Source organism: Fistularia commersonii, chromosome 4 (genome assembly GCF_037954325.1).
Source record: "Fistularia commersonii isolate RoL2024-O1a breed Wild chromosome 4, RoL_Fcom_v1.0, whole genome shotgun sequence".
Classification (NCBI taxonomy): Eukaryota; Metazoa; Chordata; class Actinopteri; order Syngnathiformes; family Fistulariidae; genus Fistularia; species Fistularia commersonii.
Window position 1 is genome coordinate 7,720,729 of NC_141287.1, and position 71,655 is coordinate 7,792,383.

At 40.0% G+C, this 71,655-nt stretch overlaps 3 protein-coding genes and 1 long non-coding RNA gene across 10 annotated transcripts; all 4 read left to right on the forward strand.

Moving 5' to 3' along the window:
• Positions 1-4,391: 4,391 nt before the first annotated feature.
• atp6ap2 (ATPase H+ transporting accessory protein 2) lies at positions 4,392-12,826 on the forward strand. Its single transcript, XM_086145040.1, has 9 exons — positions 4,392-4,513; positions 6,715-6,845; positions 6,975-7,103; positions 7,263-7,358; positions 7,458-7,595; positions 7,853-7,906; positions 7,988-8,137; positions 9,004-9,123; positions 12,037-12,826. Exons 1-9 carry the CDS (start codon positions 4,438-4,440, stop codon positions 12,229-12,231), a joined length of 1,089 nt encoding a protein of 362 aa, XP_086001166.1. The 5' UTR covers positions 4,392-4,437; the 3' UTR covers positions 12,232-12,826.
• Positions 12,827-15,708: 2,882 nt separating this feature from the next.
• Positions 15,709-18,124, forward strand: LOC147234537 (uncharacterized). Its single transcript, XR_015106025.1, has 3 exons — positions 15,709-15,853; positions 17,035-17,124; positions 17,403-18,124. It is a non-coding gene; the product is annotated as an uncharacterized LOC147234537 (long non-coding RNA).
• Positions 18,125-20,630: 2,506 nt separating this feature from the next.
• Positions 20,631-34,784, forward strand: LOC147234538 (uncharacterized). Of its 7 annotated transcripts, XM_086145041.1 has the most exons (22): positions 20,647-20,842; positions 21,798-21,886; positions 22,731-22,834; positions 24,492-24,746; positions 26,091-26,215; positions 26,420-26,526; positions 26,764-27,091; positions 28,356-28,516; positions 29,301-29,441; positions 29,531-29,564; positions 30,563-30,790; positions 31,146-31,735; positions 31,861-31,988; positions 32,222-32,338; positions 32,448-32,564; positions 32,658-32,753; positions 32,835-33,046; positions 33,176-33,216; positions 33,310-33,353; positions 33,565-33,633; positions 33,710-33,860; positions 34,003-34,784. In XM_086145041.1, the coding sequence occupies exons 2-22, from the start codon at positions 21,830-21,832 to the stop codon at positions 34,138-34,140; spliced, it is 3,243 nt and encodes a 1,080-aa protein (XP_086001167.1). In that variant the 5' UTR covers positions 20,647-20,842; positions 21,798-21,829; the 3' UTR covers positions 34,141-34,784. The 7 variants fall into 7 exon arrangements, 6 of the variants coding, with proteins under 6 accessions (XP_086001170.1, XP_086001172.1, XP_086001171.1 ...); XR_015106026.1 differs by lacking the exon at positions 33,565-33,633 and having other exon boundaries at positions 20,640-20,842; positions 33,310-33,346; positions 34,003-34,144; XM_086145043.1 differs by lacking the exons at positions 33,710-33,860; positions 34,003-34,784 and having other exon boundaries at positions 20,639-20,842; positions 33,565-33,703.
• A 1,602-nt stretch (positions 34,785-36,386) lies between these two features.
• impg2a (interphotoreceptor matrix proteoglycan 2a) lies at positions 36,387-60,298 on the forward strand. The gene is made up of 23 exons (XM_086145048.1): positions 36,387-36,459; positions 37,633-38,022; positions 38,106-38,336; positions 40,091-40,257; positions 41,135-41,160; positions 41,266-41,298; positions 41,606-41,652; positions 41,955-41,989; positions 42,113-42,268; positions 42,815-42,873; positions 42,995-43,015; positions 46,389-46,597; positions 47,540-47,583; positions 49,666-49,861; positions 50,166-51,088; positions 51,210-51,497; positions 51,590-51,809; positions 53,301-53,511; positions 54,702-54,890; positions 57,202-57,403; positions 57,667-57,746; positions 58,170-58,220; positions 59,273-60,298. The coding sequence occupies exons 2-22, from the start codon at positions 37,944-37,946 to the stop codon at positions 58,210-58,212; spliced, it is 3,459 nt and encodes a 1,152-aa protein (XP_086001174.1). The 5' UTR covers positions 36,387-36,459; positions 37,633-37,943; the 3' UTR covers positions 58,213-58,220; positions 59,273-60,298.
• Positions 60,299-71,655: the final 11,357 nt, after the last annotated feature.

Genomic DNA, 71,655 nt, shown 5'->3' on the forward strand with positions numbered 1-71,655 from the left:
TGGCCCTTCTTGCACTATGACTTAAACTAGTACAGAAGTATTGATTTGCATTAATCCGTCTTCTCAATCCCTTTACATCCCGATACTCAGCACTTGCTGCATTTAACCTTAACAGCGAGACGCTCGCTGTCATTCACCTCCTGGAGAATCTGGCAAGATGCGCAACCATGAACAAGCCTTACGCTGAGGTTCTGGTATCGGCACTTTGCATCATTGTACCAATGACTTGTAGATGGCTCGTCCATCTAAAGAGCCATGTCACACTTCTTCCGTCAGAGGCGGAGGGTTGAAATTGGCCTCAGAGCAGCAGTGGTCAACCTGCAGTCTGCTGGCCTGGATTGACACACCTGAGTCGTGGACGTAATGGGCAACGTCACGTCTCATCGGAGCGATTAGAAGTCTACAACAACTCTCCACAGTAGAACAGGACAGAAAGGCTGTCTTTCTCAGGGCTGGTCGACCAATACAGGCCCGGATTTACGAGCGGTCTCGTGTTCTGCCATGGTGCACCATCTGCCATACAACGGACAAAAGATGTACAGAGCTTTTGGGAGATCTGAAACACCCCACAAGGAATTTCCTATTTACCAGCAGATAAATAGGTCTACAGATCTGTCATAACAATGGCTTATGCTACTGGCAACTTGGTGCAGAAACATGGGTTTCATTATCATCTGGTTGGATATAACTCATCACCACAGATCATTGACATGTTGAGCTGTCTTAGAGCTGTAGAAGCTGTTGCATTAATAATGAAAACATCTTCTGCTATGGCACTGGATCATGACTGAGTGGATCACGTTCGGCATTCTGGGCTTCGCGTCTCTGTCTCGGCCCACGACAGCTGCGCTGCGCTCTGGCTCGAAGCAATCTTCTTTTCCAGTTTTTAATTCACTAAAAAGTGCTATAAATGTTTCTGAAAGATATAGTGCCCAGATTTTGGGTACCAGTAGCAATACATAATCAGAGAGGACCAGATTTTATATCTAAAAATATTCAGTCTGTTGTTAAGGTTCTGGAATACCTCATGTCATATGTTCAGATATACGTTGATATATTATATGATATGTTATAAGCCAGAAGGAGAGAATATACTTCATTATTAAAGAAACATTGAACACAACAGGGGTGGTAAAAGGTCTCAAACAGGGGGCTGAAACCCTTAATGTGTCTTACCTCATGTGAGGCACAGCTAAGGTGATGACAAGGCTGGCAAATATAAGGTCTCTCTTTGTTTTAAAATGTGAACTGCGTTTTACGTATTCAAACTGTGTGTCTGAGGTGAGATCAGGCTGCTTTGTGCGATTTTATATCCGTCCAGGGTCACAACAATCAAACCGTCCTGGTGAGATTCAGCACTGTGAACGCAATTAAATGGACTGATTCTGGCTTTCCAACACTTAAAGAGAGGCTTGTGATATTTCAACCTCGCATAACCCCAAAGAGATTTACACAGTGATTTAAATTTTCCATTTGGCATCACACCATATCTTTACTGCTTCCTGACTCTTGCAAACAACAGTTTCAACCCAAATGCGATTGCAGACTTTGTCTACAACTCAAAAGTCAATGAATTTTACCCATTCGTTCAAGCTAATAACTGATCATTTTGTTGGAATCAACTTGTCACGGATGGATGGGGCAGCTGAAGCTTGTTAATGTAATCTGTCTGACCTCTGTGCATGACTAATCATATGTTCGACATAGTACGAGTTCATCGAAAGTTGAAGTGAGTTAAATTGTAGAAAAGACTGACCTAGTTTCAAATTAACCCAACAAAAGTCACCAGTGGTCCTCATGACAAAGCCATCCATGCATTCATCCATCCATCTTCTGATGCTTGTTTGGGAGGGTCACGGGGGCAACAAGTGAAGCAGAGGCCCGGACTTCCGTCTCCCCAGTTACTCGGTCAAACTCTTCCAGGGGGTTCCCAAGGTGCTCCCAGGCCGGCCTAGAGACATAGTCCCTGAGACTTCACCAGGGCCTCCTCCCAGAGAGGTGTCCAGAAGGCATCCTTACCAGATGGCCGAGCCTCCTCATCTGGCCCCTCTCCACTCGGAGGAGCAGCTACTCTACTTGGAGCTCCTCCTAGAATGCTGAACTCCTCACCCTCTTTAAGGGAGAGACTGGATACCCTGCGGAGAAAACTCAATACAGCCTCTTGGATCAGAAATAGGAGACTCCACCCCAAAGTCCCCGGACTCCCCTTCCTCATTTGAAGGAATGAGGAACTGTCGCTGCCCACATGAGTGTTGAGGTCCTTCAGTAAGATGAGGGATTCCCTGACAAGAGTGCTCTCTAGCAGCTCCTCTTGGGACTCCAAAAAGGATGGGTAATCTGAACTGCGGTTGGATGCATAGGCACACTCGACTGTCAGAACCCGTCCCCCAACCCAAAGACAGAGGGTGGCGACTCTTTAACCAACAGGGTTGAATCCCAACATACAGGTGCTGAGTTTGGGGGCAATCAATATGGTCACACCTGTCAGGCGCCTCTCACTGCGGGCAACTTCATAGCAGAAAGGAGTACAACTTCTCTAAAGAGACCTTGTTTCAGAGCTCAAGCTGTATGTTGAGTTGAGCCTGTCTATATCTAGGCGGAACCGCTCAGCCTCCCACACCAGCTCGGGTTCCTTTCCTGCCAGAGATGTAACGTTTCTAGAGCCAGCTTCTGCAGTCGCAGCTCGGACCGCCGAGGTCCCCCACTTCTACCGCCAGCCGGTTCACATTGTACCCGCCTCCTCGGCCACTCCTGTGGGTGGTGAGCCCAAGATCTTTTGGGCTGAGCCTAGCTGAGCTCCATGGGTGGCTTCTGGGAAGGGCCCCGGTGACCCCGACCAAGCAAGGGAAAACCATTTCCATTTTTCTTTTCCATCCTTGGGGTCCTCTGAGCCACATTTTGTCCGGCCCCTCACCTGGGACCCGTTTGCCTTGGGTGACCCTTCCAGGGGCATAAAGCCCCCTGGCAACTCAGCTCTTACGATGACTTGGATGCGCAAATCCCTACACCACAATTAGGAGATGGATTGAGGAGGGGCATGATAAAGCATCCGCATTTAATTCGGGTCTTACAGCAGTTTAACAGGATTAGACTCATTAGTAATCAGTAATTATGTATTTAAGTCATATTTATCTTGAGATTTCGAGATAAAAATGGAATCATGTCTCAGCTTGACTGCATTTATTTTATAGTCCGGGAGTACTGAATGTCCAAGAAGACAGGCGGTAGTTGCCAACCGTCTCGTTCAAAGAGAGGGTCATCTTACAGATATGCTGAATCAGGGTGATACAGATCTGGTGAAACATATTCCTTCTTAATGTTTCAACCTCATTAAATCTTCCTCTTCTTCTTCTTCTTCTTTTGGCTTTTCCCCTCAGGGGTCGCCACAGCGAGTCAACTTTCTTCATCCAACCCTATTCTCTGTATCCTCCTCTCTCACACCAACTACCTTCATATCCTCTCTCATTACGTCCATAAATCTCCTCTTTGGTCTTCCTCGAGACCTCTTGCCTGGCAGCTCCAATTCCAGCATTCGTCTCCCAATATATTCTCTATCCCTCATTAAATTAAAAAAAAAAAAAAATTATTGAATTAAATTTTTAAATTAAATTAATGAAATTAAATTCATTAAATTTCAACCGCATTAAATACCATTGACTAATATCTAAAATAACTCCAACCAAGAAAAAGATGAAGGTTATTCTTGATGTTTCTTTCATCGTACTTAACAAGGCACTGAAATTGTGCCCTTTCTTGTCATTTGCATCAGTGTCAATGTACACGACAATATATGTTTATAGAAGAACATTAACCAGGAGCCGAGGCAGAATGATGGGACAAATGAAGGGAAAAACTCATGATATATGTGGTTATTGAACTTGTATTGTTTAATCTAACCTTAAAAAATGGGCATACTTTGAAGATTATGATTTTCTTTATCTGAAACAAAAATTGAAAAAAACATTTAAATAACATGTTTGAAACATAGAAAATATAAACTAACGATTCAATCATGACTAAGTGGGTTAAACATTGATATAAGTCTACGGTAATAATGCAACAAGACTTAACACATTAAAAGCTCTACTTATCACAGTTTTGTACCATATATAGATTAAGCGTGGATTCAAAGAAGGAACAGATCTGTTTTTTCGCTTTGGAACTAAGTAGGCTGTTCTGTGAGTGTTCAGCTGGAAAATCCTGTTTTGAAATCTTGGTTCCACCGATGGAAATACTTTGTTTCTCTCTCGTACGATAACAACAATTGAATCAGTGTTTGAGTAAAACATTAAAATAGAATCAAAATATCCTTCAAATCACCATCAGAAAACGACAATTCAGGGGAAAAGGGGAACCGTTTACGTCTTTAACACACGCTTTACGGCAGTGACGTAACACGAGGTCAGCTGATCACCGCTTGAGGGAAGAGGACGGAAGATGTCGCAGACCTGTTCGCTAAGGATGGAGGCTCTGCTCTTCGCGGCGTCTGCCCTCTGCATCCTCGCCACGACAGGTAATAACGATTAAACGATAGACAATCGTGTTGACTTTTATTTATGATTCCAGCTGGACTTGAATCTCACAAAACAGCACGGATAATTTTCTTCGATAATGACAGATGAGTGTAAAGGTAACTTAGCTGGAGGATACGTTAGCATCGCCTCTCTGGTTACTGTATTCTTGTGCCGAGCACAATATTAAATGTAAATTGTGTACTCCTATTTATAGTTTACTGAAAGGACTTTCCTGGTAGTGTTGGATTGGTATGAGCTTCGATTTGTAACAAAAACAATACATAACGTGACATTCCTTTGCTAACGCTATGCTATTGCTAACAAACACAAACTACCGTGCATCAAACTGTTTGGTAGTTTCCTCTTGTTTCTGCTAACAAGATAAATGCAGTTTTTTGAAGATGCTTTCTCAAGATGTTTGTTAGGAAAGTCTCGACGAATGATTGTGGCAACGAAAAGCAAACGGATACGGTCATTTATTCGCCTCCCTTCAGGAGATTATATATAAAACCCAGAGCTGTCTGTCATGTGACACACGCATACTTGCGGTTCCTCTTGAAAAAATTCGTCACCCGTTCGCTGTCACGAGTCGATGCCTCCATACGAGGCGCAGCATTCACATTACGAGTTCAAATGTTGAATTTATTCCATCGTAGTCGAGTAGACCGTTATGGAGAAAGGAGTTGTTTTCTCCCAATGCTACCTCCGTTATTCCGGTGTTACTTGTGAAGCTGAATCATTGCCATGCTCTTTCAAATATTCGCAGTCGTTTGCCTCAGATAAACATCATGGCGATGTTCATGTAAAATAACGCAGTTTCCTGTTATAGTCACCTAATGTTGTCAGTGGAAGTCTGTTATCAATAGTGAAGAAAACTATAAAGTTTAATTGGAAATGATTGTCCTTGCTCGCTTGATAATAGCAGTTTGATCATCAAATGCACACTGACCTCAGATGTGCATAGTATGACAGCATATAAGGCATTAATATCAAACTAGTAGGGAAAGCTAAATACCGCTCAATTTTAGTTCGCAAACTCACTGCTCTTCACATCAATTTATTCTGTTGTGAGCAGTAAAAGGACACAGAACATTTGGGTACATCAGATGTAGTTCCATGAAACTACAGATGTTGAATCAGTCTAAGCCTATCAGGTACGAATGTAGTGGACACATTGCCTGATAACAATCTTGCGATATAACCATTGTGCGTCAGACAGAATTTAAATTCAGCACAATTCATCTGTGAAGACATCTTCAGTTAAACCAAACATTGTTCATGCACAAAATGTTTAATGTCTTTTAATCTGAATCCTTATAAAGTGAGAGTATTGGTCAAGTGCTTAGTTTAGATTGGTGGTCCCAAAATTATGGCCCAGGGTCCGGATACGGCCCGCCTCCGCATTTTACCCGGCCCCTGAACAATACCAGAGATGCATTGTGATTAATTTTTTCAATTCTGGCCACGTAATAGTGACTTGTACATGCATAGAATTTAACATTCTAATCCACCCTTCTGCAGTCTGTGCCTTATCTGAAACCCCTCCCTCAAAAAAAAAACAAAAAACCTGGAGACACACCACTGTCAAATAACACGGAATAATGGTGAAAAGATTAGGTAAGAGAAAAATAGATTCAGAATGCAGGGTATTTAACCTGATTGGTGTATTTAAGCTGATAGGTGTATTTAATCTGGTAGGTGTTGGTATCACTTCGTTATCAGAGGCAGCTTGCTTTTTGGTTTTCATAGTGAATTTGATCTGAGAGAGCTGGAAACAGTTGTGTCTACAAGAAAGTTAATCATCCTGGGTCTTTTTATCTGTGAAAAACTTGAATAGGGTTATTTGGTTATTATTTATTTCATTAATAGTGTTATTTATTACATTAATAATGTTATTATTTATTTTCTGATGTATTTATTTATTCTCCCCCCCCCCCCTCCCTCTGTCAAGATCCCAGAAAGGGTTCATTCTTGGTTATTTGTGGCTTTCTGGAAAACAATAAATGTTTACGTATAGACACCTCTGCGATCGTCACACTTTTTGTTACAAACTGGCCCGGCCCCCCCATCAGAGAAGGGAAAAGTTATTTGGCCCTAGCAGGAAAAAGTTTGGGGACCCCTGGTTTAGATGATCTGATGTTAATTTCTAACAAATGGATTAATTGTTACCACATGTTATCACTGATCATTTATTATGCAGGTGTTCATGGAGACAGCTTTACAGTCCTCCAGGCGCCGGACTTTGTGTCCTTTCAGAACGGAGAATGGCCTGTCTCTGGAGAGAAGATCCCTGACCTGGTTGCTTTAACTATGGGCTTTTCTGTCCAAGAGGTATTTTGCTATTTAACAATATTCCACAACTGTACTAATGAATAGTAATGACCACTGCAGTTATAGCACTAGTTGAAGTGCACAGTTGTGCTAACCTAATCTGTATAATTTTTGGATTTTTTTATGTAGGATCTGTCTTGGCCAGGCCTCAAGGCTGGTCCATTGTTCCAGCGTCCTCGTGCAAACATCTTGGTGGTAGTCAGAGGAGCAGATAGCCTGGCATTGTCTCAGAGTGTGGTCTCCTACCCGGTGGAGAATGTGAGTCAGAGTCTTGGGTTGTCTGTCTTAGAGAAAACAATACACATTGACATAAATTTTGTAGTGTGCTTCAGTATTGTTTTTGTTTCTCAGATTTACACTTGTGAGAATATGACTTACTATTGCCGTGAGATTAATTGTCTCCCTATTTCCTTCCAGCCTGTACCCTTCACTCTGGATAGTGTTGCAGAGATGGTGCATTCTCTGTTCGCAGAAGACACACCTGTAGTGCTGCAGCTGGCTCCAAGTGAAGAAGTATGACATTTGCTCCTTGTGGCATGTTTCTTTTGGGTGTTTTTCCACCGCAATATATTGTATGTTTTTTTTTTTTTTTTGTTTGTTTTGTTTTTTCAGAGGCTGTACATGTTGGGTAAAGCAAATGCCGTGTTTGAGGACTTACCAGTCACCTTGCAGCAGATCCGTGCCCGCCTATCCCAGGAGGGCTCTGTGCTGGCTTCACTGCCACTTAACTCACTCAGCAGAAATGCAGAGGTTATTTTCTATTTGCACCTTTCTACTTCGCACAGTTTTGTACCATATATAGATTACGCGTGTTCGAAGGCATGTTTAGACGTGTTTGAAGACACTTACAGGAGTCCTCATCTTTTCAAAAGAAACCCTGTATCTCAAGTTCTTCTGTTACTACCATGAGTTGAATGAAAAGTAGCGCAACTCGTAACTTAAAATTTGTCCCAATTTCGGATGTTAGTGTCTTTCTTGGCTGACCTCTTTCCTATCCTACTTCATAGGCTGATTTGCTCTTCCTGTCTGAGGTTCAAGTACTGTATGATATTGCTGCTCTGGTGAGTTGCCCAGATTCGCTGAATGTTTTTCCTGAATGTTGGCCTCAATGACTTTTTTTGGGGGGCGCGTTCACTTTATAGCTGCAGAGACACAGGCACTTGGCCAAGGACCACTCCCCTGACCTGTACTCCTTAGAGTTGTCAGGCCTGGAGGAGCTAAGCCGAGTCTATGGCCAAGACTCACCCCAGTACCGTGATGCCACTGCCATCTTGGCCTCTGTCCTGCAGAAGGTAGGACATTTGAAGTTACATGATCTTCTGAAATGGGAATGGGCATCATGTTTTTTTTTGAGCATGAGATTGTTGGAATACATTGCAGTTTTTTGCTATTTTCAGGCATGTTCTTTTCCATCAGCTAAAATGTTTTCCATTCATAAATCTTTATAGATAAAATTGATAACCCATAAAATTACATTTTATAAGGAGTGCATTGAATTTTAAATATTCTATAGTGGGGAAATTTCAAACTCTTGGCCTGCTATTTAAAAAAGTGCAGCAAAGATTTTCTATGTAGTTGAATCTGGGGAAACAAAAATAAAAATACATTGAAAACCACGTGTACTGGCAAATAATTTGACATCTGACATCACCCCAAATTTCTCCCAATTGCCTGGTTAGCGCCTTGCATGGAAACTCTGCCTCTATCGATGTTTGCGCCTGTTTGTAAATGGGTGAATGCTATCAAGTGTAAAGTGTTTTGGAACTGCAAGGTGTGAAAGATCCCTGTAAGTTGAGACCAATTGGTATTACGTTAATTTGACACATTCGTGTTACTCCTATCCAGAAGAAAAATACATATTTTCTTTTTTTCAAATTGCTAAGATGCTCGTCAGCAGAGGTCATTTTTGCTTTTGGCAAAGCCTGGAGATCAAAGTAATATATAAGAGATTACTTGGCATTCTACTTGCAACAGAATGCTGTGAAAATCGGAGTAGTCTGGGACTCCAGTACATGCGACTGCAAAGAAAACTGTGATTGCCAATTGTTCAACCAGGATTGTTTTGATGAGATGTTTCAACTTTTTTTTCCAACTTCACAATCATTGATTTAATGCTAAAAACTATGTGTCTCTTTTTCCCTTCCTCTCCCCATTGTAGTTTGGAGAGGATGTGTATGGTCTCTATGGCAACAGTTCTGTTGTGGAAGTTGTGACCGTGAAGAACTTTGAGGTCCCTCTAACCAGGAAATCACGTTCAATTCTGGAGTCCAAGCAGATTGTAAGTCTCTGGTTTCTGGTTATATTTGTCAATTTTTATGTGCATCCTATACATCCAGTATACAGATTATACTTGGTGTGTGTTTGTCATTTATTTGTCTTGATCTCAAGAGAAAATCCTTTTTAAAAAATGTTAAATGGAATATCTGAATTTGAATAGTTTGGCTTGAGAAGGTGTTTTGGGAAATAACAGTCTCAGAATATCATAAAGTTGAGCAAAACAGTATTGACCTCTCAAAGCACAGGGAATTCAGTTTCATCCATCCATCCATCTTTCTTAACTTATCCGGAGTTGGGTCGCGGGGGCAGCAGCCAGAGCATTGAGGCCCAGACCTCCCCGGGAGGCGTCCAGGAGACATCCTGACCACATGCCCTAACTTCTCACCCTATCTCTAAGGGAGAATTTGGCCACCCTGTAGAGCCGCAATCTAGTTCTTTCGGTCATTACCCACAGCTCGTGACCATAGGTGAGGGTGGGAACGTAGATCGACCGGTATATTGAGAGCCTTTTGGCTCAGCTCCCTCTTCACCACGACAGACTGGTACAGTCTGCATTACTGCAGATCCGCCTGTCGAGCTCCTTCTTCTTTTCTTCACTCGTGAACAAGATCCCGAGACTTGAACTCCTCCACCTGGGGCAGGACCTCTTCCCCGGCCCGGAGCAGGCATTCTACCCATTTGTGGTTGAGCACCATGGTCTTGGATTTGGAGGTGCTGATCCTCATCCCGGCCGCTTCACACTCAGCTGGGAACCGCTCCAGTGAGAGCCGGAGATCATGCCCAGATGAAGCCAACAGAACCACATCATCTGCAAAAAGGAGAATTGATCCTGCAGCCACCAAACCGGATCCCCTTGACGCCCTTGCTGCACCTAGATATTCTGTCCAAAAAAGTTATGAACAGAATCGTGACAAAGGGCAACCCTGGCGGAGTCTAACGCTCACCGGAAAGGGTCCGACTCATAACCGGCAATGCGGACCAAGCTCAGACAACAATCACACAGGGACCAAATACCCCATATGATGGGGCTTGGTACCCTATACACTTATTCCCAGCAGACCCTCACATTACGTTTGGGTCTGTCAGGTCTGATCGGCATCCTCCCCCACCATTGGACCTTGCTTAGCACCAGGTGGTGATCAGTTGACAGCTTCGCCCCTCTCTTCACCCGAGTGTCCAGGACATGCAGCCACAACTACGACGATTCAAAGAACTGTGGCCTAAGGTGTGTCGTTGCCAAGTGCACATATGGACACCTGTATGCCTCAATATACAGGTGCATAATCTCAATATGCAGGTGCCGAGACGGGGGGCAATCAATATGCCCATGCCTGGCCAGTGCCTCACTGGGGGCAACTGCAGGATAAAGAGTCTTCTTTAGACTTTCTTCTTTATGAGAAGTCTTCTGAGCCTTTGTCTGGTCCCTCACCTGGGACCTGTTTGCCTTGGGTGAGCCTTCCAGGGGCATAAAGGCCCCGACAACATAGCTTCCAGAATCACTGGAATACGCAAACCCCTCCACTATGGTAAGGTGGCAGTTCACGGAGGGGGAATTCAGTTTCAGTTTATTTATATGTGTATATAATCATTGTGGAAGAACGAATGAATGCATGTACACAGAAAACCTTTAAGAATAATTTTCTCTGAAAAGAAAATACTGACCAACAGAATGCAGATATTTTAACCGCTTAAGAAAAAAATCACTGATTCTATTTGGAACTGTAATTATATGTCCTTGTGTTTCAGGAAAACTACTTTTGTACCTGACCTGTCACTGTTTACATCCAGAATTTAGCGTCCTTCAGTTCTTATTATTGTTTCATGGATGCATGACATTCAAATTTTTTTTCAAACATTGGTTAAACATTTACTTCAGTCTTTGTGTCCTCCCTGTAATATGGCAAGGTGATAGATTTTCTTTCACTGTCAAAGTAGAGCCGTCTTGTATCACTTTTTTCCCATAAGTCAACATCCTCAACTAAAACTCAGTATTTTCAACCACATAGTGTCAGAGGTCTTTTGCTCAATACAGCAGCGCACAGTGAAGGGGACACATCTTCTTGTGCTACGAAGTGGGCCATAATGTTTTCCCTCAAAAGAAGCATAGAATATATACAGACAGGTGTTAGTTGAGGAAAAACTGATAACATATCGTCAATCTACTATGTCACTTGAAGCAATATTAATATTAGATTAAGTGACATATTAGACATGCAACAAAAATTACAGCTTCAAAATCCTGCCACTTCTACCTTGGGGTTGACAGGACATATTTTCCGCTGATAATGTACAACAAGACATGGATTATTACCCCACTATTCCTAATATCCATTCAAGCATAGCTTCTAAATTGTAAGTGGAGGATTTAGGCAGTGATTGTTTAGGTCAGTGGACAGGGAAGAAAGAGCCTGCAACTATTTTACAATGAATGAGAAAGAACGGAAAAATCACGGCCGATGTGAATATTGATAAAAGACTGATACAGGCTCATCACCTATAAATATTGCCTGTAGTTCTACCGACAAGCTGCGATAGGATGTGGCTCTATAAATCAAAAGACACCGTACTTATTCACCAAGGAATGGCTATTAACCCCTTGCAATAAATATAAACCCAGTTCAGGGTGGTCATACATTTTTCAACTGAAGTATTGAACCGAGTACTTCTTCGAGCATCTACTCCAGCTAATGCATTTTTATCAGACGTCGCCCCCATTTGTTCTTACATCCTGTTTGATGTGTTCACTGCATTCATCGTTAGACAGGACGGAAGTCAGGGGTCTTTCTGGGGCACCAAGGAATTTAGGCGATCCTGCACTTTGTTTGAAGCTGGTCAACAAAATAAACCAAAAAACAAATAAACAATTTGGTTCCAGCTAGATCACTCTGAATCTCTCTCTAAAATTCCTTTGCAGAGTAACCCAGGGAGCCCCTACAACCTGGCCTACAAGTACAATTTCCACTATGCTGTTGTTTTCAACATCGTGCTGTGGTTGATGATTGCACTTGCCCTTGCCGTTATCGCGATTGGCTACAACCTGTGGAACATGGACCCTGGATATGACAGCATCATCTACAGGATGACTAATCAGAAGATCAGGATGGACTAAAATCTGGCTATCAGCACTCCATCTGCCCCTTTAGATTCCTCTAGTGGTTGTTTGTGTTTTGTGTGAGGTCTTGTTAAGTGAGAAAACCTTTGACAAGTTGATGAGCAGGTTGTAATACTGCTCTTTGTTTACAACAGGGGTCTGATAATTAACAAACTATCACACATTACAGTCGTGGCTCTTTGTTTTGGCTTAGAAATCCACAACTTACATTTTTCCCTATTGATGTAAGTTGTCACACCCCGTCCGATGATTGCAATTGTGTTTTTATTGTAAAGAAACAACAGAGTAATGAAAGAATGAGGCTTGTCTGGGTTCTCTGAGGATATTTGTGCTTGTCTTTCTGTGTGAATCTCTTAAGTTAAGATAAATATATGTGTATATATTGAACATACAGATGGAACTGTATGAGAAACTGCTGTAGTCTTATTGTGAAAATATCAATGTGAAGAGAATTATGAGGTGTTTGTCCCAGTTTGAATCCACCCTGCTTCTAAGTGGCGAATACATAATGGATTACTCAACAACTTGATCAAATGTTGGTTGGTTGATACTAAATGGAAATGCAACGCCTGATAATAAATTATTACATGTATGGTGATGTTTGTTGTACATATTTATCTTGCACAGAGAACTGAGCCACAGGCAGGCCTTTAACACACATTAAGAATGAATATTGGCCCTGCCTATCTAACTCAACAATCAAGACCTTTTGTGCCATTGGTATCTGCACATACAATTCAGGTACATGGGAACATGCTGTGCAAAACACAATAATCAAAAATATGAGTTTAATGTTGGAGAGACCAGAAGCAAACCTTAGCAGGAGTGTGGAGGAGGGTTAAAGTGACGGTTGGAACTCTTGCTGTTTTACAGGGTTCTTTTTCAGAACTTCACAAATGACAGTGGATCTCATTTCCCAAAAGCATTATAAGACAGGGATGAGTCCTGCAGGAGATCTATGGATTAACATCATCTTAGTCTTAAGACTCTTACACGCCTGTTTTGGGTAAGCTCTTACACGAAGGTACTTACACAAAGGTTTACTGTTATGTCAATATTTCTTGGGAATGATAAGTTAACTAAATATTGAGTCACTAAACAATTATGCCTGCTGAATGGGTGTGGGTTTTCTCCATACTTAAGGCCAACAGTTTTACAAATAAAAACTGACATATTGTTTCCCTTCAAACTAAAGAAAATCTTTAAAATATCACCCTATCCTAATTGTTGCTAAACACTCCCACTCAAGTTGATTTTTTTTACTTGCAGAGGGATGCATTTTGTGAATGATGGAACTCAAACTGTCACGCTTGCTGTTGTAAAGATATAATGGAAAGGGGGCTTAAGTAGTGTTACAAAGAAGTCGTCCTCTTTTCCTTTTGGCTTTTCCCCTCAGGGGTCGCCAAAGCCAATCAACCTTCTCCATCTAACCCTATTCTCTGAGTCCTCCTCTCTTACACCAACTAACTTCATATTCTCTCTCATTATGTCCATAAATCTTCCCTTTGGTCTTCCTCGAGACCTCCTGCCTGGCAGCTCTGATTCCAGCATCCGTCTACCAATATATTCACTGTCCCTCCTCTGTACATGACTGAACCATCTCGGTCTGGCTTCTCTGACATTCTCTCCAAAACATCTAACATGTGCTGTCCCTCTAGTAGACTCATTCCTGATCCTATCCATCCTCGTCACTCCCAAAGACAACCTCAACATCCTCATCTCTGCAACCTTTTTCTTGGTCTACAAAAGCGCAATGCAGCTCCCTCTGACCTTCTCTGTACTTCTCTATTAGCATTCTCAAAGCAAGTACTGCATCTGTAGTACTCTTTCTAGGCATGAAGCCATACTGCTGCTCACAAATGCTGACTTCCACTCTCAGTCTAGTTCCCACTACTCCTCCCCATAACTTCAATATATGGCTCATCAACTTTATCTCTCTATAGTTACCGCAATTCTGCACATCCCCCTTTTTCTTAAAAATGGGCACCATCACACTTATTCTCCATTCCTCAGACTTCTTCTCACTCTCTATAACCTGTTGAATAATCTAGCCAGAAACTCTACTGCTGCCTCTCCTGAACACTTCCATGCCTCCACATGTATATCACCAGGACCAACTGCCTTTCCACTCTTCATCCTCTTCAATACCATCCTAACTTCACTTTTACTAATCTCTCCTACTTTGTGGTCTACAATCATATCATACGCCCTTTGTTTTGCCTTTGCTACATCTACCTTTACCTTATGCTGTATCTCCCTGTACTCCTGTCTGTTCTCTTCAGTCCTCTCAGGGTCTCACTTATTTGCTAACCGCTCTCTCTGTATCTACTTTCCTTACAGATGACACACCAAGTACTCTCCTATCTGTTTCCCTGATCACAGTAGCTGTAATTATCCAATCATCTGGAAGCTCTCCCTGACCACCCAGAGTCTTTCTCAACTCCTTGCTGAAAACCATACAACACTCCTCCCTTTTCAGCTTCCACCACTTTGCTCTGCCTTTGTCCTCTTGGTCTTCCTTGTCACCAGAGTCATCCTACAAACCCCCATCCTATGCTGTCTGGCTACGCTCTCACCTACAACTACTTTGCAGTCACTGATCTCTCTCAGGTTACCTCATTTGTACAGGATGTAGTTTACCTTGTGCTCCTACCTCGGCTTTTATAAGTTACTCTATGTTCCTGTCTTTTCTGGAAAAAAGTGTTCACTACAGCCATTTCCGTCCTTTTTACAAAGTCTACCACCATCGTTCCCCTGCGTTCCTATCCTGTATACCAAATCTGCCTATCACTTCTTCATCCCTTCTATTGCCTGCACCAGCATATCCAATGAAGCCTGCACCATGATAGTACAACTTAAAGCCTGCTCCTAAATTCTAGCCTTACTACCTTTCTACTTGGTCTCCTGGACACACAGTATATCCACCTTCCTTCCCGGCATAATTTCGACCAACTTCTACCTTTTCCTGTCATTGTCCCATCGTTTCCTATTCAAAGTCCCAACTCAGTCCCATACTCTTGCCTTTCCCCTTCTGTCTCTGTTTCCAAACATGCCTTTCTCCTCTCCTTCTTCGACCCACCGGCGGTGGTCATTGTTAACCTGGGCCTCGACCGATCCGGTATGAGATCCTTAGGTGTGATTCGCAGATGTGGTTTTAGCACAAGTTTTATACCAGATGCCCCTTCTGACAAAATCCTCTGCATTTATCTGCATTTATCTAATGCCGCCCTGAAGCTTTTTTAGTGTTACAACGAAGTAACACTACCTTAAGTTCTGACACAGGGCAAATCTTAAAGGAGACGTCGGATAACGAGGGTAAGATTACACAAGTGTTATTATATAGTCCCCACCAAGCCATAATCGTTTATTCCGTTGAAGCGGCTCATCTCGATCCCTTTGCCCCCTCACGTTGCGTCATTCGTTTACGCGTTGTTAGCGTAACCGCTCAGCCAATAGCGAATTGGGTGGGCGTGGCTTCCTGGCTATTAGGCGCCGCGCCCTGCAGCGCATTTGCAGTTCGTAACAGGAGACGGAGCAGTACATTGAGGTCGTCCTTAAGGAATATTTCTACTGGGTGGAGGCAGACGAGAAGAAATCATGGTCTGACTGATTATAAAAGGTAGGATTTTGAAACGAGAATGCGTGAGTATGTAGTGTCATTCAACGATCAATGTATTCTTATAGCCCCCATAGAGCAAAGCGTATAGGGAGATAGGTTGCGTCATTAAAAGCGATAAAAACAAACACTTCAAAGCTCGAATAAACGACTATCATGGTTTCCTTTCCCTAAATTTCAATGTTATTCCCGATCTAATGTTTACTTTCGTGCAATGGCGTGCGGTGAGGTTAATGGCTAGTGAATGGCTTCCTCTGAAGATCAGATTTTCTGTTGCAGGAACTCAAAAGGGTATTATCCCCCGTTCAATTTGCAGCATGCATATTGATTACTGGTTATGTTTCATACTTCATCGGCATTCCCCTCACACACACACACACACACATACAGCCACATACGTAGTAACAAATTTGGCCCAGAAAGAACGTTTCTTTTATAGCCGTAAAGGACAACTGATGGAGCAATTATTTAATGCAAACCCCATGTGTTCTAAACTATTTACACTAACTTACACCGTTAACTATTTACGAATTCCGGCTTGCAAAAAAAAATAATTTTGACATGATGTTAAACATTTAGTTTTTAAAACTTTAATTTCAGCTGCATCAATCAATTTTATTTCATGTTGCTCAACAAGAAAAAGGAGAGAATAATTCACTTCAGCTAATTTTTCCTATTCAAATTCTTGTTTTATTTTTTTAACTTATTTGACTTATCAAAAAACAAACAAAAGTGAAAAACACTTGTGATCTTGACTTTATTTGTACATCAAGCTGATGTGTATATCCTTCTTCACCAAGACAAGATCTGTTACACTGTTGTAAAAGTCCTCCTTATTTTATTGTCTTATTTATAAGACTGGTCGCCAGTCAATCGCAGGGCCACACATGCAGACAGACTACCATTCACTCTCATTCTCACATCTGGGCATTTTTTCCGATTAACCTGCCGTATGTCTTTGAGACACATGCAGAACATGCAAACTCCAAAATTTTATCATAACAATTTTTTATATTTTGCTTGATTACAAGTAAGGCTCTGCCTCTTCTGACTAACCCCACAGCGTTTAGGCTTGTTCCAGACAAATGTATGAGAAGGATCCATCTTATTAATTTAAATTTGTGATGAGTAGATCCCTACATGTCCAAAATTCTCTAATCTCATTATTTATTTCAACCCCCCAGCAAGCATCTACGTGGTTAGAAAGATCCGGGCATCTGCTGCTGAGAGAGAGCAGCAGGAGAGCCTCTCTACAACACCATGTAATGCAATTGGTAAGACCGTGAAAGCAGCCAGAGGAGTCGTTTTCTGTCACTGCACAGCACAGCAAAATTTTAGATATTGTGTTCAGTCTTGCTGTGGATTCATGTCTGAATTTTAACATAGAAATAGTAGTGTTTGTATAGAAACCTGTGACACAACACTGTAACCATGGACAATATTGTTAAGCTCTTCCATTAGAATAGGAATATTAGAGGGCCAACTTGGGATGATTTTCAGGAAAATCAACTTGTCCTAATCAGGAATAAAGACGTTTCTCTTCTCCACTTAGCTCAAAGAACAGACAGACGGAGGGTGGAAGGTCATCCACCAGCGGCCATAATGACACCAGAGGGTGACGAAAGTGTCAGTGGAGTGGCGGACTCTGGGACATCTTCAGCTTTGCAGAAATGTAGCTCCTGACGTTAAAACTCAAACTGGATATTGGGATCCATTCAAACATTCAAAGGGGAAAATGTATTTGTTATCAATGAGACAATGTATACTGTCTTGGATTATATATTAATTTATTCATTCATTATCAATACTGTGTATCTTAAATTCAGGTCCACAAGACAGCTGGAACTAATACCAGCAGTTCTTAGATTAGACAAATGTTTAAAACACACAGTTGCTAAAAGGCCTTATTATTACCATTCAATGTAAAACAGGTGTGATCTCCAATGTCCAGGGTGTCCCTCTGACAACACAAACTTAGGGCTATTGCTCAGAGTAAATTTAGACTCGTAACTTTATAATACAAAATGGTTTCTTCTGGTGTTTCCTGTATTTGAGCTCACAAACAAACACACACATTCAATGCCTGAGCTCTGTATTAGCATGTGAATGTAATGCAAACATCTCAGTTACTGTCTGATTTGTCAAAATGTTCTCTGAGTGTATAGCCTAGATGTACACTGCAGCGTTTGAAGGCCAACTCAGAAACCTCTTTACTGAGATTGAGCTGACCTGATGTTTCTGCTGTTACACCAATAAAAAAGATAATCGCTTGAATACAGTATTTGTTGTCAGTAACTATCATAGCATTTGTTGTTTTATTTTTTTTCTCTTGCTACAATGGGATTAGTGTAACACAGATGTCATTCCTAGCAGAAAAACAATGCTTATCATTCATCGTTTCTGGCTGCTGTCACCGTCTATAATCTCGTTTCTGTACTTTTCTGTTGTCCTCTCAGCCCTGCATTCTCTTTACACCTCCTCTCAGTCACCTGATAACACTCACCTTAAATGTAGGTAATTGCACAATTGGTATTCAAAGTTTTTCTGCAAAAAGACCCGAAAATCAATACCGTTTCCCCCGTTGGAATGTGATGGAATGCCCAGCCCTGGACTTCCTGTATGTCATTTGATTTGTAGTTAACTTTTTTGATAAACCATAACTTATAAAATATACTATATCAACATGGTGCACTAAAGATAAGCATGAGACTTATCGGTTGTGACAGGGAGTCTATAAACAACTGGAGCAAATATTAGCTACCTCACAACTCAATTTCGAGCTTTGTCTCATACTTTTTGATGGGTTATAGCACTATATCCTTCATGAGGCTTCACACATTGTCACAATGCTCCAGTTACCAGGTAATTACTCTTACATAATGTACTTTGGTTTTTAAAACTCAAACAAATCAAGTCAACAAAATGTTACTGGACATGTGTGATGAGCAATTGTAGTCGCCTTTTACAACCAACAATTAATAAGGGTTTTCTGTGTGTCCCAATTGTTTGCAAACTGCCGATACTGTGAATGGATCTTCAATACACTGCAAGATCGTGAAAACATATTGGCCTTGCAGGAGAGATGGAATGAAAATGTCTCTAAGATATAAGATATTGCAGCGGGTAATGAATGTTGGGGTTTATGTTGATGCTTTTTTTCTGTGTGATTGTGGGGTTGCTCGGAATGATGTGGGTGTGCTTTGGGGTGCAATGAATTCTGTTTTTTCTTACCTGGAATTGAGCGGGAACATTTAGTTATATTGCAGGCTCTTGTGGCGTGGCTGTGGCCAACAGCAGCTTTTGCTCATTAACATAAACATAAACATAAACATACATTTTACCGTCACCCGTGCGTTTCCGTGACACTGACACTACACTACACCACAATAAAAATACAATTAAAAGTGCAAGCCAGAAACAAAATGACTACAGGTTCATTCAGAGAAAGCAATCAGCCAGTTGTTTTTAGCTTACTTTATTATGGTCCTTGTATTGGAATGCTTACTTATTTTTGTAATATTTGTTTATCTATTTTTCATGAAGTAAATTATTTTACCCAATTATGTAATAATATAAGAAATTGTTGATTTTTTTTTTTTCTCGCTCGCAAATCACATATTGCCATATACAGAAGAATGGACATAGTCATATATTTAATATTAGTGGTAAGATGTGCTCACTTGTTAACTAACTGAGAGCTGATCATTTCCAAACCCTTTTTTCTCCTTGCATTATCAGAAAACATAATGTAGGTTTTTGCCAAGGACAATGGGTTACTTTTACAGTGCGACAAATACACCAAACCTGGAAAGTAATAGCTTTCGTTTATCCAATGCAACTGCTGCTATTACAGAGATTCAAACAATGTTACTAACGCCTTATTATTATTGTTTAGCTTTTTTATCCCACTTACCTGTTTACACGATGCAGTGTGAGTCACAGTGGTTTACTTTGGTGGCTGTGATTTGCTCTTCCTACCACTAGAGAGTGCAAAAAAGTCAAATATGACGATAGTCTAAAAAATTCAGGCAAAACATATGAATATAAGGGCAAACGGATATGTGTAATGTCCTCTTGTGAGGGCTGAGGGTCACATGAGCTCAGTCACAATCAGTTCACCAATTTATATGTGTTAAAAATGTCAGCACATTACATACAAAAATGTGATTATCACTATTATTTTTTTTCGCTGAATGTTCATTTCCAGAAAATATGAAAAACCCATTCTTCAAAAAGGGCAACGTATATCTCGCATGAAAAGTTATATACAGTAGAAATGTACACTTTCATCATTGAGTAATAAAAAACACTTTTTCTGCTGCAAAATTCCGAACAAACATGCTGAAAGGAAACAGCAGAGATCGATATTTATATTTGGTTTGCCTTTGGTTGCTTTAATTTAATAAACCACATATAGTATCTTGAAAGGATATCACACTTATAGACATGAATGACAATTGCTTAATCGTTAAAAGACGAATTTTTGGACATTGAAACAAAGAAGAAATACAGAAAATGGTTGTTTTATTTTCTTCAAATATTGGACGCAAAGATAGAACCCCTGACCTTGGTTAGGTGTCCCTGAAGTTAGAGTTTAGGCTGAGCAGCCATGTGTAGCAACAGATAAGACTCCGTGACTAATAGCATATTATGTGTGAGACTACCCCTATTTGTCCTTGCGATTATATTCCAAAGTTCAGAGTTGCATTTTAGCTGTTTGATTCTCCGGGGAAAAGTGATGGCAATTTGTAAACAAAGCTCTGATTAAAAAAAAATCATAATGCACATTATTGGTGACGAACATCCGGCACTCACCGGATATTGTATTGTACGCCGCTTGGTACAGCCGGTAGACTGTGTATTTTGTATCAGACTCAAACTCAGCAAATTAAATGTCTGCTCATTGTTATTGCGCGTTGCAGTCGGAGAGGAGAGTATCTTTCTCTTTTTTCCTTATACCCACCATTAATAAGAAGTCAAGCCCAGCCGAAGGTAAGCTTTTGACCCAATTTATTAAGCTAGCATCTTGGACAAGGCATCAGTAACGTGGCTAGCAGTAGTAGCTACTTTAGCTAATGAGGTTTTTGTTTGCCCGGGTCATTTTAAAATCAATGCAGTGACCTTATTGTTTAAACCAATGTTACGCACTGGACGCATTTTATTGGGACAACATATCACATCTATTTGGGTAATGAGAACCCCTGTTTCAATGACAAAAGAATCAGAATAACAGTTCCTCCTGTTGCCCTGCGTTTGTGAGACACATTTGGTCATTTGCAGATTTTTAATTTAACAAGCATCAACGCTGTTCAGACTTTCTTGTGTTTTTAGATGTTTCTTCAACTTGTGCTCTCCAGAAGTAGAGATGGTAATGTCATCTTATCGCATGTTCGGAACTGACGTTAGTAAACAACAACAATGCATGTGTGGGTAGATGGGTGACAGTTGCGACCCTACTACTGTCAAATGTTTACTAACCTTCTCTCTATTATGCGGAGTTTTAGTTAATTTTCATGCCAGTGTCTATTTTTCTGCCATGATGGTATTAAATGTCATTCACCGGAATACTTTTCAGTTTTGGTTATCACGATTGACTTTTTTTTTTCTACTAGATTTCTGAAGCAGCTGATCCGGCTTTGAAATTGTTTTTCTGGGTAAATTGTTTAGATTGTTGGTCGATATTAATCCCAGTAAATAATTGATTTACCCGAGATAATTTACTGTTGACTTCCTGTCGAAATGTTAAGACTGATAGCATGTTTGCATACTTGATAATCCACATGGAGATTAATTATGTTGTCCCCTTGTATTCAGAATTTCTGTAAAACGTTGTTTGTGGATACTGTTCTATGTAAAATAAAATATACTATTATGAACACTGATGTCAAGAAAATCACAGAGTTTGACAAGCTGTAAAATATGTATGTGCTCTATGTGTTTTCTTTAGTGTCTTTATTGTGCCTTACAAAACTGTGAACCATGATGGAGCGACAAGAAGCCTTATCACTCCCATTTATAGTTGAGAAGGATAAACTGGTAAGTGACACAACTTTTCTACAAACATTTCTGTCTTTGCAATAGTGTTAATGTATGAACTTGAACTGCACAGCACGAGTTGGCACTGAATCACGCAGGTAGCTGCACAGATGCAAACATAAAGCACCCCATGAAGGCCGTAAATGCATGTTAGATTTTTGTTCGTATCGTCCTGGCTGGCTATTTTCAAGCCGGTAGATTCAGCCTCATTTCATCTTAATCAACTATCACCAACCATCAAATATAATGAAAAATAAGAAAGTGACCACCATGTAAATCTACAATCCACAAGTTGTTACACGATAAAATTTTGTAGCTGCTTCTATGTTGTCGCTGCTTTGCAGTTAACATTACTTGGCAGTCTTGCTTCCATTATCACCTTTCTTGTTTTTGGTGTGCTGATGTTCTTGGTTATTTTTTTATGTTTATTCAACTAAAATTTTAGTAAATCATGGCTGTACAGAACCCCCTAAGTTTAAATCTACAGTCAAAATTCAGAGACAATTAGGACAGCCTCTCAGTAAATAAACTCATACTAGATAAGGTTAACGGTCTTGCTGAAAGAATTAAAAAAAAAAAAAAGATAAAATTTTCATTGAGCTACCTCAGGGTAAGATGACATTGCTTTCAATTATCACATTTATAGCAATCTATTTTATAGCTACATGGTAACAAAAGCCCTGTGAATTACAGATGCATAACCCACTCAGAATTTCTATGCTATGTATTTCGTCACATTGTGGAATTGTAGAAATAGAGGCACAGCGATATCTTTGCACTAACTGCAACATGCATATGATTTCTGGATAGACCTTGAGTTTAATGTTATGTTTCAATTTAACAGGTTTCCTGGGCAGCATTTCCTGGACATTGTGATTTACAGCTTAAAAAGGGAACCAGGCCATTTGATTACAACCACGCAGCCTTGGTCAAATGGGGAATGGCCAGGTACGCACACATTAACACAATATCCTCAGGATGAAACGAACTGGATATATCCGACATCCGTATCATCAGTTTTGTTAAAAAAATCTCAATCTCCACACACTGGAGAAGTCCAGAGTGTGCCATTAAAAAAATACCAATATAAATAACATATTGAAGGCCAGTTAAAAACGAATAAGGGTGAATAATTGAGAGGAGCATGTAAGAATCTTGATTCTAAGACCCATATGTTGATTTACTTGTCTTTTCAGTTGAAGTTAGACTGCCCCTGTTGTTAGAAACCAGATTAGTGTGGGTGACTGTTAAAAGCTTTGGAGTACTGAAACTGAGTTTACTGAGCAGTTATCTATGTGAATTTGAGACAAAAATGGTCTCAAATATAAGGTGCAGGTGGACAAAAGTGTCCTACTGTCAGTCACTGGATGTAATCAAGAGCAAATAAAGCAGAAAAGGGGTGTTCTGAGACTTAAAAGAAACAATTGAAAGTTAAAAAACCTTATACAATACAGTTTTCTCTCTCTGTCTCTCAATACATATACTATACAGGTATATGTAATTGGATTTTCAGTTTTATTTCCTTTGGACATAGATTAATATACTTTTGTGTTCAATATGATATCTTTTTAATGGGTTTACTGCATGTTTGAGGAAGTATTGCACATCATATAGTCAACAGGAGAAAGAGAATATTATTTTTGTTTAGCTTAAATGCCGCATCTCAAATGTCTGGCACCTACGATAAAACTATTAACTGTCTCTTATCTTTCTCATTTAAACCTGATTGATGCGCAGCATATATTTTTATAGTCTGTACAGCTTCTTCCCATGGTTTAGGTATAGAGATGTAGCAAAGTACCTTCTCAAAAATATGGCAAAAAGTAACACATATTAAGGAGTAAAAGACTGTCTTTAAGAATGCAGTTTTTATTTGAGCATGCCAGGTTCATTCAATGTAGTATATTTAGTATCTTGCTGTGAGGGTAAAAAGAAATGAGTGTCCTGGCTGTGCATACTTCCATCAAGTCCACTCTATTTACCTTACTAGTTTACCTCACTGGTCAATATGACACCATATTTTCCCAATCAAGCTAAACCTTTTCTTTAAAAAAATATGTGCCTGTTGCAGACTGGTCAACCAAAGAACGTGGGTGTATCCTTTGCAGTCTTAAATATTGTGTCCTGTGTTCTGTTTAGTAACAGGAGTGGTTATCTCGTGATCTCCTGATACGCACAAACTGGTGATCCTGACATTTTTGATGTTTTCATTTAAAGTTTTTCAGAGTTCTTACAATGAGACAATGAGGCGATAGATTTTTTTTGCAAACATTGCAATAGAAATGAGTAAAATATTTGTTTTGCTGTGTAGCGCTGTATAGAGCTGTGTAGAGCATTTGCTGTGTAGAGCTAAAAGTTGCTTGTTGTTTATGCGCTGACTTACATTTCTTAATGGAAACATTCCTGATAAACACCATAATTACGCCAGCTTATCAGTGCTGCACATATGGCTTATCTATAGGAAAACATGACTACCCCACCCTTATGATCTACTTGTGTATGTACAATTGCGAAGGTCTGAAGCAAAAGATTAGAATACTTTAATTTGGCTCATTGCTGCGCAGAAGACAGTGGTGAATGGGACCATCTCCCTTTTCTCTTGCAGAAGGAAGCCCTGTCTGATACTGACAGATGTCATGAAGACAGAGCATGGAAAGGCTTATATTGAAAGAATTAAATTAAGACAGGCATTGGGACATAAAGGACAAGTGACAAATGTGCAAAGGGAGAGTAGCCTACCCAACAAGGTATCTCCAATCTGCAGAGAAACAAGGCTTAGTCAGAGGGAAACCAGAAGTGATAAATTGAAGACTGTAATGCCAATTCCCAAACAGAGGAGAATCTCCAGATCCCCTCAAAGGTAAGAGGAAAAAAAAGAAGAACACTGCTTTTTTGGATGTCTGGTTGTAACATCACACACATCTCTCAGGAAGGTAGGACCAGCCCATTTATACTGTATGTCATTCCTGCCAGACAGGAAGAAAGGTGCATAAAAACTGCAATATCGTAACCTAAAACTGCTCTCCGGTCAGACATGTTTTCTCCCCAGCAGTACAAAAATGTGTCATTGTTAGTATGAAAGGATTGATGTAAATGTACATTAAATGTGAATATTTAACTCTCATATTATGTTAAGGGTCAATTTGACCCATCGGGTCAATGGGTGAAATGGGTCAAATTGACCCTTAACATAATATGAGTGTTAACAGTTACAATGATGAAAAGACAGGAGGCAGAGTTAGAGGTCGCAGAGATGAAGATGCCAAGGTTCTCTTTGGGAGTGACCAGGATGGATAGGATCAGGAATGAATCTATCAGAGGAACAGCACATGTTAGATGTTTCGGAGAGAAGGTCAGAGAAGCCAGACTGAGATGGTTCAGTCATTTACAGAGGAGGGATAGTGAATATATCGATAGACGGATGGTGGAATTGGAGCTTCTGGGCAGGAGGTCTCGATGAAGACCTAAGAGAAGATTTATGGATGTAGTGAGAGAGGATATGAAGGTAGTTGGCGGGAGAGAGGAGGGTACAGAGAATAGGGTTAGATGGAGAAGGTTGAGTCATTGTGGCGACCCCTGAAGGGAAAAGCTGAAAGGAAAAGAAGAAGACAACATTAAATGTGAATATTTTCACGTCTTTCTTTTTAGAATCTTTGTCACAGTTCCATTTTGCTCTTTTAGCATTCACTCATTCAATGGTTCATTCATTCATTCTATATCTACTACTCATCCTGCATTCAGGGTCGTGGTTGGGCTGGAGCTAATCCCTGCAGACATATGCAGAGACAGATTGCTCACCAATCAATCACAGGGCAACATTTTTGGACACGCAGCCAGTCACTCTATCCTTCACAAACAGACAATGTAGTCTTCAATTAACCTCCTGTATATTTTGGAATGTGGGAGATCATTTTAACATAGTGAAAAAAATGTTTTAATATAAATGCCTTGGCAGAGGTCTGTGCTGTCTGAATGCCCCTCAAGTACTTCTTGTGTATGATTGTTTTAAGGGGAAATTATATTTTGATAGGTTTGGGTTGGTTGGTTGAATTTTTTGTTCGTTCTTTCCAGACAAAAAGTTGATGAATTTGAAATATTTCGGATACTGGTCCAAACTAGTGTAACTTAATTTATGCTTGGACTAAACTGGATCTCTACTGTATGAAGCTTTGCAGCACATAAAACCTTTTTTTTTTAATTCCAGGACGAGGACTCGGAGAGGGTCACAGAGCATTGAGAATGCAGATGATGATGAAGAAAGTAAAGATATTCAGGAAGTGATAATAGGCAAGGATAATGGAGAAGACTACAGATTTGCTGAAGTTGTTGGTATGTAAATATCGACAAATCCAACACTTGTGCTCTATTCAATTCTTGCGCCCCAATTTGCTACACCATGAATGAATGAATATTTCCTTTAATCGTCCCACAGTGGGGAAATTTCAATCTATTTTTTTTATAAATGAACTATAATGACTATATATGGCTTTTCTCAGGAATGCAATAGTTACACATGTGTTTCTTTGTACATAGACTGTGGATTGTCTGTTTGCTGGGAGCCTGATGAGAATAACAGTGTGTGTGACCATTTTTCTGCAAGTAGCAGGACTGACCAAGAAATAGAAATTCACCACAATATGGTAAATAATGTACTGTCTCAGTCCAAAGTTCATTGTTTTTATTGATACCTATAGACACTAAATAATGAGAATTTTACGTCCTATGTCAGTAGCGTGTCTGAATTAATCAATCAGCTTTAAACAGCGGAGACAGTCTAATGGAGCTAGAGATCTTAACTGATAATAGATTATGTTCAAGTGTCACACATTTACATACAGATAAAAATGAAACAATTGTGATCTGGGTTTTCGCCATAGAAGAGGAAAAGAGCAGAGCCAGTGTCCCAGTATAATGGATCAGGTAGCCCCAAACGCCACAGAGAAAGCGTTCTTCGTCTCACTGGAGAAGATAGGAGAGAGGGAGGACCAACTCCGACAAGAGTTTGTCTGGAAGAAGCTGCGGAGGACTGCGATTTGGAAAACATAGACTGTAGCATTGTACAGTTCACAGTGGGATCACCTGAGAGAACCAAAGTTCTTGTCCCACTCAGTCCTAACTTGGAGGCATGGGATTTAAACGGAACCCCCAGACATAGTATACTGTCTTACCAGGACAACACAACCATGACCAGTCCCCCTGAACCAAGTGAGTACATAAAGACAACATGAGTGATTATTTTAGTTATTTGTGGAGATACCCATTCACATTTTTAAACAAGGGAATGCTTACTTAAATACCTAAATACCAATTGCATTACTTTTTACTTTGTTTGACCTTCAAACAACAAGGAAAGCATCAGATCAATGTTACGGACTGCTCCCACCGATATATATTTTACTTTTCAATATCTGCTCACTGTCTTATGGTCATATAGAGATGATAATGCAGCTATTGCAAAGTTATTTGGTGTGATAAATTATAAACCGTCCTGTACTCAGGTCCAAGTTACTCACTTATTTTCACTCAGCTGTATCCACAATTTCCTGGGTTAATCAAATACTCAGAATGTGGCCATCCAATGCCACATTATCAATGGTTCACAGCAGCATGTTGTTTTGCATCGTCCAGTAACAACTGTTGAGCAGCACAAACAAGTATAGGAGGGGCAGATTTAGTTGAGATTTTCCACTAGTTGAGTGATTTGGCTCCCTGCATTAAGTGATAAATTTGGTCACAAAGAACATTGAAAAGGGATTGGTTCTTTGTGAGAACACACAGGGCCACCATTATCATATAAGTTGGAAAAAAGGATCTTCTGATCATTACACTGTAGCCTGTATGATGGTCAGAGGCATTGTGTATCATTGTAGTACCTGCTTTGTTAATACAGCTATATGACTGATTATACATAATCTATTAACTTGATCAAAATGATCAGTACAACAAAAACCTCTATATGTTCATAGTTGGAACTTGCTAGGAGAGCAAGATACAGTGTTTAGGGCCGGAACACTATGGTGGCACGTCGCCTCATACACAATTGTATGTTGAAAAATACTCAACACATTTGACCACCGTTAGGAACTGCAGAACAGCAATTTTATTCTATAATTTTGACAGTATTCAATTACTTGATGAGCTCAAGTGTAGAACGTTACTTGGCTTACATTTACAGTATCTTCATTGAAAGTGGATATTCCTTTTGATTTTATATTGTTACAAAATAATCTATGAAAGCCTACTAGCTCCTGCCACTTACACAAAGTTAAACATTTTGTTGAAGGCGTGACCTGTGTTTTCTTCTCTGACATTTTTTAATGTGCGTGAGGGTATGTTATTCTTTTGTTATTACCAATGCCCTTTGTATTGTCTCTACCTTACTAAAAACTTTGGCAAGAGTGAAGTATTAGACCAACAAGGCAGATCTATGATTTGATATTTAAACAGTTGCCTCATGTTTTTATTCCAGTTGTTCTATCAAGTGATGATGAGGAGATGAGTCAAGCCCCTCAGCGTTGTTCCCCAGCTGTCCATCCACTGGTCACTGTCGAAGACACAGTGATACAGAAACAGTCACTGCAGGAAGGGTTGCTTCAACAACAAGAAGATTCTGATATGAAGGATGTGCAGGTTGGCTGATTGTGGGCCTTTATAACATACTGTATTTGAACCTTAATTGAAACTGAATAGGAATTAATTTAACATAATTTTATGCCTTTGTCAAATATTAAAAAAAACATCGTTCAGTGGGGTTGCTTTCCACTTGCTAATAGAATTAGCCAAACGGAAATACTTGGCTTGTGACAACTGCCTGGTCCCAGGCATGTGCTAGTGAGCCCACTTGTAGAAAACATTAAAACAATTTGGTGACCATTAATTTATTATGAGATATGTCAGTTTTAATTGAATACAAAATAGCTAAAGGTTAAAATAATGGAGTTTTCATATAAGTTAATGATTTAACTACACTTCACAACATTAAAACATTTGGTTGATTATGGTTCATAGCAACAGAATCCTTAATGGAGCTGCAAATGGAAATGAAAAACATGGCACGTGCTTCCTTGACTGGGCCAGCAGGTGGAGCTTTTGTAGCAGTGGTGAAAGTGGCCATCTACATGAAATTGTGTCAAACCAAAACAATGAACAACAGGACCATAGCACCTGAAAAGTAACACTATTAACTGCAGATGTGCTGCTTTTCAAATTCACAATTGTGATCATAGTTAGAATATTTGTTTCACTGAGTTCCATCTTTAGTAGCTCTAGGGGCAACCTTATTTGTTCAACATGGAAAAATACCATATCTTAGGTCTAATGCGGGTTCTCTACTGCCTTATAAGAACATACAATACTTGAATGTTGACACTATTTTATGAAAATGAAACTGTCATTGTCCATTTGTGTGCTTCAGGTCCTGCGTGTTGTTGTAGAAGACTTTCCTCGTTTGGTGCCAGTTTCTCCCAGCCCCACTGTAGACTATTCCTGCATGGATGTGGCCTTCTCCATGCTGCACTGTGGAGTGTACCAAGGGAAGGCGAATGGAAATATAACGGTGATTAAAATAAGAAATGCACATAAATATTTAGCATATTCTTAATTGTTGATAGTGTTATCCCAAAAAATTTTCTTCTGCCCTCACAGATAGGAAACCAAAAAATCCTTATCCCATTGAAAGGTAATGTAACATCCATAGGTTTTTAATCATTTTGTCTATGTATCAAGGCAAATAATGGCACGGCGTAATTACATAACATCCGAGCCCATTTCATCTTGTTTTGGTCTTGCTGTCTGCACACCTCCCTCCCCCAGCTTAGTGATCTATTTTAGGTAGTTAAAAAGTGAGAGCTAGTGAGTATCTTGCAAGATTAAACACTCAAAACAGACACTGCCTAAGAATTCTATAAAGTCAGTGTTACTTTATTTTTGCAGAAATATAACAAACAAAATAATCTCCATATTTTTTTTCAGATGAGAAAAAAAAACATTTTAAGCTTGAAAAATAAGTTAAGCTTTCTTAATACTGAATGTTCTCATTTATCATTAGATCATGGATATCTAATGAGGATTTTTGGTGAAAGACCAAATGGCTATGAATAAAAGATTGTCTCAATCTTCCTGAATTTTCTATGAAGTCAGTTGATTCAGATATAGAGTGACCACACATTTGCAAATCTAATGATATTATCAACCAAATATTTACTTGATTGTAATGCTAAAAAGAGAATCTGAATGGCGGACTTTACCACTAGGAGCAATCTAAAATGCTGATGTTTTGACTCAAAGGGCTTCTGTGCTTACTGTTGGTCATGTGTTGTGTGTTATTTTTGTACTCTTGGTTACTCTTTTTTCAAAATTCAGACACTTCTATCCAAGTCTCCCCAATCATCACCGTTTCAAAAACACAAGTATGTTCACAAAAGTAATAGAAAAATGAATACTTCAAGCTCTGTTATAGTTGCTACTCTATGTTGCTGCCATTTTATAACCCTCCCCCTTTTTCTACTGATCTTTTCATATACTTATACATATACTACTTTTGATGTGTGCAACTCTTGGTCTTCAATTTTTTTCTGTAACAATGCAATTTCTCCTTTGTGACACCATTAAAGGGATATTTTATGTTAGCCCCGAATGTCAGATCTGAAAGTTAATGTAGTTCTCTGTTGTTCAAAGTTGCTAACAAACAGGTGGAGGTGAAGTTAACACTGGAACGTAAGGAACTGAGACGGTACAGTGTTTGGGAACATCAGGAACTGGAAGCCCTGGGACTCAGCTGCCTGCTCAGCAAGGAGCATAATACGGCTCCCATCCTTTTGTTATGTATATCTGAGAAGGCTGCAGCTGATTTGCAAAACAACCTCTGTACGCTGTGTGGCCTAAAGGATGAAGCCACAAGACCTGGTAGGGATGCTGTAAGGCTGACACTTTTGACACAACAGCTTATTATTTTTCATTATAGATTTAGGCATTTTAGGCATTATAGGCATTTAAGAAGGCTTTACTTTCCAATTGTGTTTCATTTTTAATGAAACGCAGTCTAGTTGTAATTTTTTGCCAACCACATTTCTATGAGGAATGCTCTTAATAGGTTTTTCTTGGATACTGTCTGCTATTGGTGAACATTAATGTGACATGATGTTATGATATTATATCCTGCATAGTTTGAATTGTCACTGTGTGTGACTTTATTAATTGTCACTTGTGCGAATGTTTCTATGCGGCATGTGATGTTTATTTTTTTACTGTTTTTCCGAAGGTGTGGCAAGCCCCTTTGTCCTAATAACTTTGAAAGAACCACTAATGGGAATGGAGGGTGCTTTATTGCAGTCTGTCTTGGAAATGGATTGTCTCAATAGTTTGACTGGTGAAGAATCCACAAAACTCCTTGGTATCGATACAATGACTGATCTGAGAAACCTTCAATCTCCGCTTCTTTCTTTGGATGATAGTTTGCAGTTGATTAGACAAACTGGATTAGACCCCCGCTTATTGTCGCTCCTGGGACTGGAGTGCACCACCTCTCGACCTGACAAGGAGGAGGACAGCCTTCCTTCTGTTGCAGACAAAAATATACAAAGTAGCCCATCAGAGGCTGATTTACAGAAAAAGTCCTCATCAGAGTTTGAGACTGTGCCTGAGCTTGAAACTGTGCTGGAGCCGGACACTGAGTTGGGGACAGTGCCAAACCTGTATGCTTCAGCAGAATTAGAGGTAGAACTGAACATAGAGCCTGAGCTTGAGAAAATGGCAATGCCAGAAATAGAGCAAGAGCTTTCACCAAGGCCCGAGATGAAGGTAAAACATAAGTCAGAGGAGGAGCACCCAGAACAAGAACATCTCTCTGAGGTAAGTGGTCCTTTTCTTGAATGTCATCTGTTGGTTGAAGCATCATATCTGTAAGTGCATTAACACACAAGGTTAATTTTGCCATATTTAAACAATTTTACTGTCATTTCAATTTCATTCCACAGAAGGCCACGGTGGAAGCTGGTCCTGTATACACACTTTGCCATCGTAGAGCTAAAGGATCATACAGAGTATCGATGTGTGAACCAGACTCTGGTTGGGTTAAATATAAACATCAGGGTCTGTCCCGCAGGCAAGTAACTTGAATGTATTTGGTGGTTCAGGTTTTCAGATTTCCTACCAATTTTCTGACTATGGCGTATTCTTTGGCATATTAAATAATAAACACAATTAGAACTTCAATATCCTGACCCCCTCTGTTATCACACTTACATTTATTTTTTTTTGTACTATGACATTCGTCATTAATTCAAAATGGTATATATTGTACATAGCCTTATTTTTTCTCTCTTCAATTTCTGCTAGGTTGATCCAGTTTCCTCCTCCACCACTAAAGGGAGGGATCACAGTAACAATGGAGGATCTGCAGTGCCTTGACAATGGACAATACCTTAATGATGTTATTATTGATTTTTACCTCAAGTGAGTGCAAAGTGTCAAACAAAAAGCTTCTATTATCTTAGGGGTCATCAAGTTTGGTGAGTAGAGAGCATTGTTTGTCTTGAATTATTTTAATATGCTTTCAAATCAGATACCTCCTCCAGGAGTCAGCTCATGCCGTGGCTGAGCGCTCCCATATCTTCAGCAGCTTCTTCTATAAACAGCTTACACGAAGAGACAATGCCAGCGAAGGCACGACCAGTGAAGTGTAAGTTGCTACCGGTATGTTTGTCTATTTGGAGACATTGTGAGGACAACATTATAAAAAGTCATAATCATGCCTATCTGTGTGCAAACACAGTTGTCAAAGGCAAAGGCGACATCAACGAGTGAAGACGTGGACGCGGCATGTCGATATCTTTAAAAAGGACTTCCTGTTTGTGCCTGTCAATCAAGAGTAAGACACATGTACATTAAGGGTTTATTACAGATAAGTGTTAACTTTGCTATTAAGAACATTACCTTTTTGTCTTTTCAGGGCACATTGGTATTTAGTTGTCATTTGCTTTCCTGGACTAGATCAGCCAAAATTTGAATCCTGGACTGGCACAGAGCTACCAACGGAAGATAGCACCAATGGTTCAAGCAGGTTGGAGGATCAAGAGGAAAGTCAAGGGTCAGCAAGCTTAAATGATAAAACAGACCCCCCATCAGTGTTAAACCACAGTAGCAATTTGGATGCAGGAACAGGTACTGTATGTTTGACAAAATAATTACCACTGCTGCACTAAATGTTGGTTTTGAGAGAAGGCCACATGGTATTGATAGATGTAAACATGTTTATTAAGCTTCAGGCAATAATTTTTGATATTGTTTTAGAAAATGATCAAGATCCCAAAGAACCTCCACTTGGTCCTGTGGTAAGAACAAATTTCAGTTGTACGTCTGCTACGCTTTTTTTCAGTTGAACTTTGTTTTTAAACTTTGAATTTCCCGCCACACTTCACCAATAGGACTGCACTGAGAAGACATGTCAGAAGAGGACTGTTTGTAAGAGGTGAGATATCGAGTGCAGATTTTTACCACCTTTTCCAGTGAATTCAGTACAGTTTCTTCATATACAATACACATTATGGGTCTGTAATTTACATCATTTCAAAAAGACATGCAGAAGATGTTCCTTGGTGATGAGATCTGAGTGGGAATATATGGATTAAATATGGAGATTGATGGGTGGTAGTTAACAAATATGCTTCTTTTATCTCTAGGCCTTGTATTATTATCATGGACTCCCTCAAGCTTTCTCTTCACGAACGAGTTTTCAAACTCTTGCGGGAGTAAGCATAACAATTTCCAAATATAGCTGCAGTATTTCTATGTTTCTTAATGTAAATAAGACAATGTCTCCCCCAGGTACTTGCAATCAGAATGGGAAGTCCGCCGTGGATCATCAAGAGAGTTTGGACCCGACCAAATGAAAAGTTCACATTGCAAAGTTCCTCTTCAGGATAATAGCAGTGATTGTGGTCTTTACCTACTGCAGTATGTTGAAAGTTTTTTAAAGGTAAATTATTGACTATAATTTACCGTCGGATCTTCAAGAACTCGATGTTCGGAGATGTCTATTTGAACTGATTACGGCATTAGAAACTTTTTATATAGTACAGCTTATTGAGTAATTGTCTTTCATCATTTTATGCTTTCAGGACCCTGTGATACACTTTGAGCTTCCTATACATTTAGAACGTTGGTTCCCACGACAGCAGGTTCGGAGAAAACGAGAAGAAATCAGAGATTTGGTGCTTAAACTTTACAGATACCAGAATCTGGATGATAAGAGATAGACACCTGATGCAACCCGACCCCTCATTGCATCACATTCCTTGTAGCCATTATAAATCGCAGCTCATACTGAGCTATGGACATTTCAGTGTGAACTGAAGTTATTTCCTTTAAGTTAGATTATATATTTTTTTTTCATGTATTAACTTGAAAATACATTGTACACCTGTGACTATGTGTGGAGAGTGAAGACATCTGTCAGTTCAAATCAATATGTTGCTGTATATCACATCAGGAGATCTGCAGAGGAATAATATTAAGGTGTATGAATGTTTGTATAGCTTATGAATTTACAAATTGTTTTATTGCTGCAGGTTACTTTTTATAAAAGCAATTATTTGCATTCAATTTTCTATATGGGGTGGAAAAAAAAGTCAAGAAGTAGTGTCCAAGTTTGTCACCTGAAAAAAACACCTTCTATAATTTGTGAACACACTTACTGATAGGCTAGATTTATTTTTAGTCTCTTGGTTTCCGATTGAAACATTTCTGTCTGCCTTTAATTTTCATTTGAGTTATGAAGTTGTATGTACACAAAATATTTCTATTGTCTATTTACAAAAGTGATTGCCCCATCTGCAGAGTTGCTCTTGTTTACGATGAGGCTAGTATATAATTTTGCAGGTGTATAAGTTCGCAAACTAAACCACTGAATGGGGCTATCCTTCTTAGTGATTGGTCTCCACTTGTACCTCCCATGGTTGCAATACTAAATTTCACCCCATGGCATTATACCAGCGCAACCTCAAGGACAGGAGTCTCTTCCAATGTGAGTCAGCTTGGCGGTCGCTTCCTTTTGTTGGGTTCATGGAACATGCCTGTTTTCAGTATTATTTCCTTATTGGAACCATGAGGTGTTGGCAGATAAAAATGGTCATGTCTACTTCCCAATTGCTCCTTGTAGTGTAGATGAAAATTTGCTTTGAGTGGCAATAGAGAACCAAAAACTAGTTGGATGCATGCGTGATGCCTGATATATTGACGTGTCTCACAAAATCGAGAACATAGACTAAAGCTATGGCATTAGTCTGACCTGACGTGAAGATTGTCTTAGTGATCCAAGTACAAGTTCAGTAATGCCCGGCAATAGCATGCAATATGCATTTCAGATCTCACGTCCTCATTCTTAATACACATTCTTTATCCAAAGACATGCATGTTCTTTCTGTTCTCAAAGATGAAATGATTATAATCCTCAAACTTTTGTTTTTTGATTCAAAATCTAAAACATTACAGACAGGGTTTCTTTCCTTTCGTGTTATTGATACATTTGAGTTCACGTACAAAAATGGATCTCAGACTGACCCCCTCTGAATTAGTCTTGATTTCTATTTATTTTGTCACATATTTATTTTTGTCACATCATTGTGTCTGAGATTACTTTTTGTGAATATCAAAAGTATCATTGTTTCCACATCATTGCTCTTCAGTCACATGAGTTCATCTTAATAAATATGAAACTGGAATGATTGTTTGGGACTTCAACTTGCAGACAATTCAGGGATGCGCATTAATGTGCATGTGCTGAAAAGTCAGCTCAAGGGCATAACCCATTAGACCAATGAAACACTAGGCCATGTTCTGTTCATTAAAACTGTTAACTAAGTTCTCGGTATCTGTCTCGATAGTTTCTAGATCTCCCATCTTTCCAACGTCTTGTCTCCTAATCCTTCCTGACGTAGTTTGTGTCATGGGTTTTTTTTAGCTATAGAGCGGAATGAATGTATAGGAGATGATTGCAAATATCTTTGTGATGATAAATTAAAAAAATGTTGAACAAGCCACAAGTGTGAAGCCCCCCACACTTTTTGTTTTAATTTATTTTAATTTTAAACTTTAAACTATGAAAGTTGAACTGAAAATTGTCCAGGATGTTTTCGTGTTAAATAATTTTAGACCTCTTTGCTTATCTAGCTTTTACGAGACAAGGATGATTGGTTAGTAAAACACATCAAATTTTGCGTTTCGGGGAAAATACTCCCTGTTTGTGAAACTACTTGCACCAAAATAGTTCATTTGGATTTGTCTTCTGTGCTAGTAAGTATTGTCTGTTCACAAGGTTACCTTGTTGGCTGAGATGTGTTTGATATGTTGTCTGGCAGTGTGAGTAGACATAGACTCAGCCACTCAATTGCCTCTGCTACAATTGATCCTATGAAATATTTAAAATATGACCAGGTGTAGCTGGATACCTCGCAAAGTGTTGCTGATGTTGCACACATACATCCTGTTAAGTGGCAGCAGAGTGAAAGAATATTACACGAAGTCCTACTTGGCTGCTCTCTCCAAGATCTCAGGTTACAGGATCAAGTCCTTGTTGGGTGAGTTGAACATTTTCAGCCATCTGCTGAGCTCTGCACATAACTGCAGGTATTTCAACAGAGCTCAACAACACAGAAGGGAAAATAAGTGTGACATCGTTTGTCTTAACACTCAAGAAAAGGTCAGTTTAGAACTAGTCTTCAGGGCACATGAAAGGAATACAACGCAACAGGCTTTACATCAAATAAAGCTATGCCAAATGTAATGATCTTACCCTTCAATGAAGAAAGTGTATTGAGGATTTTATCTGACTGTCATCTATATAAGTCGGCTTTATCTAGTTCTGCAGAGGTCTAAATGTCTTTGTATTACTTTTAGTCATACAACTAGTTCTAGACGTCAGATTTTCTTTTAAAACCAGGATAAAGTACTGGAAAGGTTTGGGGGTAAAAGGGCGACTCCAGACTAAGCCAATAACTCTCACTGGTGGTATATATACATACTGAGAGGATTTCAGCTGCTTCTCTTTAGCTCCACACCTCAGCTCACATTTGAGCGCTGTATGTGTATATGTGTTTGGGTGGGGCGGCGTGGGGGTGGGGTACCGATGGGGTCGCTGAGTGAGACTGCTTAATGGCATTAAGTGTAAGTCTCTTATTCCCAGTTTGAAGAGCCGTCCCTGTGAAACCGGGAAACCGTTCCCATGATGTTAGTGGTTGGCCAACACTCGTGCCTGAATCAGGAGAAACGAATGAGCCATCGATTCCAAAAGGTTATTCTCGCCTTCTGTTATCTCGCTACCTTTAAATTAATTTTTTTTCCGACCTGTTTAGAGCAGGAGTCATATGGTCTTTGGAAAGTGTATGATTGGTGGCACACTCTGAAGCACAGGTGTCAAACACATTTTAGCTCAGAAGCCACATGGAGGAAAATCTATTCTCATGTGGGTCGGACGTGTAAAATCATGGCATATTAACCTTTGTTAATATACCTATTGCTCAATTCAACCCTGAAACCTCGTTTCTTTTAGCTTTGCAAGCCCAATTGAACTTGTTTATTGCCCTGATCTGGCCCTCGGCCCTCGAGTTTGACACCCCCTGCTCTAAAGTGTTACCAGAAGCCATGAATGCAGGTCTAATAGTGACAAAAAATGTATTTACATGTTCCTATTGCCCACTGAGTGGCCTTTGTTACCCTTTTCTGTCCATGTTTCATCCACCTTCCCTTCTCAGTGTTGCCCCAGTATCTTCTTGGCGAGCTCCTCTAAAAGGCTTAGAGGATTAGCACATTCAAAAATCCCCACCTCTCCAGGAGCCATCTGCCATTTACCTGAGCCGGGAGCTGTCTTTTCAGCACCATGGGACACAAGTCCCATCAGGAGGGAGCAAAGCAGAATACTGTTCTGGCTTCTCTTATCCTTCTGCACCAGGAGAATTCTGAACTATGAAAACTTGTCCGGTGTTTTTTACTTTACTGTTACATGACTTGATAGGAAGTATCCATACACAAGGTCCACGAATTTGAACAAAGTCACGGATTTAACATGTACCTTGTATTTTGGAGATCTGTTTTTTATTTTTTTTTATTCTTCTGTGGGCTCACATTTTTGAACCTAGAGACAGGTATGTTATAATTATTCAACCTCAAATTAGTACTGTAAATATATTCTGATATTAATATTAGACTGTCTTTACTGCCACTTCAGATGCAGCACTGGAAGGATCCGCTATGGGTTACTTAGGTCTGCCTTATAGTCCGGACACTGCGGTGTTTTCACGTATCCGTGGTGTTTTTGAAGCCAAGGTATCTCATGAAGGTCAAGGAGGTCTGATTCGACGGAAAAGGAACATCCTTTTCCCAAGTGGAGTCAAACTGTGTGCACAAGAGACAGCTCAGCAGGTAGTTGCAAACCATCTGAGCTACTTTCATCTTCGAGGTAAGACTCACTGTTAGGAGACACTGTCGTCAGTTTGAAGGAAAATGTGTGTGTGTGTAAAGTCTCATGACAACATCTAAACGTTGATCTTTGTATAACACAATAATCATTGTGGAAATGCATAAAGATCACTCACATTGTTAAAATCTTGTGACACTTAGCCTGTTACAAATCTGGTACTTTAGAGTGAAAATGCAATTGCAGCAAAAAGAACCCGTCCCATAAGTGCTGACGCACAATTTTGTCAGAAATGTATGACCTAAAATTACTGATTTGTCATCACATTACAAACTTAACCAAGTTCTCGTACACCTGCACTTATGATGCCTTTCAGTCAATACTGTGAATTGAACTTGAAATACGTCATTTTCTGAAACACGTGAGATGATAGAACACGGAAAAATCACATGGAGTAAAAAACAAGGCCAGTCATGTAGACAGAGACACAGTGCTTGGAGCACTAATTTTCATTTTGTGCTTGTGCTGCTGTTACAGTGCAACATCTCCATGACGCACATTCTTTCCGTCAATACTAAAGCAAATATTTAATCTTTTTTGTTAATTTGACTGGGAAAATACCAAACAAGCACAGACGTAATAGCTAGAGCGAGGCCCAAGATGATTATTCTGAGTTGCCATAATTAAGGTAAAGTTAAAAGTAATAAGTTTTTCATGCCCTCAGCCCAGCAACTACACATGGAAATTAGCTTCAGGCTACTGATGGCACAATATTCAACGTTTATTGAAAAGCTGTCATCTATTTGAAAAAGACACTGCAGACTCCTGCTCATTTTCCAGCTCGATCAGGACCCCGAACACAAAGTTTCCACAATTCAAGGGCAGGAATTTCGACTGAAACATTTTTACTCGGGTATATAAAGCCCAACATCAGCAAAATGCAACACAATATCAACAAAATTTGACCGCTGCATTTAACAGGAATGCACTTAACCCATCATGGATGAACCGTGAACAGCAGTCACCTACTTAGCAGTGCCTCGGGAGCAGCTCAGGTTCAGTGTCCTGCTCAACAACACTTTGACTGGAAAGATGGAGCTTGGCGCTCAAACCAGGAACCTGCCCTTGCAATCACTGAAATGCCACTAATAAACATTTGATGTCAGTGTGCCTTTAAAAAAAGCGATGCATTTATTCATTATGAATATATATATAATGCATTTACAGTTTATGTATTTATCATAATGTGTGTATATAGAACTATTGTAGGTATTTTGCGGAAATTATGTAAGTGGAGGGATTGAATGATGGTGAAAGCATTTGTGATGGCCGACGGAGGAGATAAGTCGTTGAGTCTTCTGGGCAGGCGGATTTAAAAAAACGTAAGGAGCCCAGACATCGTGCTCTTTGTGTTGGGGTAAAATAGCAAGAATTATCATGTAAGCTGGGTTCAGACAGCAACGTGACCACCGGCTGCACCTTACAGACTTTGTTGATCAGTGGAGAAGACACGAATGGAATAGTTTGGATAAAAGCCCAGCGAGCTGACTCACTGAAGTTATATCAGGAAGTTCATGTTCAACATTTCACGGTTATTGGTGGCCTTTCCATTATCTTATTAGATAATTCAAGATGATATCATTCCTCTCCTAATAATGGAATTGTAGTCCTAGCTGCCATCCAGATATTCAATTTATGGTGCACTGTGAGTAAAAGTCTCACAAAATCATTCAACAGTCAATTCTTTGTATGAGTTTGTTGACATTTCAGTGGATGGTTGTATTTTTTGCCCTCAGTCTGCCAGGAGACCATTTGGGAGGCCTTCAAGATCTTCTGGGACCGTCTCCCAGATCAGGAGGAGTACCAAACCTGGATGCAGCACTGCCAGGAGGGAGTGGTTACAGCGAAGGAGGTCGGGAGCCACTTCAGCCAGTCAGAGGAACACCAGGCTCTGGTTAAAAAGGTTCGTAGAGGACGAGTGGATTGTGATCCCGCAACTATGAATGTGTTTGAAGCTCGATGGATGAGAAGATATGACGAACATATATCTTATATAAGAGTTTAAATACAGCCGGCAGCAAAACCAAGCTGAACGCTTTACAAAAACTTGCCAAAAAACAGACAGCTGAAATTTTTGTGATTGCAGATGGCCAAATAAATTTCAGCTTTTATTTACTTTGCATCTGAGATCATCATTTTATGTTAAAATATTCATACATTGATGCCAAGTTAATATAAACATTTATTGTTTTGACTTAACCTCAGCCAAAAATTCAAGATGATAAAAAGATGCTCTGAGAAATATACTTCAAATCTGCCCGTTTCACTTTTTTTACCTGAGCACTAAAAAACAAGGCCACTTGAGACATTATCTGAATATCAAGCAAAATGATCATTACGGACATCCTGTTATACAGGATGTTTAACAGGTTGCGAACACTTATGACCTCTTGTTGTTTTTGGGTGACTGCAGGAAGAGGTGAGGCAATGTTCTCTTCTCTTTTTATACTCTCCTCCGGCTGCCGCTCGCTCCAGATCCTGTCAGTAGGTGAAGCAGTGAGTTGGAAATGGGGCTCGGGTGGACCGGCCAATTTGATCACCCATGTATGAAATGAACAGTCTTGACAAGGCTGAATGCTTGTGTACGTCCTTAAATCCAAGCCAAGCAGAATGGGGTGATTAAGCCCATTACCAGTCCAAAACAGCCATGAGGTCCCAGAGTTCCCCTTGACTAATTAAATCCGCTTGCTGCTAGGATGTCGTGACAGTCTGTTGAGCGTCCAATTACAAACTCAGCAGGTGGCTGAAACTGATGTTAACATGTTCTCTTCCATTTCCAGAGAATGTCGATGCCCGGAATGAAAAGGTAAACTGAAATATCCTCCTCCGCCGCATGTCAGACGCGCATGCATTTTTAATGTCCGTCTTAAGTTTGCATTTTGTAAGTTCATATTTCTCCTCCAATCTGCAGTGAGCCAGCCAGGGCCTGGCAACATATGTGCAGGTAAGGTTGTCAACCAAGCTGTTTCTATTGTCAGTCATAGAGCGAAACTTGAGTCAAGGCACTTTCACCGCACTAGATTGAACAGGTGTCTTAGTTTTATTTGTAGTCTATTTAAGCTCTCTTGTGCACTTCCAGTTGATATTTTTTATTTAGATGGTATATTTCAGTAAAATTGGTACACACATGGATCAACTCTATTTCTTATTTTGCTTTTGCAAACAATGAAAAACACATTGCTCTTGTTCTTTCTGCTTTCAACACCTTGGAAATCACGTGCGCTAACTTGTGTTTGTATTTTTTTTCACAGCACTGCATCTCCACATATACAGGAAGGGGTGACGGCTCCTGAACCAGGTCAGTGCTGGTTATTCTGTGCCACGTCTGTACCTACATACTCATCCATTTTCTTTTGTTAGATTTTAAGTGTGTGTGTTTTTAAGAAACAATTGAATTTTTGGTTGCTGGCTGACAATGTAATATTCCAGTGTATGTTTCTTTATGTTTATTTAGTTTCAGTATTACCTTAACAGCTTAGACTGAGATTTAGACAGCAGTGCAGGTCGGGTCAGACTTCATTCATCCTGCAATCGGGAATCACTGAAGGATGCTTAAAATAACATCCTTTTTTTCTATCCTAACAATATCATTTGCTGAAGGGGAGGGAGAAGCTGCCATCGTCCCAGACGTGGAAGTGAGCACACACACACACACACATATACATACACATACACACACAAGCATGGCATTCAACTATGTGTGCACACATGACATACACATTTTTGATTAAAACTGAGACCATCTTGTTTCCTAACAGCTGGACAATGACATTACCGTGGCGACTGCTGCCCCCCCTGTGCTGGAGCAGGTGGTGGAGCTTAGCATCCTCTTGACAGGAGAAACTTACACTGAGGACCTGGAAGATCCCGCCAGTCTGGCGTACCAAACACTCAGCGCACAGCTTTCTGCAAAGGTTTGTCTCTCTTCCATTAAGGGCACTGTATCAGAGTTTGTCACATTTGCAACAGGAGTTAAGTTCAAATTGTTTGGTACAGTAATTTTTTTGTAGATAAATAATTGTGTTCAAAACATAGACTTGAATGAGAAAATAGCGTGATGGTTGTTTATATGGCTACTCACATGATATGGATACCTTCACATATTGCGTAAGTCACACATAATCCACACAAAAATGTAAATGTGGAGGAGAGGTTAATAGAGAACAGGGCTTAGAAACGTAAATGTAGGTAATCAGTAACATTGAGAGGAAGGTATCATAAATCAACAAGAGACATCATTTGTATCTTCCTCAGATAAATTAGATAAACTGTCTGTCTATAGAACTCTTCCCTCATTTTTCACTGAACCAAGGTAAAGTAATTCCTTGTACTGTGGATGTGGCCTAGTACTCTGCTTCTTGAAGATAAGGATTTGTCTAAGAATATCTACTGTAACACCACAGGATAAAAATATCTTTTTGTGTCTTGTTTACATGGCCTGGCATTTTTGTCCCCTGCAGATAGAAGATGCTCTGCAGAGGCTTCCAGGATTCAAGAGTGTGTCTGTGCTGGACTTCAGGTCTGTATCCATCCAGGTGTTTATCCTGAGTCGTGAAACAACACAATCAAACCCATGTTAGTGGGACGAACACATTTCTTTGCTTCTCAGAGGTTAACTTGCTTCTTTGTGTCTCATTAAGGCCTCAGAAGGAAACCCCGGGGTGAGTCATTGATGCAGTACGACATTGTGTGACCTTGAGCAGCCGTAGAACTTCGCACCCTGTCTTTTGTTTAAGCAGCCATTCCTCATCTAGAGTTGTGTTTGTGGTCACCTTCATCTCCTGCTCTGTGTTTACCCGGGGCGGTGAGCACGTGTCTGGGTGTGTCACTAGTGGCCTGTAAATTATTGTTAATTGTCTTAGTGTGGTCAGTCACCTGCTAAGTTGGATCAGTGTGGCTTCAATCGAGTGAGCAGGTGCTGGCCTATAGACGATTACCAGGGCTTTAAGACCACACCAATCCGTCACCTAACTGTAAGATGGAGGTGAAGCCGGCCATATATTTGGAGTTAGGCGGCAAAGGAGATTAATAAAAAAATCCAGAGGGAAATAATGAGTGAGCGACATACTGACATTTTTTCATTTTTAGTTTTGCAGACCTTGCAAAAATCATCCCACACCTTATTAGAAAGGTCTGATTAACTCGTGAGGGGAATAAGCTGACGCCAGCTATTTTTTTCGTTCAAACAAGTAGAGGGCAGCAGATCACCAAAAAGTTGAGGAATCTAAACCACTGATGTGTAACAGAGGGTGGATGCAGCGCCCCGGTCGGGGCCTCAATTCGTCTGTTTGAAAAGCTGTTCAGCGGCACGTTTTGCAAAAATTCATTTGACACCCATGTGCGTTCAAAGAGCATAAATTCTAGGGGTCATTTCTGATGACAACCAGTTTAGTCTTAAACTGGAACAAAATAATGTAAACTGATGGTTCTGTATTCAAAAATGTATTTATTGTTGATATAAATTGGTAAAGGTTTGCTGATATTACCCGAAGAAGGTGTGTTTTTGGACTATGTCAAAAATTAATCCTTTTCTGAGTTACAATACAACACAGTTGCATGCTATGTTCAATCGGGAAATGTTCTGAAAGGGAATGCAAGGCATTTGTTTTCTAATTTTTTCTTCAAGGGACTGAAATATCATAAAAGTGTCACAATGTAAATTTGCAGTCTTGCAGTTACATTGTATTGTCATTAATGTGAAGGAAAACAGAAAATAACTGAAATATGTAAAGGTAGACAATGCTGATTTTCTGAAAGTTATACATTGTCTATAATTGAAGTATTCGCATTGATAAGACATATATGTTATCAAAAATGACCGCTTAATAAATGCCATGGATGATGGAAGAAGATAAATGACATCGGCTCTGTGCCTCAATGCTGCGGAAAAAATTTGTTGTTGGAAAGTGGAAAGTCAAAAACTAGAAAAAAAAAAAAAAGTATTCAGTGATTTTCCCTATTAGCTGTCATTACGGGGAAAACTATTATAGAAACAGATACGGCTTTTGATCACCGAAAGACATCCGATCACCTGTAAATGTTTGGTTCCAATGTTAATACTGTACTGACCTCAATCAAGGAGGTCATGTGATCTGTGTCGCTTGTTTGTCTGTCTGTTTTGTAGGATTACCCTCTCCTACCAGACTGCTTTACATTAAAATCAGTGGAAGACCCCTTTAATTTGGGGGGCAGATCTATACCTTCTTTACCTGAACACCAACATTTTTCATTTAAAAAATTCTGTTAGAGTTGGCTATTGGGCTTGAATGCTGTCTCTACATTTTTTAGTTGATCTTCTGTTCTGCTTAACAAAGTTTCTGGAACTAAGGATCTGACATAATGTAAAAGTAATGGGAGAAAAATTGTATTTTTGTGCGGTGGCACGTGCTCGTATCTTTGCCAGACACCCAGCAAAGTAGGTCAGATTATAGGAGTGGTGCAATGAACACAGATATAATTTTCCAGGACTTGGAGCCTTTTCTTTATTTTGATGGTTTTTATCATTTTGCTGACTTCAGTTTTGGTCTATAGGTTGGCGCTTTGCCTCTTGAGCAGGAATAAATCACTTGAGTCATTGCTTATCTGTGAACGATCTACAGCCCCTTTAACAGTTTTGACAGAAAATAAGTCAATTGCTTGAGTGATATTAATCCCCTATGAGAAATGTTTGTAATTTAGGAAACATTTTACAGTTTTCTCATGAAAAAAATCTATATAAAAAGGATAAAGTGCTCACTTTCAGGCACAGCCACAAGTGTGTTGAGTGGGGCATTTCCTCATTTTGAAAGAATTATCAAATTAATAAGAAATATATTTGTCATCAGCTACTATAATGTATTTCAGAAAAGTGGCTGAAGGGCTTTTTTGCACAGAAGTAGCTACAACTGGATTGGACGGATATGGGAAGACATAAATACATTCTTTGTGCTCAGAATACATGTGTTTTACTCGTTTCTGTTTTCCTTTTAGTCTATTTTCTATTATCATAATGAAATCATATGCACCATAATCACTTAACTTACATGCAAGTCAACAATTTTTCATGCCCTAAGGTTAATTTTTTGATGACTTTTCTTTGGCTTATTTTTTTCCTCTTTGCCAAGACAATCCGTGCCTTGCCGAGGGCTAAAATGCTACTCCGGCAAGTCGTGATAACTGCGGGTGTTTTCTATTTTGAGGTCAATAAAGGGTACGCTCAGATATTCTGTATATTATTATCACAGCTGTCAGACTTTAAATCGAGGCCACACGATTCAAGCAAAGACCTCAGTCCTATACATTTTCAGCAAAAGTTTGACACCACAACCAAATAACCAGTTTTGTAATTTCCTCATTTTACACTGATATTGGATTTGTATGTAGTACTTGTGTACACACTTTAGACCCTCTTATTATAGACTTGATGGAGTTTGTGGTTTGAACAGCCCTACCTACCTCTTTATTAATAGTGCAGAGATTGTAAACTAACTGTTGATTAATCCACATATTCTACTCTTACACATTGGATCAGTGTGTCTTTTCACTCTAATTGCAGTTTTTCCTCTGTTGTACAGATGGTGTTTGATATTTTATTGGTGATAATTTTGCTAGAGTTAAAACTAAGTGGCTGTGAGACCAAGATAAAGCTGTGAGTGAGTACCTTTGTTGAGCCATTGGTCCAACCAAATGAGAAATGAGAAACCACCACTGTGTTATGATGGCATCCCTTCTCATTAGACATGTGCCAAACTGAATGCCTTTTGGACATTTCGGGCCATGAGGTTAAACAGTGCCCCTCCATGTCGTCACTTTTTGACCTTTTCCGGTCTTTCAACGGGGCTTCATTTGGATGAACTGCAACCACTTTCTTATTGCCAATGAAATGCAACTTAAAAAAATATGTCTGAAATGTCAAAACCACAATTACATATATATAGGATGCTTATTTTCTGCCATATAAAAAATAACATACTCACATCAGTACAACAAATGCACTTATGTGCGTATAATATATATAAGTAACTGGTAGTAACCTCTACATATGTGTATCTCCAGGCTTGAAGGCATTATGGTGGACTATGCGGTCAAAGTGACGGTGGACGGTACCGGAGTGAGCAACGAACAACTTGATTACCTTACACTGCAGTCGAACCAGGTGGAGAACTCATACCGTCAGGTCAAGGAACCACCTACTGCGGTTTACACGATCAACGAGCTTAAAACCTTCGCTACAGAAGCCCTGCATAACAGCATGCTTGAGACTGGTAAGACAATGACCCGTTTGGGACTACTGAGCTCTGCACAAAAAATATTCCTTGCTCTGATACAGAATCCATACCTCACCCTCAAAGTTTTTATTTAATGAGTATGAAGTCACTTAACACATCGGCATACAATACAATGTAAATCGTAAAATGACATATCAAAAAGAGAGGCAGTAGACCCAGGATTAATATTAAAACATACACGATTCCACTTGAAAAAACATTTTGGGATTTTCATTGTGTCATCTGTCTTATTTTTGTGCTTACTGTCAAAGGGGACAGAGACATATATAGAGGAAATTTCAGCTCAGTAGTTGGCCATTTTACTAAACAAAAAACAGAGTCATCAGTTATAGGATCTATCTATTTACCCCGTGCTGTGGTTAAATCCATGTCATTAGATGATCTGCAAAACAGATTTCGGCTAAAATGACTCGAAATGTGATCTGTCAGGTTTTTGCCTCACTTAAGTCCCTATTTTGGCTCATATTCTCTGATTTTTCTCTTAATTTACAGTCACAGGTGACAGCATGGTGACATATAGCACATTCACTGCCACCGGTATGTAGGTTAGTTACTCCCGGCTCCTATGCTGTCCTCCCTGACCACATTTTTGATAGAATGTGTGTCATTTCACAGCCAGCTTCTCTGGATGGATGACACATTAGTTATAAACTGGGATAAACGATGACTAAAAGCTCTCATACGGCTGACAAATACTGAATTTTGTTTTGGTGGTGACGCGGTAATAATCTTCTCACAGCAAATGATCCTCTATCCAGACTTCAGTACTGATTTGTAGGTATTAACTCCTGAAGTTAACACTGTCACATTTATGGTTGTCAATGTTGTGAAATTAGAAGCAGGGTGTCTTAAAACGATCGCAGATTTTCCTTTCCGTGTCGATTTTTATTAATGTTTGTTTTCCCACTGGTTCCACAGTGTCTGAGATCCCCGGGTCTGTCGATGCAGCGGGCGAAGCCACGGTGGGTTACCTTTACTCTAGACTCTCAGCCCCTGCGAGCCCCACAACACTGATAAATCACATTTGTTTATTGGAAGTGACAGTTACAGCATGCCTTATGTAGCATTAACCTGTAGCTGAATTGTGATATTATCCAGACTACGCCAGTGCAGGTAGGGGATGAGCTCACCGGCAAGGATGAACTGCAGATTTCAGGATTAGTTTGGCTCTTGCTGTAATAATCCTCAGCTATTCTGGGCCAAGGTTTACAGTGCACTACACCACCGCGATTCAAGGGAATACATAGCAAAGTTAATTCAGACAAGTACGTACCATCTAAAGTCTGTCTTAACTTGAGCTCTCATGTGGTCGAGCGTGACTGACGATAATCATCAAAGTTTGGGGAGCATTAAATATGTCTGCTGGTTCACTTTATACCTCAGCTTCCCAAGAGATTAATTTGTGTCATTGCATGGACTGGGAGGGATTTGGCCAGCTCCTCATCAGCAATTGATGTACCAGCAGGGAGCTTCTGGGCCACCGAAATGTTTTACCACTCTAGTTTGGATTTGGAACACCGTATTTTCAGCTGTTTTTTCTGCAAGATTTTATGTGATTTGATATCAGATGTGTAAGGGAAACAATGAGTCACCAAAACAATTATGAAAAGATATGTTTTTGAGTCAGAATAAGCTAATATTAGGACAGCAAGATAATTCACTCAGCCTTGTGATCAACAAATCCAGGGTTGACCCCGACTCATAGACTAACTGCTGCCCCCTGATCCTGTTCGCAGAATAGGGAGTAAAGAAATTGGATACATAAAAAGTGGCTGGATTAATCTCTGAATTATAACGGAAAACTAGAATCAATCGCATCTTTTCAGTTATATGTTTACAATTACATTACAATTTTTTTTTTTTTGCTAAATATCAACACTATTCGACAATTAGTTCAATCACAAATCGTATGATCGCAAATTAGAATTTAATGAAAACCATCATAAATAGGAAGTCCTTTAAACCCGAGTCTTTTTTTTAAGTACTTTCGTCCTCAGTCAGCTGCTTCCTCATCATTGCAGTTTGATGTTTGCCCAGAAAATGGTATAAACTAAAGGTGTCCAGGCTGGGCGCACTAGAAGTGATTAAACTGGCACGCACACATGCATGCATGCACAAACACGAATACACAAGCAAACACGCAGACACACGTACTCACACACTCTGTTGACACTAATTTATTCGTGTGGTTGAAATTCCAATGGGCCAGTGGACTCAGCAGACAAACTGATCACGTCTCCTGAGACCTGTTTGAGTATTATTTTGTTAAGCTGTTAATGATTGCTTAATTATAAATCTGCTTGCGTAGTGAAGGCAGGATACGCTGACCTTTACTCAATTTTGGATATCCACTGCAACTGAGGCAGGATGTTTTTGCCTGCATATCTGTGAATACTGAGCCATTTTGGACATCTGACCTCGAAACCGTGCACTGCATGTGTATCAGCAAGAATGAAACCCCTCATTTCAGTGCATAACAGGGGGAAAAATGAGCGGGGCTCTACACTTTTAAAGGGTTATTATAAAGGAGGATACTAAAAAAACAGCAATTTAATGAAACCTATTATACAATCAAATTACAACAAAAATTGATCCAGGATCTCCACAATGAAGTTTTGCTATATTTGAGCCTGCATAATATCCCATGAGGGTCATTGTCTCCAAAATGGTTAGTGTAAATGAGAAAACAGAGACCGTATCTCATTTTCATTAACAAAAGGGATTGCAAATACAAACACATGAACGCACAGAGCATCATGGAAGCAGAATGGGCCACAAAACAAGCTTGTTGGTGATTTTAACTTGGTGTTTTAATTGTAAAGTAGGTGTCAGCCTGTCTGTGATCTTCTTGTTCATTTGTTTACTATTTGTTGTATGTTAGTATGACAGTAAAGAGCAGCAAAAGTCATCCCAGCCTTGGGTTGACAGTTGGACCATTGATGGGCCCAACATTAAACTATCCAGAAACGAACCCAGTCTTGTGCCAGAGTTGATTGGTGCCAAATTGTGGTAAAAACAAAGTGAAATGTTATTTTCTGATGCAGGTTAATTTTGCTGATGAGCCATCAGACATCTTGGTCCTGGTAAAAGATCTGGAAGATGTCAAGACAGATGAGTTCCTGCTCAAGGCTGCTGACAGCAAGTCTATGGCAACAACAGAAAGTGATGTCATTGTTCTAGAGGAGAGTATTGGTATATCGTCAGCTCTCATCCCAACTACTGCCACTCCTGAATCTGGCAGTGAGTATACTCTGCACTCAGCTGTGGTCAAAAAGGATTATTTCTTGCTTTTCTAATGGTTATTTTCACAGTGAAGACATAAAACTGTGCATAACAACATCACATAAAATTCTTCTATTGCTTTAGCTTGGGTCTTAATGACTTAATGACCAGAAAATGAATGGTTTGCTTGATCCATTATATATTTGTTTGATTTAATTGACCAATGTTTTCATGGCTTACCAAATGTAACCATGCTAAGGGGCAACCAACCTCAACTAACAAGGTGGAAAAATTCCGTTTTTTTTTTGTTTGTGTCTCTCAGGTCTTACAGAAGAAGGACTGTTGGTAGAGGACACTTTGGATAGTACTGCCGTGGAGGAACCCATTAAGGAGGAGCTGCTGCCTGAGCTTTTGCTTCCCGACATGCAAGAGATCCTCACACTCCCCAAACCACCAGTAGAAACCGAGGCCTCGGGTTCAGGTACAGGCGATGTGAATGATTCGCTCTGGCTGGCTACATCCACACCAGCAGCAACAGCAAGAACGGCAGGAGACGAACTAGGCTCTTTGGAAAGTACTTCCAAAAATGTGGTAATAACGGAAAATTTGAGCAAGGATGCCGTCGATGTAGCACTTCTTGATGAGTTAAATGAAGCAGAAATATCAGAAGAGCTTCATATCTCCTCAACTGGAACTGTTAGCCCAGATGATCTACCTGCTGTAGTGTCAGCCCCCAATACAGAGACTATAGCAAGTGAAGAATCCCAGTCGGAGGTAGAACAAACACCTTCCCTTTCTGGCGGCAACAACTCCGTCGAGGGCGCAACAAAGAATTCAAACCCTTCTGATATTCCAGCTGAAAATCAAGATTTAAGTCCTGAACAAGCTGAGAAAGACACAGTTATCGATACAATTTTGACCCATTCCGAGGAAACTATATTAGAAGATGGCGGTTTCGAGGAAACGACGAACAGTGTTAGACAAGACGTGAAGGAAAACACAACACCTGAAGCTCCAGCTGTTGTTGGAGAGACTCCACAGTCTTCAGAAATCACAACCGATGACCTTGCTGAGGAAGAAATCTTACTTGTCAACCAAAATGGACCAGAACCAGCTGTGACAGTTCACCTCAGCCCCGTTGAACCGACCGCTCTATCACCAGAGAGAGAGTCCCCTTTTACACTTATATCTGACATGAACCCTGCAACTGAGGGTCAACCTGATCTCATCATTCCTTCTCAGGAGGTAACACAACAGTCCGTCAAGTGTTAGATTTGAACGGAAAACATTCATCAGCAGAGCAAATATCGCCAATAACGAATACAGTTAAAAAAAAAAAAAAAAAATCATCTTTTTCATTTCCCAGATCCAACCAACTAGTGAAGCCTCGGATGATGCCTCCATAGAAGACCATGGTATTGATGTGTTTCATTTTGGTTATGGTCTGATCAACCACACAGAGGAGGGTAGCACGGGATTCCCTTTTGGTATTTCGCACGGCACAGACCAAGCCAGTATTGCAATGCCTGCAAACCCTGGAAGAGCTCTGATGGTGTTCTTCAGCCTGAGGGTGACCAACATGATCTTCTCAGAGGATCTCTTCAACAAGAGCTCTCCAGAGTATAAAGCTTTAGAGCAACGCTTCTTGGAACTGGTAAATTTACTTGTAAATATTGTGTTTTCAACTGCTATGCTCTTGTCTCCGGTTCACAGCGTTAACTGTCCCGCTTTTCAAACTTTCCCCAGCTTGTTCCTTACCTTCAGTCCAACCTGAGTAATTTTGAGAATTTGGAAATCCTGAACTTCAGGAATGGAAGTATCGTTGTCAACAGCCGGATGAAATTTGGCAAGCCTGTGGCTCAAGGGGTTACCACCACAGTATATCTGATCCTCGAGGACTTCTGTAACACAGCCTACCAGACCATGAATCTAGCAATTGATAAATACTCCTTGGATGTTGAGTCAGGTAAGAGCTGTGGCTTTAGCTTATCAACAGATAACTATGGGATCATTGATGTTACACTGATATCAAGCGGAAACTTTCTTGTTTTATTCTCATCTGTCGATGGGGCTCAGTTGGACCTCAACCTTGTTCCTTGAACTACATAACATTAGACATCAGGATGCAATATGGCTATCAAAGGGCAAGATATAACCATCTGTATCTTGGCTCTCTCCTCAATTCTGTTAGTCACCGAACACACTGAACCAAAACAAGCACGTTAAAGTGAAAACACATAAGGATCTGACTAGATATGATTGTCAGCCTCCATTGATGGACTAGCAAACTGTGAGAAAGATTTGCCTTCTTGCTCGATGTCGCTGATCCAATTACAGTATTAAGTGTATGGTTTATGAAAGCAGCTCTTATACATTAATATCACAGCATTTATGCCTATTGACATTAGAGTGAAAGAACTTGGGAAACAACTTTTGGATTTGAGACAGACCACTTTAGGTGTGTCTATTAGAGTCATAATTGTCATAATGTGGTTCCATTATGTATTTGGCATGTTGCTTGGTCAACACATGTCCTCAAGTTGATAACTTTCCGATGCTCATACTTGTGTTATTTCTCATGACTAAGCAGTCAAAATCTGTCATTCCGCGGTATTACATGCCAGCATGTGGGAGGGCAGATGCGCAATTTCAGGGAACAACTAGATTTTGTACGTAACTACTAATTTTTGTTTCATCACAAGCCTCTGTGGCAATAATAGTTGGACCACTAAGCACTCAGGTCTTTAGCAATCATTTCCTGGCCATCAACATAGAGATTCTGACTCTGTAGCTTCATATATATAGGTCTTCACATTCCAACACAAACCACATAGACATATTTGACGGTATTCTATATTTGGAACCTTTTATATATTAGTTTAAGTATAATTTGATGGACTAAAGTTAAAAATGCACCAATCTGCACCTATCCAAAAGAGGTACCTACAAAACATTTGATATAGTTAAGTTTGATATGCTAAGAGGATGTTTACTGTGGATAAAGCCTATTGAGCTCTTTGAATTATCGGTGCAAAGATAATTATATTGGCTGTAGCGATATTCACTTCTTATCTTCTCATCGAACTCTTGTCGAAAAGATTATGTAGATTTCCCAAAATAGCAACTGATGGCTTTGCTTCTGTTGCATTCTTTCTATAGGTAATGTCATATGCTGAAGCGAGACTTATTGTAAAACATTCAGAGTGTTTAAGTTAAGGCATTTTTTGCAGAGTTACTGCCACAGGGCTTTGTTTGTTTTTGTCAAGAGTATATATTTATGAACTTAATACAATATACAATAAAGTTAAACTCCCCGACTTTGATCATGTTCAAATTCAGGAACAGTGTTTGATACCCCATTCACATACCCCATTATCAATCTGCCTTATAAATTTTCCGATAATACCACTACTGACGCACTAAAAACATTCTCTGTTCTCTGCCGTTTAATTTCCAGGAGACCAGGCAGACCCCTGTAAGTTCCAGGCATGTAATGAATATGCCGAGTGTAAGGTGAACAAGTGGTCGGGAGAAGCGGAGTGCGTCTGTAACGCCGGATATTTCAGTGTTGACGGATTGCCCTGTCAGAGCATCTGTGAGCTGCAGACCGACTTTTGCCTCAATGACGGCAAGTGTGACATCATTCCTGGCCAGGGAGCCATCTGCAGGTGGGTGGGGATTAGGGGAAGTGATCTGCAAGAGTGGGCAAGAGTGTGAGCTCTCAAGCTTGTGGTTTTACCACCGAGGAGACTTGAGTCGTTCAAATCAGTGACACACACATGTGGTTCTGCTGAGGCAGTATTATCTGCTGTGGTTGAACTGGAATGATCACAAACACACATATTCAGGAGGCTGCGTGCCAAGATGTCCTTTGTGTAACACCCAGTTGGACTTATAAGACATAATAGTTCATTCCTGTTGTTTAACTAAAATTGATGCAATTGAGATGAGATGTAAACATTTGGAGTTTGAAGTTTTATTCCCTGAATGAGGAAAGCTCTGATGACACATGCATGGTTGAACTGTTAGATGTATTATTGCCCATGTCACAACAAAATACAAACGGCATTGTGGTTGCAGTTATCCCATTTTTTTTCCCTTTTCACATTTCTTAATCACTTCGTACCCATCTAAGTAGAAAAGCAGCGATGAGCATATGATGAAACTATTTGTCCTTGCAGATCTTTAGTCACTTTAGACCTTGGATTTCAGATTTCTCTGAACTCGGGACAGTAAAAGGCCTAATTTTGTTATTAGCACAAAGATTTGACTTGATGATATCACAATTTCATTATTTATTTCAACAAGTTATGAACCTTGAATTGCAATACTGTATTATCCAGGAAATGTATCAAAATCTGTGACCGGAAATCTTCTGCTAAATAACATCATCTCATCTCGTGCTTAGCAAATGCAATAACATCAGAGCAGGTGCTGACTTTCAAAATGCGAGGGAGAAGCTGATATGAGGTCTGACACCGATCTAATAGCTGTCGACGAAAGGCCAGTGTTCCCCGCGACCCTAACTTTGTGTCAGAGCAAATTTTCTTTGAAAAGTGACCATAAATCTGAAGACTGAAAATCCTTATGAATCAATTATTTGATATAGAAGAAGTTGTTTTAATTTAAGTAAGCTTTACAACATATAACATTCGGTTTTGATTTTCCACACGAGTACCATGTCCACACACGTTTCCACTGAATGGACCCTCGATAAAACAAGCGGTGCAGAAAACATCTGGGCATTTTGATGGTATTCGGCCAGATGTAGGCTTTTAATTGCAACAAATTGAAAGTCCACATGACCCAAGGACGAACTCATACCTTAACTTTCCACTTGATTTTCCTGTCTTTCCAGGTGCCGTGTTGGGGAGAACTGGTGGTACAGAGGAGAGCACTGTGAGGAGTTTGTTTCCGAGCCTCTGGTTGTCGGGATAGCGGTTGCCTCCGTGGCTGGTTTCCTGCTGGTGGCCTCTGGTGTGATCTTTTTCCTTGCCAGGACATTAAGAGATCAATATGAGAAGGATGAGTCTGAGGACCCAATTCGGTGAGGAATACTATAATATCGTAGAATATGTGAAACAAAGTTAATAGACATTATAATATTCTCTCTTGATTTTTACACGTGCTACTGGGTGCATTGAAATCCAGACCATAAAGCAGAAAACCATTGACTTTGAAAATAAATGTAAGTCATGCAATCATTTTCTCGCAACCAAATCGTACAAGGTCTGACTTAGAGAGAACGCAGCCTTTTTTCACTCTTTTGAAAAAACCAAGGTCTGGCTAATTTTGTGATTAGCAGAAAGATTTGAGGTTCAGTTTATGGTTTTTGTCTGACTTTTGGGAATTATTATAGTTAGGAACTATCTTTTTCCATGAGCCACTAAATGACAGATGACATGTTAAATGAGGCTGGTATTTTTCATTTTAATTTTTTTTTAAACTTTCAAGTCAAGTACTCAGGGTCACTTGTCCAGAGCAGTGGTGAGTGTGGAAAAGTGGTAAAGAAACAGGTTCAAGCAGGTTGGAATGGGTTGAGAAAAATGTCAGGGGTACTATGCAATAGAAGACTATCAGCCAGAATGAAAGGAAAGGTGTACAAGACAGTGGTGAGACCAGCGATGCTGTATGGCCTAGAAAAGGTTACAATGACAAAAAGACAGGAAGCAGCGCTGTAGGTTGCAGAAATGAAGATGTTTGAGGTTCTCTTTGGGAGTGACGAGAATGGAAAGGATCAGGAGTGAATCTATCAGAGGGACGGCACATGTTAGATGTTTTGGAGAGAAGAGCAGAGAAGCCAGGCTGAGATGGTTGGGTCATGCACAGAGGAGGGATAGTGAATGTATTGGTAGATGGATGCTGGTTTTGGAGCTGCCAGGCAGGAGGTCTCGAGGAAGACCAGTGAGAAGATTTATGGATGTAGTGAGAGAGGATATAAAGGTAGTTGGTGTGAGAGAGGAGGAAACACAGAATAGGGGTAGATGGAGAAGGTTGGTTCGCTGTGGTGACCCCTGAAGAGAACAAGAAAGAAGAAGATTGTTTGAGAAAAATGCTAAACTTTCTTGAGGTATCTTTCAGCTTAATCAGCACAGGGAGCCTCCCCTCCTTCCAAACGTGGACCACACTATTGCTATTTTTAAATCCAACAAAAAAAAAAAAAAAGAATCAATGCAGAAAACATTTGATTTCAGTGTGCACTTACCCGTGACAGAGTCTAGGAAAGTATGTATAATGGCTGGAAGAGAATGAGTATTTTTTACTTGTAGTATTTTCACATGTCGAATTATCACACGGTCGCTTATATGATGGTGTCGTTCTCGTGTTCCCCTTAAACGCCTCATGAGACAGTGCCAGACTAAAAGCCGCTTTGCTGGCCCACCCCGTGTGTTTTGACATTGCCAAAGACGCCGCAGTGTAACCCAGACAGACTGCGGTGGTGAGGGAACTGGTGGAAATTAGAGATTAAGCCTCCCAGCTCATTAGACCGCTTCACTAATGCCGAGGTGTTTATTCTGCGCTCTAATTTCTGTCGATCTTACACGTCACATGCTTTTTGAGTAATGACCTTAAGTCTTTGATATTCATATCAAAGATTGTGCCTGTCTTTGTGTGTGTAAATAAATTATTGCCACGATCAGTTGAGATATGACGTACAAAAGGATTTAACATTCACACAGCGGGCAACGATAATCCTTATTGTGATTTTTGTCATGACAATATTTACTTTGGTTTTACTTGGATTTTTGAAAGAAATACATATGTTATGAGAGAGTACGTGACTGTCAAGGGAGCCAGCAGATCTTAATTGCGTTCATATTGTAGATTACAGACTGTTCTGTCATTAAGAAAAAAAGATTGTCTTTTAAAAGTGGTTAACATTCCAGAATATATAGACTAAACTTACTTTTCAGTATGACGCTAAGCAGCAGGGTTTAAATTTAGTTTGAAAAGTTTCTCTCCGTCATTTAATCTGCTTTAGATTAGAGCTGCCTGGATAGTTTCTGGAGGGGACAGAATTTGTCAAGAAATCACATGACTGAATCCTCAGTTCATCAGCCAGAATTATCCAGTGAACTATCCATGTGTGGTTCCCAGACCAGCCTGAGGAGGGGAACTGTTAACCTCAACAAATTAATTGATCAGACATGGTCTTGATCTAATTCCAAAAAAATCTTAAACTCCCAGGACTTGGGTGTCTGAGAGTCAGGCATCACTCAGGCATGGGTGAAATGAGATATCCTAGGTTAATTAAGGTTAATTAATGCCAAATCACACCGCTTCTCAATTTTCTTCCCTGGCTCGACGGTCAATTTGTTGCTTTCTGAATCGGTCCGTATTGTGATTACATTCTACAGACGTGGTGAAAGTCTTCCATCTCTAGAGAGGGCGACTAAGTACAACCCGATGTATGAGAGCGAGGCCACCACGGGCTACAGCCACTACTACCGTCGATACCCCGAGGTTCCCGTGTACAGCAGTGCCAGTGCCGAGGCCTCCACTGACTTCAGCAGCGAGGAGATACGACACATCTATGAGAACAGTGAACTGACCAAGGAGGTGGGTTTGTGTGAGCTACTCTTCGGTATAAACTGTTATAAACTTAATCGCACCTTGATTCCTTGTCCGGTTTGACATTTATTCGATCACCTCAAAAGCTTTAATGCCCATTTTTCCATCCTCGTGGAAAATGCCCGATGGCTCGGAAGGCTTTAAACTGGAATTTTGTTTATCACATTCTGACTGCTTACGCCTGTTCAGTGTTCTGTTTATCTATATTTGATGTAACGCTCCCTCCGGACTGATATCAAGTGTTTTTGCAGGAAATCCAGGACAGGATACGCATCATCGAATTGTACACCAAAGATCGCCAGTTTGCAGACTTTGTTCGGCAGCATCAAGCGTGAGTAGCTTGTTTTCTCTTCTTAGACTGCGTTGAGATTTGAAGAAGGGATAAGGATGTAACAAACCAAGGCATGAGGAGGAAGGGAAATGGGTCTGAGATATCAGACTGGTAAGGTTGGAGATGTTTTTAATTTAAAAGCCGGGGGAGACAAAGACGAAGAACCATGCAAAACCAGAATGGATACTGATTTTTTTTATTCTTAAATCTTCACCAGCCGGACTCAGCAGATTCAGGGCGGTAGACATCTTTACAGGACACAGATGCTCCTTTGTCTGCCAACTTCCTGGCACTAGTACCTCACAGTTGTGATTAGCTTCAAGTCACATCTGGCTATGGCTCACTCCATATAAAGTTGTGCTAAGTACCCATTTATATATACATACAAAAACTGACTCATCTACTGTGTGTGTGTTCCTGCAGTGTCCTGGATACCCGCAGGGAGAGTTCCTCTGCACAGACATGAAAAACATGGTACGTCTTTCTCATTTAAGGACTTTGTTATTTTGTGTTTGGTGATAATTTGTTATTTATGTATTAAATTCATTATTTTTCCCTGTCTTTACCAACAATATCACCAGGGTTGGCTTGAGCGCACAGTAAAATGCAAAAGATTGCTTGAAAAACCTAATAGCATTATCAATTTGCGCAGATTGCAATAATTTCTACTGATATTTTTAATGCCCGACCATCTCGAGCATTGGTTATGGGATTAGGGATGCAGAAATGGTCATATTTGGCTCTAGGTTATTAGATTAAATACAGATAAGAATGATTAAAAATAGCAACTCATAATTGTGTATTTTGTTTCTATGTTTGACGAGATGATCACTACAAAATTTAAATTGAAAATTTACCCTCAAGAGGGTATCTGGAACTTTATCTCAGATAACCAGAGACTGGGTGGCATAATGGTGAACTCACTCAGGTCACTTAGCTGACCTCACCAGCAGCTGCTGGAAGCCAGTACCAATATTCGGTGGACACATGTGCTGTCTTTATGGAACTTTGGAAAATAGATTTCTATAGATAATCAATAAAGTGCGTCAATGAGATTATAAAAATATGGCGAAGATCAGTTACATAATATTAAATTGCTGAAATAACAAAAATGTATTAAATAAACAATATATACAACACCTGTAAGTGTAAGTAGATGACTAATATCGAATTTCCCTTTTTGAATTTTAGATCAATGTACATTTTATAGACAAGAATTGAGGAAACACAATTAATATTCTTTTATCATGCGAATAATTAAAGTACAAAAATGCTAATAGAACAAAGACGTCAAAATTACTCCAGAAAAGCAAAGAATGTTGATATAAAATCGCAGGAATTAGAAATGTCATGCACACAATGTGTGATTGACCCAACATCACTGATAACTTCAGACACTAGCGAAACATTCATTGTAAAGTTGATGGTGGAAGTCAGAGGAAGGCAGTGCTGTCCAACAAGACTGCAAGAAATGTTTGGCCTGATGGTCCATCTTTCCTTGCTGATGTGCCTATTTCGCTCTACAGGTATTTGCCTCTGCATTGCAAATCACTGACCAGCCTGATAACCTGCCATTCAGCACAAGACTCACAATCTCTGCTCTGCACGCGTCCCTGCCTTTCCAGGCAGGAGGGTTGACTGCTCCCCTTCTTCCTCTGTGCCTTCTACTGGGTATCTCCCTGATGGGAAAACTGGACCACATCCTGAAAAAATACTTGAAAAATTGTCAGACGCATAAAAGGCTGTGTAGTGATTTGCTCCGTGTCGTAATGGTCTTGCTCCATTATTTCCTGTTTGTAAATGACACAATGTAACTATTTGGATTTTTCTGGATAGGATGTTTTCTCTTTTCTTCGGTCAGGCTTTTTTTTTTTTGTCTCTGAAATGCTACATAAATGACCTTATGCCTTCTCACTGAGGCATTTCATAAAAAGCGAGACAACAAGAGCGCTGTTTTCTTCAGACACTGGTTTGAACCGATTTAAAATATTTTTAAGATGTAGTTGTCCACGAGGGATTATTTTACCATTTTAAAGCAACAAAATATGTGCAAGTCTCTGTATCAGTTTTCAATTGAACATTACGGTGGCCAAATCTAGATCTAGATTCTAATCTCTATAAAAAGAGCCTTTCACTGTCTGAACAAAGAGCTGTAGGTGATTACAACTAATTTTGAACTGGCAGGGTGTTTTTTTTCTGCCTTTTGGGGGCTCCACCATCCTGACGCTTCGGTGTTTGTTTGTAAATGTATGGTGTGACAGACACAAGAGTGAAAAAATTGGTAATGGAGAACGGCAGAGGGCATGAACCCAGTTTAGCTGTGGGATTCAGAAATAAGTGAAAACACATTTCAGTGGAAAAATGCTCTGGGGCAAGCGGCCCAGGGATTTCAGCAAATGGTCTGCTTTCAGATGTGAATGTAACACAACTGAAAACAATTGAGAGAACAGGAAAAAGCTTGGTGATAAAAGCATGTGATCATTGGAGTAACAACCTCAAACTGAGTCTCCCCTATAAAAAAAAAAACAAAAAAAAAACAAAAAACAAACAAACTTAAAAGATTTCAACAATTCCAGCAAAGAAATGGATGTGCTCTGTGACTACCTGTTTGGCCATGATCCTGTTCCTCATCTTGAAACCTTCAGGCGGACCAACGCCGGTGTGTTTTCTTTGGTATTCTCACACATTCCGTGAACTTGTTATGCTTGGCCATTTTCGTCCCTTGAGTGGATCCTCACAGCTGCAGCTGATCGCAGTCTGTAGGTTTGTGTTTGTTGTCACCGGTGTGACCTTTCATTCCCTTCAGGGGTCACATTCGGACACATAGATCACATCAACACTTCATTTTTGCATTTCATGCTCTCTGTACTCTGCTCCTATGAGAGGACTACACAAGTCATGAAGGTGGTGAAGCAAACTCTTGCTACAATTTTGCTGCTATTCCTAACTTTGATTCTATTTCTCCATGCAACCTCTACGTCTGCCGGGGTTCCAGCATCTGCCCCTGGACAAACAGCCAATCACCTCCTACCGTGTTTAGTAATTTATAAAAGACAGAGTAAAACATTAACAGTTACATTTTAGGATGTAAATTATGAGTCAGAAACATTTCAATATTTGTATGTGTACTTTTTATAAGGATGTCTGTTAAAACATTTTAAATATTTTCAATTTGTGCAGCTATTCAAATCAATGATTAAAACTGAGATGTGTACAAATAAATGACTTTGTACAAGATAAACATTATACATACATACATTCATACGTACATGCATGTAATGTATATACACACATACTGTATGCATGCAGTATATACTGTGTGTGTGTGTGTGTGTGTGTGTGTGTGTGTGTGTGTGTATATATTGGCTATTTACCACTATGCCTGGGTTGAGGTGTTTAATAACTTTAACGTGTGGATTAATCTTGTCTGTGGCAGTGAGTTTTAAAATGCGTGCAACAGAAAACGGCCTGATTCTCTCTCTCTCTCTCTCTCTCTCTCTCTCTCTTTTGTTTTTCTACGTCTCTCTCTTTCTCTGTATTGTGACACACACACACACACACACACACACACAAAGAGCTAGTAAAAGCCTATAAAAAGAGCACTGACCTGGTGAAACAATATGAAGATAATGAGTCTTTAACTGACGTGTTGCTTTGTGGGGAAAAAAATTGAATTCACTCATCATTCTTTGTTGTGTTTTGGTGAGATCAGGAGTGTGTTGGTAGCCAGTGATGGTGTCATTTAATTTAATATTTGAAGATTTTGATCTCTGAACATTGTGGTGAAGTAGCCAGGCGGGGTTGTTTCTGGTGCATCCAAGAAGTTCACACTTAAAGACATAAGAGTGACGGGACTGTCATTGAGTCAAGAGGTATTTTGTTAAATCTCAACTGCTTTACAAGATTGTATTGGAGGTTTTGCTGTATTTTCTGACTTGTTACACAGTCAAAGTGCTTAATGATGAAGAGTTGAGTCTAAAGAAGTTTTCTTGCAAAGCTGTTTACATAACAAAAGATGAATCACCATTACAAGGAAGTCCAATATTTTTCAAGTACACTGCAGGGAAATTCTGAGACAATGGGGCTTCTTCAGTCTTCGATGGTGATCATGGAATGTGCAGCAATGACTTGAAATTGGGTAAAAAAAAAAAAAAAGAATTTAAATCATTCAAGTTCTTAAAATGCTTTTAGTTATTAAAAGGTATGAAGCTGAATAATGACAGTCTGTGTTACATAGTCACTGCATTGGTGAGCGCTGCATGAAAAATGTTAAACACTAAACTAAAGAGAACATCTTGAAGTCTGACAAGTACTGTTTTCATGCGGGATGATAAGCCGATGGAGGAAAACGAGTCAGGATAAAGAGTCCCAGTGGTGGACGCTGTTCCAGACCAGGTGCGTCAAAGTGTTTGAGAAAACCCCACTTCCAGCTGCAGATGCTGCACCACACGCCAAGATACAGGCAACATAATTTATAACCATCTATTTCCCGTGCAACTTGTGTCTGGGAAATAAAGGAGAACTGATTATATTCTATTACACCACAGTTGTTGACTTCTACACAGCACTTTTGATTGTCTTCATAAACTTTTATGTACTAGAAATCAGATGATTTCGGCCTTTCGCAAATCAGAATCAGCCTGCCAGTCTGCTGCTGTGTGAACCTGAATTTTATAGATAGCAATGCAAAAAAAGATCCCAGTTTCTTACCAAACTTTCAGTTTTTCTGATCTACTATGGTCTGGCTTTAGCAACCCTTAAAGCTAAAAGGCTGACTCAGGCTTCTTCTAATCAGTCTCTTGTCAAGCTGAATTGTCTCAATGACATATTGAGTGCGCCAGAAGCTACTCGGCCTGATAAGCACAAGTAAAACATTGGCCGGATAGCTGAGTGAGTTGATAGACAGAAGCAGGATTTTTCCCGCTGCCACTGTTCTCATACATCGGTTGGCATCACAAAACTGGTAAGCACAGCACTGTCCAACACTCATTTGGAAAAGTTCTCTACATCTGCTCCTGACAACCGGTGAAATTTTAAGTGCAGACATGGCATAGTCATCCTTCTGTGGCATTCTTGGCTTCTTTGTGGTTGCAGTTCTACGTGTGGCTGGTGGTGATGAAGAGTCTGCAATGGCAGTAAATCCATCCTTTTGTTTTAAATTAACTCCCTTATTCGGATGCAGTGGAAAAGGATGTTGAATCAAGATGGTGTGCTGGGTGTTCCTGAGCAGTCCAAGCAAAATAGAAAGATAGACTGGTAAATAAGAATACAAACAACAAAAGCAGCCATAATGCAGAAGGACATGCAAGTGTTTTCCATCCAAGGTCAAACACTGGACAACCCGGGGACTGGTTAAGCAATCAGGTAAATAGTTTATTTGTCACAGTCAAGAGAGTTACTTTTGGCTTGTTACTAAGTTGTGTGAGATTCTCCTGAACTATCATAGCAGTAATAGTTAGGTGAAAGATTTTATGTAACAGACTAAAAATTTGGATTGGCACCCCTTGTGAGGCTCCAATGTCTGATAACATGGTTCCAACTCAACTTTAATGGCAGTTTCTCACTGTAAAAAATCCAGTAGATTCACCAGGTTATCAAAAAGTTTAAAAAAAAAAGGCTTGGTTGTCCTTATAAACAACAAAACCACAACAAAAGAGGTCAAAACCCCAACTCATGTTATCTTAAGAAATTATTAAAAGGAAAATAAGCCAGGAAGGGGAAGGCAAAAACTGAGGAATGGTGTTTTCATAAGAAGCAAAGAGATAACACACATACACACACACAATCTTCAGGATTTGGGCTCTGCATGCCACCACATTGGATTTTAAATGAAATAACTACAACAGAATTGAACACACTTTAAGGTTTTATTCAAGGGGTTTACGGTTTAACAAAAATGATTAAAACACATAGAAATTATTGCTATTTATGAACAAACGCTCCTCATTTCAGGGGCTCAAAAGTAATTGGACGAATAAACATAACCATGTAAAATGTTACTTTTCAATATTTTGAGAATCCTTTGCAGGCAATGACAGCCTTAAGTCTGGAACACATGAGCATCACCAAACGCCAGGTCTCCTCTATTGTGATGCTTTGCCAGGCCTTCACTGCAGCTGTCTTCAGTTGCTTTTTTGTAGGTCTTTCTGCCTTAAGTTTTGTCTTGAGCAAGTGAAATGCAAGCTCGATTGGGTTGAGATCTGGTGATTGACTTGCCCTTTGCAGAATATTCCACTTCTTTGTTTAAAAAAAAACTTCTGGGTTACTTTTGCAGTATGTTCCTATATACCTCAGAATTCATCCGGCCGCTTGTGTCTTTTGTCACATCATCAATAAACACAAGAGACCCAGTGCCATTGGAAGCCATGCATGCTCGTGCCATCACACTGCCTCCACCATGTTATACTAAAGATGTGGTGTGCTTTGGAAAGGGCTGTTCCAATTCTTCTTCAAACTATCTTCTTCCTATCATTGTTGTACAGGTTGATCTTCATCTCATCTGTCCAAAGAATGCTGTTCCAGAACTGAGCTGGCTTCTTCAAGTGCTTGTTGGCAAAGTCAATTCTGGCCTTTCAATTTTTTACACTGATTAATGGTTTGCACCTTGTGGTGAATCCTTTGTATTTACTGTCATGAAGTCTTTTTTTTTGGGTAGACTTAGATACTGATACACCTACTTCCTGGAGAGTGTTCTTTACTTTAGTGGATGTTGTGAAGGGTTTTTTTCTTCACCCTGCAAAGGATTCTGTGACCACCCGCCACTGTTGTCTTCCTTGGACTTCCGGGCCTTTTTGGGTTCCCAAGCTCACCAGTGCACTCTTTTCTCAGAATGTACCTGTCAGGGTATCACACTTGATCCCAATTTGTAATCGGCGCCAGCTGCAGCAGATGCCGCTAATCAAGATCCCTATAAAGGGCAGCGGCACGCTCTGCCTGGCGCCGGGGGATTGTGGCTCTCACAGACCACTGCGGAGCCCTGCCACGGCCGGACCCTCACCCTGTTACGATCTGACCCAGCCTGAGTTCCTGCCTTGACCCAGGTGAGCCACCAGACCCTGCCTTGCGTTTACCTTGCCATGACCGGACCCAGCCTGCCGGTGTAACCTCTGACCCTGTCCTGCCTGCCACCTGTCCTGGTGAGACCCAGCCCTGTGCAACTCTGTCTCGGGGCCAGGGGCTTGCCAGCGACACCCTACCTGCTGTTTCAACTCAATAAAGCGCTTTCAACCCAGATTCCTGCTCTGAGGTGTGGTTCCCTGCCTGAGTCTGCCCCCTGCTCTGTGACAGTACCAAACTGTTGCTTTGGCCACTAACGTTTCTGTTTTCTATCTGATGGATTTCTTCCAGCCTCAGGATGGTCTGTTTCACCTCCATTGAGAGCTCCTTTGACCGCATGTTGTGTATTTACAGCTTCCAAATGCAAACGCCACACCTGGAATCAACTCCGGGCCTTTTAACTGCTTAATTGATGACGGGTTACCGTGGGAAGAGCCCATGTAGCCTTTTTTTTTTTTTTTGCAGCCTTCAATTGGCCAACTACTTTTGGTCCCTTGAGAACGAGGGGGGGGGGGGGGCGACGTAATAAAAAGTTGTAATTCCGAAACCCTTGCTCCAATTGTGATTTGAATACTTACAAATCACAGCTGAGAGTCTGTGCTTTCAGCCCATATTGATTATATAAATGTATCCTGAATATGTTTTCATAAACAACAAAACATGTGTCACTGTCCAAATATGTCCAGGCTTAACTGTAGTCACGGGGTAAAACACAAAGAACACTGCAAACATTAAGAAAGCTGTTAATCTATGTTTGGCGGTAAACGGTAAAGACACAGTTGAGGATCGATTGGGGAATAAGACTGACAGGAAGAGGAACGCGCTTGTGCGTCTGGGTGTCGTCCCAAAGAGTTAAACCGTGAATGGGAAAGTTCCACCTCAATGTTCTAATTGGGATGACCTTTAATTTGGTCATATGACTTGAATTTGGCCATGTGTAAATAAATGTCATTATTTACAGTGACACGTTCTTAGTTCTACTGGAAGTGTAAAACAATTTTTTATTCTGTCAGGTTTTGAACTATGACGTTTAAAACTTTATTGGGGTTTTCTTTTTTTTTTAATTGTATAAACAATCACTCCACGGAAATTATGTAGTTAACTAATGCAACGTCATTTACAAGAACTATGTTGTGAATTAAATTTATGGGCTTTGCATCCCACTGATCTTCCAGATGCTCAAAATCCCCCCAAAATGTAGTGCGCATATAAGAAAAGGGAATAGTTACCACGTGGAACCACAAGGGGGACATATTCCAGTGTGCGTGATGGTCACAGAATCCCCCAGCATCAAACGTGGGGAATGCATTTTGACAAAGACTTGTCTTTATAAGTGTGCATGTGTGTCTGTTTGTTTCTAAGTCTGGTACTCAAGCTTCTAACCAAAGTGACTGAGCCTGGATAAAACTGTTACGCATGATCATAGACACACAAACACTAATCCTTGCACCATCCTGGGGATATTAGGAGGGGTTTACAGGGGATCGGCTCCTGTCATCCAGCGTCCGCCTCACCAGCGGGGGGTAATTATGCTGATAAGACAGACGAGGTGTTCCTGGATATCTCAATAAGTCTACCCCTTTTTTCCCGTCTGTGCCGACTCTTGTAAAATGTCTTATAAAAAACAGCTGATTTATGAGCAAATAAATGACAAACTGGCCCTGACCAGCTGGAAGCGAAAGACTGCGCAGAAACTATGGTGTTCATCTCCTGAAAATCTGCATCAAAGACTTTCCCCTCGGTGTGGAATAAGAAGAATAGAGTGGCAGGCTGCCTTTTAAAGTGACCCGACAAGACTTAGGTTTATTGCACTGAGCATCTGGTTGAATTGAAATGTGTGTGATTTTCAGGAATAAGACAAGAATGACAAATTTACTTCAATTAATGAATTCTTTGATTGAAGCAATATTTGGAATTCCACTTTTATCTACTTATGAATCACTTGGTTACTGTCATTCTTGTGTTTCTTTAGCAACCAAACCCAGTGGAGAAAATTTCAATTCTTCATGCATCTGCAGGTTTTAATGTTGGCATTTTGACCTTTTGGAAAAAAGCTGGACTAATTCAAACAGTGCTTTGCAAAATTTGTGAAACTAACTTTGGCAGATGTGTTACATACACTTTTGCTTGAAATAAGCAGAATAATTAGCTGTCAAGGAAACACTCATGATGTGACCTTGAAAAACAATTATAATATTCAGCATCAATTCGCTTATTCTGTCAAATATCAAGTTAAATGATACTGACAAATATGCTTGGCCAAGCTTTGGGTTTTTGCACATCTATTCTATGACTTCGTATCACCTGGTGACAATTCACTGATGCTTCCAGTGTGTTATCTCTGGCTATGTGTCAAAGAAAGATGGGGATACAAAGAATCAGAGAACACATGGTTGAATTATGACTTCTTTTTTTTTCTCTACTTGCATTGTTGTGACCAAAGTTCACTGACTGATAGCGCTGGCATTTCTTCTGTCCAAACAGCTTGATTGACCATGACATGTGCTAAAATCTGCCCGTCAAGAAATGATTACACCAGAGCTTGTATTCATCAAATGCACATTTTTGATGTAAGTATATCCACATTTTTTCCAACTTTCAGACCGTATTGCTGATGTTTGTCTTTCCTTGAGTCCATATTGTCGGCACTGACTCACTGCTCCCACTTTTTCTTTCTTACATGATTTCTTGGTTTCTCATTGACGAGCCGCCAAATCGACCCTCCCCATCCAGGCTATCTTTCCAGGAGTGGTAGAACTAGTTTTATCCATAATTTTTCACTTATGAATAAAATATGACCGGATAGGTTCGGACCCAAATTGTCTTTAGGAATGCAAATACAGTAATGATATGACAAGTCACGAGAAGTAAAAGGAAGGTTTGATTTCCGAGCTAAACCCACAGAATGATAATGGTACCAATCATCTCAAGTTCGCTTTGGCCTTAAGGAGCACTTTTTGTTATCTTTTGTCTCATTATTTGTTTTTTATGTCCCAAAACTCCACTGTTTAGGTTTTCATTGCTCTCATTAGCCCAGTTTCCAACAGGGACAGGCAGCTGTTTCCACTGAAAGTTCATTGATAAGTGCATTGTGTTTCTTCCTGTCACCTGACTTGTATACAACGCCAGACAACATTATCAACCACCAACTGACCTCGGGAGCACAGAGCAGCCTCAATGCTACGTATGAAACTAGTATGAAAACAGAATGTATATTGGTCCGATATATGGTTCCAAAAGTTTGCTAAATGTTGCAGTCTCAGCTGGATGTGCAAACAGTCGTCTTTAAGCGCTCTGCTATGATGTTGTCATCTCGCACATCATATAATCATACCCGTATGCAGGGTTACCACCAATTTGTGCAGAGATACAAAGCTCTGGAGATGCATTTAGTATAACATATGTGGGTTCCAGCTTGCTGTTCCATTAACCCAATTTTCTGATTTTTTTTCTTGTCCCCATTTCACCCTCTCAATACAATTTCAGTGTTTTGGCAATTAAAAATGATCTATTGCAGTGTCTGATACTTAAAGTCTTTTCTTTTACTTGCTGGCTGTTGCCAAGGGTTTTTCTCTGTCACTGTGAGGCTTGGTGGTTGGTGAGGTAACCTCTGTGAGGTGATTTATACCACACAGATGAGCAGTTATTCTGAAGTTATCCTTTCCTTCTCTCTCACTTTGTGTTTGTGTCTGTTTGTGCTCAGATAAGTCCATTGTTTACATCCTGGAAGAGTCTTTTTTAAAAAAAAAGAAAATGGGTAGATATTCTTTAACACCCTGGCATCAATAGGACCAAGATTTGGTTCAAGTGACGATGCTGGTGAAACGGTTTGGAACATCAATAATGTATCTAAGAAGGGAAAGTTTTAAAGTAAACAGTCCAATTTTTTTTTTTGCCCACTTTTTATCCCTATACATACTACATTATGGAAACCATTAGTCACTCTATCACATTTTAATCTTTATTCTGTAAACAAAATTCAGTTTAAAATACAGACTAACTAAAATGTAATGAATCATTTTTTTGGCATCACAGTCCACATTGCCATATGGACACTGATATATTTTGAAAAGGTGGAATTACTCACAATCCATTTCTCATTCACCTTGCAGTTTCTTCGCCATATCCAGTATTTTAGTGCATCAGTGTGTGGGTTAGTGTTCCCCAAGCAGCTGTCTAGGGTTCACACATAATCATTTTTTCAAGGAATGGAAGCACAGAATGCATGCATATTAAAATATAAGTATCGTGTTTGTTTCATTCAACACTTACTTCTATTTTTTGACTGAGCTACGTCTTTTATCATTTTTATGTCCTGGCAGTTTGAGACATATGTGCTGTGCACAAATATGTGCCTGGTCTTGAATTGCTGCCATAGCAGACAGAATACTCATCAAGCAGCCGAAATATGCATTAACCCGAAGGAAGTTGTTTCTTCTTCATCAAGTTGACTGATATTTTACTCTACGTGTCTTTTCTGCAGGATGAGGCTTCCAGTCAAAAACAGCTCTTATTGTCATTCTTCTTTAATCAGGGGTAGATTCAGTCCAGGTCCTTTGGCAGCAGCACAACCCAGCTGGCTATTAATCAGCAAGAATCAGTTGGATGTTTGGCACTGCTTATCTCTCTGTTTTGGTGATTGTTGTTGTGTTGCGCAAACACTAGGCCCAGAATAAAAACCCGGATCGGTGTGTGTGTAAAAGAGAAAAACAAAAACAAAATAAACAATCTTGATTCGATCACACATTTATTACTCCTGAGATAAAAGTTAAAAGACGTGTATTCCTCACCTTCATCCGGTTCTGTTCTATTCCTTCCTCATTATAAAGGATTAATGGAGTGTTTACTGTATGACACTATTCATAACTGCTGAATAAAGTGTGAAAAGCATGATCTCAGTTAACCTACTGTCAACAAGGGCAGATGGCCACAAATGGTTGAATAGATGTTGCGAGGAGACTTTCCACTGTCAGTCAACACTTCAGCTCACAGACAAGGAATTGAGTCCCTTTAGTACTTTAGGGCAAAGCTCACTTTTCTGAGCTCATATAATGACATCATGCATGTTGGTTTATAGTGGCCATAGTGTAGACTACTGGAAATTGTTTCTACTGAGATGAGAAAATTAATGGGCTCCACTCCCAAAGGATAGTGATCATCTGGAGGTACTTTTTGGTTGCATAATAGTCTGCTGCATGTAGTCTGCTAATGAGGGAAGACTTCTGGGTCAAAGAGGACTGTACAGAAACGATGTCAGATATAGGAGAAAATCCTTAACCCCCCCTGTTATTCTTGGTTCTTGGACTAACAATGCTCTTGCTGTGACATCACAACGTTTAACGCGTCTCATACGATCAAGGTCAAAATCAGGCTGCTCTTCATCACTCTGATTTGGACATCGCAGTGTTGTCTCTGAAAACCATTTTGAGAAGCCCTCAGTTCTCTGGCAGGAGTTGTATAAAAATTGTATAAAAAAGACACTTGTGGAAAAGAAAGTTTGAGAGGTGCAGGTGAGGAAAACAGGGAAGCCCTTTGCTCATGAGACAGGAGCCAGAGTGTAAGAAGTACTACTCTGAAATTTTACATGGATAAATACACTTAATATTCATATGTACAAAAAAATACATAAAACCATCCGTCACAAATCACAGTTGGTTGCCATGCTTGTAGTCTTTGCACTTACTCAATTTAATCTACTCATTTACCTTTACATTTTGCACAAGTCATTCAAGAATTGCTATTTATTTGAGTGGAATATTTCAGTAAAAATGTGTCAAAAATGTTGAGCCTGATTCAATGTCTTCTTCCCCAAACCCAATATTCTGCTGCAGTGTCCAGTTATGGAAGTGAATTTTGGATTATGGTGACCTGAATGGGGAAGATCATAGGAAGAGGAACCTTGCTGTGTAAGATTATAGCATTTAAATTTTACTCCAGTTTTGTCCCATTCTGGAGGAGAGAATGATCCCTGTAGTGATCGTTTTCTCTTGGAGGTTGTAATGTTTTGCTTGTTTTTGCTATCAGGATTCTGATTTACAAGAAAGTATTTCTCCTGATGTTACTAACAGTGGGGTGGAAATATGTTCAGCATGAATGACCAAAAGAAAATAATTTCTCATGCAGTCACTTGATTTTGGCTTGTTAACCAGTTTATGTCCAACTGTCATGGTGTGTTCATAGGACCCTCACAAACATGGACTTTGTGGTGAAAGGGATGAGCTGTAGTCGTACTACGATCCTTTGTGACATGCTTGAGTCTTTGTACAAATAGTGAAGTCCATTATCTGCTCAACTATGGGACTAGATGTTAATATCCCTAATAATCAGCACTCCCTTGATGTAAGTGAAGAGAGGGGTAAAAACAGCATCAGGGTCTTCAATTGGACTCCCTCTTTCATCGATGTTTCTTCGATAGACCCAGGACACCTCCAGAGGGCTCAATGGCAACACATGCCGTTCCAGGTGTGCCCCCTTCTCCTTTTAACCCTCTTTCCTGATCTTTGCTGCCCAGTTTGGGAATTTCCTCTTTGTCCAAATCCACCAGCTGCTTTGCTCTACTGCCTGTGACGGTGATCTACTGACTTTCCTGAAGGCTTGTCCCTGTCCCACCCCATGCAAAATTCATTAAGCTTGTTCATGGAGGTGGCCATGATACCCCTGCACCCAACCATTTGCGGGAGCAGCTGAGTATGCCACTCTTACTATGTTGGTGTACTTCAGCTTTTTCAGTTGATATGCTTCTCCTACTGTGGCCTCCGATGGCACAGTTCCTGTATGAACAGGAACTTCTGTGAAATTGACCACAAAATAATATGTGGCCTTAGTTTGGTGTTCAAAATCTCTGGAGGAAACT

Excerpts from the sequence above, each read along its gene's own strand:
- atp6ap2 (XM_086145040.1), top strand. The coding sequence starts at position 4,438 with ATGTCGCAGACCTGTTCGCTAAGGATGGAGGCTCTGCTCTTCGCGGCG. Across the intron at positions 4,514-6,714 it reads CTGCATCCTCGCCACGACAG|GTGTTCATGGAGACAGCTTT; the intron begins GTAATAACGATT and ends TTTATTATGCAG. Across the intron at positions 7,596-7,852 it reads CACTCAGCAGAAATGCAGAG|GCTGATTTGCTCTTCCTGTC; the intron begins GTTATTTTCTAT and ends CCTACTTCATAG.
- LOC147234538 (XM_086145041.1), top strand. The coding sequence starts at position 21,830 with ATGATGGAGCGACAAGAAGCCTTATCACTCCCATTTATAGTTGAGAAG. Across the intron at positions 21,887-22,730 it reads TAGTTGAGAAGGATAAACTG|GTTTCCTGGGCAGCATTTCC; the intron begins GTAAGTGACACA and ends TCAATTTAACAG. Across the intron at positions 33,634-33,709 it reads GTTTTCAAACTCTTGCGGGA|GTACTTGCAATCAGAATGGG; the intron begins GTAAGCATAACA and ends TGTCTCCCCCAG.
- impg2a (XM_086145048.1), top strand. The coding sequence starts at position 37,944 with ATGTACCTTGTATTTTGGAGATCTGTTTTTTATTTTTTTTTATTCTTC. Across the intron at positions 38,337-40,090 it reads GAGCTACTTTCATCTTCGAG|TCTGCCAGGAGACCATTTGG; the intron begins GTAAGACTCACT and ends TTTTGCCCTCAG. Across the intron at positions 51,498-51,589 it reads AGCAACGCTTCTTGGAACTG|CTTGTTCCTTACCTTCAGTC; the intron begins GTAAATTTACTT and ends AACTTTCCCCAG.